At 42.6% G+C, this 72,089-nt stretch overlaps 6 protein-coding genes and 1 pseudogene across 6 annotated transcripts in view; 2 read left to right on the forward strand and 5 right to left on the reverse strand.

Annotated features, from left to right (window-relative positions):
• Window positions 1–5,188: 5,188 nt before the first annotated feature.
• Window positions 5,189–6,133, reverse strand: LOC115078685 (olfactory receptor 1009-like). Its single transcript, XM_029581655.1, has one exon. It carries the CDS (start codon window positions 6,131–6,133, stop codon window positions 5,189–5,191), a length of 945 nt encoding a protein of 314 aa, XP_029437515.1.
• An 11,108-nt stretch (window positions 6,134–17,241) lies between these two features.
• Window positions 17,242–18,176, forward strand: LOC115078435 (annotated as a pseudogene).
• Window positions 18,177–24,545: 6,369 nt separating this feature from the next.
• On the reverse strand, window positions 24,546–25,460 carry LOC115078436 (olfactory receptor 5V1-like). Its single transcript, XM_029581349.1, has one exon. It carries the CDS (start codon window positions 25,458–25,460, stop codon window positions 24,546–24,548), a length of 915 nt encoding a protein of 304 aa, XP_029437209.1.
• Window positions 25,461–41,600: 16,140 nt separating this feature from the next.
• LOC115078437 (olfactory receptor 226-like) lies at window positions 41,601–42,362 on the forward strand. The gene has a single exon (XM_029581350.1). The coding sequence runs from the start codon at window positions 41,601–41,603 to the stop codon at window positions 42,360–42,362; it is 762 nt and encodes a 253-aa protein (XP_029437210.1).
• A 5,388-nt stretch (window positions 42,363–47,750) lies between these two features.
• LOC115078871 (olfactory receptor 1019-like) lies at window positions 47,751–48,677 on the reverse strand. Its single transcript, XM_029581933.1, has one exon. It carries the CDS (start codon window positions 48,675–48,677, stop codon window positions 47,751–47,753), a length of 927 nt encoding a protein of 308 aa, XP_029437793.1.
• Window positions 48,678–55,828: 7,151 nt separating this feature from the next.
• LOC115078438 (olfactory receptor 5V1-like) lies at window positions 55,829–56,755 on the reverse strand. Its single transcript, XM_029581352.1, has one exon. It carries the CDS (start codon window positions 56,753–56,755, stop codon window positions 55,829–55,831), a length of 927 nt encoding a protein of 308 aa, XP_029437212.1.
• Window positions 56,756–66,238: 9,483 nt separating this feature from the next.
• Window positions 66,239–72,089, reverse strand: part of LOC115078439 (olfactory receptor 5V1-like) — a 7,800-nt gene continuing 1,949 nt past the window's right edge. Inside the window, exon 2 of the mRNA XM_029581353.1 lies at window positions 66,239–67,140. Within this exon, the coding sequence (XP_029437213.1) occupies window positions 66,239–67,140 (902 nt within the window). The remainder of the gene's footprint in view (window positions 67,141–72,089) is intronic.

A 72,089-nucleotide genomic window follows, 5' to 3' on the forward strand; every position in this document is an offset into this window, starting at 1 on the left:
ACAATAGCTATTTCTTCATCTCTGGCTGTCTTTGTATAACTGTCGTGTCCTGTTTTATATCTCCCTTATATGAACAGAACAGCCAGCACTGATGGCGCATCAGATAGGAAGGTAATTCAGGTTAATGCTAGTAATAAGAGGTGTACGAAGAGTGCTTACCTTCAGGGTAAGGATTGGTATTCTCCAGCTCTGATGTGGTAATCCTTCAGATCTAAGAAGTACTTATTGTCACTTCAGGATCCTCTGGGAAAGGATCCTTGAGATTGACATCAGCAAATCATAGCTTGCATGGAAAGATGTGAAGTAACTTTGTTTTAAGCATTGAACAGAACATGTGACACCATTTAATCAACAAGATTAATGAGTAAGGTAGCCACAGTGAGAAGCCAGACCACTAAAATGGGAAGAAAGAGTCTCTCATGAGCTGCAGCTCCTTCCCTTCTTCACGATGAAAAGATTGACCTGTCCCCTAAGTGTGCGCTACCCTACTGTGCCTCTGATCTTGTCGGGATAATCGTCGATGCCTTGAGTTTATGAAAGGTTTCATCCTGCTGGTTTCACTCTTTATATGTAAGACTGGTAAAGTTTTACAGATTCAGAAGGTTTGGTTGTTGTGGAGAGTCTTTTGGATGGGGGATGATCCCTGTTTGCTGAGGCTCTCACAGATCTTTGGCTGTGGATCTAAATTGTAGATAGATCTGGGCAGTGTGGCACGAGAGTTAATTGTAGCCCTGCTGCAATTGTGTAAAAAAAAAGAGCTTTCAGTTAAGTTAAGGATAGCAGGGAAGGCTATTGGTCACCCTTGCATTATTGGGGCACCTGTGTGAGAAGACAGTGAATCCCACCCTGAGCCCTCTGTTTTATATCTGGACTGAATGGGCTTGATTTTCAAAGCACTCTACATCCATGAAAATCCTGTTTTATATGTGCAAGTGGCAGTGTGGGAAAATCAGCCCAGAGGGTCATGCGTGTAACAGTACAAGTGAAACCAGATTTTCTGTGTTCTTTTACCCATGCCCCAAATAGGTGGGGAAAGGAATTAAACATACACATTCAGTTTCAAAAGTATAAATCTACCTGTCAAAAGTGATACCTGTTCCAAATAAGAGGTAACTTAGTCTGTGACATCTAAGCTGAACCCAGGGATCTGCAAAATGGACTCATGCTCCTAAGAGTCTGCTTTTCAAATGTTGGCAAAACTGAATTGGCTTACAGTGGGCTTTTCACTTTACTTGGTGCCTTTCCTAAAACTGACACATTTCATACAAGGTTGCTCTACTACATGACAATGCAATTAAAGTAAACTGATTCTAATGTTATCCCTATGAGTGAACAGCTCCTGATACCCACAATATTAAATACAATTATCACTTAGCTGTTTTGATTCCCTTTCATAATATTCTCTGTTTAAACAATTTCTCCTGATCTGAAGGACATTGTTCAAATGAAGATTATAAAAGGGAATCAAAAAAGCTAAGTGATAATTTCACTCAGAGAGGTTAGCAAGCTTATAAAAAGGCCCTCTACAGCAAACAAGAGTTGTTGACTGATGATGCTTTTAAGAAAGATGGACAGAGAGGGAGTGATGATAAAATGACTTGTACTTCATTGTTGTCCTATCAAATTTCAAAAAGAATTCAAAGAAATTGGTCATTATTATCTCTGTTACCTGTTTTTCAAAGTAAAGAACTTAGATTTGCATATTCAAGAGATAAGAACATGATATGAACTTGGGTGCCACAAATTCATAAAAGACAAATTTCAATTGATGGAGATAAACCAGCGAGTCATTCTAGTTGTGGACAATGTTCTGTTTGTAAGAATATGATTTCTGCCAATAAAAATTGTGATATTTCATTACATGCAAGAGCACTTTGTTTTATATTCAATTATTTGTCCATGCCCAAAGGTAAACCTGTTCTGAAATCTTCACTGATCAAGTTTCCCTCTGTCTCATCACACTCCACTATGCCTAGTCCTGATTGGAGCTACCAAAGTTAGCTTCAAATTCATATGCTTTGTCTCTGCTTCTTCCCATGACTCTCAATCTGTTTCTGAGATTAATTAATTTTTTTACGTATATATTTACACAAATTTATATTCTGCGCAATCCTAAAAATATAGTTCCTGGTGGATCACAAATCACTTCAAAGCATCTGATCCAATAAGACAAATGCAATATAATATCAGCCACATATCAAAGCACCAAAAAGAGAAACTAAATCATTTATAGTCCTTGTTAAAACAGAAAGCCTTGACCTTCTTTCTAAAACATTTTATGTCCCGTTCCACCCGTGAGCTCACCTGGGACTTTGTTGGTCCTATATAGATCTAACCCCAGTTTTGCGTGGCTTCTGTAAGCCACAGGGACCACAAACTAATTTGAAAGTTCTTGAGATTGGTGGATATCGTTCCTTAGGGCCTGAATCCTTTGTTGGGAGGGGAAGGTAATCTCCTTCTAGGCCTGGAGTGACAGGGGTGATACAAAACCCTTTTTACCCTGGGAAAGGTGTACTTTATTTGCTACTATGAGCCCTGGACGCTCAAAATCCAGGAGACCTGGATTTTGAGCGAAAACCAAACTTTAGTGAAGATGAATTAGACAAGTAAATGGCACAGTCCAAACAGTTCTTAGCACCAGAGGATTTTTTTTTACCTTTGCTGCTCACCTTCCTCTATCTGTGCATAGGTCTCTTACCTCCAGGGCAGGGGAAACATTCAGCCTACAGAGCATTGGACAAAATGAGGTTCCCTAGGGGACAAGGTGTCCTTGTCTAGGCATGAAAAATTCCTCCCCTGCTAGAAAAATGGGAACAGATTCTGTGCACAAAGTGTTCCAATTCCCTCACTAGATGCCTGGAAATGGGACTGTTGCCATAGGACAGAAGGCTGGAAACTACAGGCTGGTTAGCTCTGTGGTGGGAAATTGATGGAGATGCTGCTGAAGGAAAGGATGGTGACCTATCTATAGTCAGGAGGATTGCTGGACCCAAGGCAGCCTGGCGGGTCCGCTGTGTGACCTGTTTAATAGATCCCTAGAAACAGGAGTGGTGCCGAGTGATTGGAGAAGAGCGGTGGTGATCCCGCTTCACAAGAGTGGGAACAGAGAAGAGGCTGGTAACTACAGACCAGTCAGCCTCACCTCGGTGGTGGGAAAAGTAATGGAATCACTGTTGAAAGAAAGAATAGTGAACTATCTACAGTCATGAGAATTGCTGGACCAGAGGCAGCATGGATTCACCAGGGAAAGATCCTGTCAGACAAATCTGATTGACTTTTTTGACTGGGTAACTAAGGAATTGGATCAAGGAAGAGCGCTCAATGTCATCTACTTGGATTTCAGCAAGGCTTTTGATATGGTCCCGCACAGGAGACTGGTGAATAAAATAAGAAGCTTAGGAGTGAGTGCCGAGGTGGTGACCTGGATTGCAAACTGGTTGATGGACAGAAGGCAATGTGTGATGGTAAATGGAACTTATTCTGAAGAGAGAGTGGTGTTGAGTGGAGTGCCGCAGGGATCGGTGTTGGGACCGGTCCCGTTCAATATCTTTGTGAGCGACATTGCGGACGGGATAGAAGGCAAGGTTTGTCTGTTTGCGGATGACACTAAGATCTGCAACAGAGTGGACACGCCGGAAGGAGTGGAGAGAATGAGATGGGATTTAAGGAAGCTGGAAGAGTGGTCGAAGATATGGCAGCTGAGATTCAATGCGAAGAAGTGCAGAGTCATGCACATGGGGTGTGGAAATCCGAAAGAAGTGTATTTGATGGGGGAAGTAGGGCTGATATGTACGGAGCAGGAGAGAGACCTTGGGGTGATAGTCTCTAATGATCTGAAGTCGGCGAAACAATGTGACAAGGCTATAGCTAAAGCCAGAAGAATGCTGGGCTGCATAGAGAGAGGAATATCAAGTAAGAAAAGGGAAGTGAAAATCCCCTTTTACAGGTCCTTGGTGAGGCCTCACCTGGAGTACTGTGTTCAGTTCTGGAGACCGTATCTCCGAAGAGACAGAGACAAGATGGAGGTGGTCCAGAGAAGGGTGACCAAAAAGGTGGAGGGTCTTCATCAAATGACTTATGAGGAGAGACTGAAGAATCTAAATATGTACACCCTGGAGGAAAGGAGGAGCAGAGGTGATATGATACAGACTTTCAGATACTTGAAAGGTTTTAATGATCCAAAGACAACAACAAACCTTTTCCGTTGCAAAAAAATCAGCAGAACCAGGGGTCACGATTTAAAACTCCAGGGAGGAAGATTCAGAACCAAAGTCAGGAAGTATTTCTTCACGGAGAGGGTGGTGGATGCCTGGAATGCCCTTCTGGAGGAAGTGGTGAAGACCAAAACTGTGAAGGATTTCAAAGGAGTGTGGGATAAACACTGTGGATCCATAAAGTCTAGAGGATGTATATGAAGAGAAGAGGCAAGGGATGGCTTGCTTGCGGGAATGACGGCTATTACCTGGAGATTAATATCCTTATTCAATAAACATACACACAGTTAATGCGACTCCAATATTGCTCTATGCTTCAACGGCAAGAGGAAATGTGGAAAAAAGGATTTGCATCCACAAAAAAGCAGGGGAGTAGCTTGCTTGTTACGGCGGTTACTACCCCAAATCAAATAAACCTGATACTTCAATTTCAATGCACATCCAGCATAGCTCTCTCCTTCAACGGCAGGGAAAATGAAGAAAAGATGATTTATATTCAGCATCAACCAACAAGGAATGAATTACATAGTCTGGGTAAACAAATAAGCATGGGTGTAGCTGGCTTGTTTCGGTGGCTACTACCCCGAATCAATTAAGCCTGATACTTGACTTGGAATAAGTATCCAGCGCAGCTCACTGCTTCAGCAACAGAGGGAATTAAGTAAAGAGGATTTTTATTCAGACAACCAACAATGGCTGAATTGCACATGAAGGGTAAACAAATGGAAGTAGCTTGCTTATTATGGCAGTTACTACCCCAAACCAATTAGCTAGATACTTCACTTAGATGCAGTTCCAGCACTGCTGTCTGCATCGATGGTGGGGGTGGAAGGGAATTGGAACCAAAAAGTTACCAATAAGGGCCCTGAACTCAGTGGTCAGAGTAACAGATTATGAAAACAAATAAGTGTGAAGCTTGCTGGGCAGACTGGATGGGCCGTTTGGTCTTCTTCTGCCACCACTTCTATGTTTCTTTAAAAAAATAGAAACATGTATTTTCTCTTAAATACTTTTCTAAGTGTGGCTTTTACCTCTCTATTTTGCAAGCTGTAAATGAAAGGGTTAATCATGGGAATTAAAATATTATACAGCAGAGCAAAGAGCTTGTTTACATCCAGTGACTGCATGGACGTTGGTCTGATATACAAACATGACATCGTCCCATAGAAGAGAATAACGACCGTGAGGTGGGAGGAGCAGGTGGAGAAGGCTTTGCGTCTCCCCTCAGTGGATCGGATCCTCAGGATGGTGGAGATGATGTAGATATAAGATGTCAGAGTTAAGGTAAAGCAGGGCAGAACTACAATTACACCCAAAAGGTACGTCACAGTTTCAATGGTGGAGGTGCTGGTGCAGGAGAGCTTCAGCAGAGCTGAGAAATCACAGAAGAAATGGTTAATCTCATTGGATCCACAATAGGAAAAACATGACACAAGGACAGTGTGTGTCACTGGTTCCAGAAACCCAAAGATCCAGGTCCCTGCAGCCATCAGTGCACAGAGTCTCTGATTTATAATAACAGCATAGTGCAGGGGGTGACATACTGCGACGTAGCGGTCATAAGCCATGACTGAGATAATAACAAATTCTACACATGCAAAACACATGAAAAAGTACACCTGTATAAAACACCCAATTACAGAAATACGTTGTCCCTTCCTTAAGAAGATGTCCAGCAGTCTGGGGAGAGTGACAGAGGTGGAGGAGATATCGAGGAAGGACAAGTTACAGAGGAAAAAGTACATGGGGGTGTGCAGGTGAGGGTCCAGGCACGTCAGGGCTATAATAGTGAGGTTCCCCATCAGGATGATCAGGTAAATCAGTAAGAACAGAAGGAAAAGGGGGATTTGTAGCTCTGGATATTCAGGAAACCCCAGAATGATGAACTCTGTCACTGAGGTGAGATTTTCCTCTTCCATTGGATTCTAGGACAAAAAGGAAAGGGATGGTGAGAGAGAGATGATTAGAAATCCAGATCATTCTAGGCAGAGGAGGGGTGAAGATATGAGGTCTGAGACATAAGAACATAGGAATATAAGAACATGAAATATGCCACACTGGGGCAAACCAAGGGTCCATTAAGTCCAGTACCCTGTTTGCAATAGTGGACAAGCCAGGTCGCAAGTACCCAAACATTAAGCACTACTAATGCTGGAAACAGGCAGTGGCTTTCCCATATTGATTAAGGGCAGTTTATAGGCTGTTTATATCCAAATCTTTTTTAAAGGTAGCTACACCTACTGCCTTAACTACACCCTCTGACATTGTACTCCAGAGCTTAATTTTGAATTGATAGAAAAATAATTTTCTCCAAATTGTTTCTAAGAACATTATGGGAGATAAATTAAAAATAAACATTCTGCCCCTCCAATCTGTCCATCAACACCGCCTGCTCAGGTATACAGTCCCATCATCTCTCTCAGACATCCCTGGTCTTTATCCCATGATGTGCAGAATTCTCCACCTCCTCCACAGGAAGGCTCTGCCATGCATCTCCCACCCTCTCTGTAAAGAAATATTTCCTTGGCTCACTCCTGATTCTACCTCCTTTCATCTCTCCCATTACTGCTCCTTCTGCTGCCTTCTCACCATTGAAAGCAGCTCCCTCCTGTGCATGTATTCATTGTTCTTTCAAAACAGAAAAGCCTATGGGAACTGATGTGCACCGAGTGTCTTAAGGCTGAAGAAGACATCATATTTACTTCAGGAATCATGAGAAAGTGATTTATCTATTTGTCCATTTATGTATTTATTTATTTTAAAGCATTTCTATAATGCTTTATCCATGGATGTTCAATGCAGCTGACAGATACAACAATGTACATAATTCTATAAAATGATATATAATAGATAATAAGTAAAGGGAACATAAATAACTTACATAATAAAAAAACAGTGACCACAAACAAATTAGTGCTGGATATAGAATTTCAGAGAAATATTTTCTTTGCCCCTGGCACAATGAAGAAGCATGGAATAGAGAGCTTCTTTGTAGAACGTATTCGTGAGTGTAACAAGCTTGTTCTGTATAAACAAAGAAGAAAGGTGAGTGACTGTAAATGTGCTGTCCCCAACCAGTACCAAGCTGCTTATGTGTTGTTCCCGCTTTCCTCCCCTCTGTCTGCATGGCTGGTTTGATCGGAGGTGCAGGAGATGTTAATGTGGGTAAACTGGGTTCTGGGGGAGTTGGTAGATGATACAAAGACAGTAAAGCACCCAAAAAACAGGCAGTGCACATTTCACTTACACACCCACCAGTAATAACTATGATAACCATGTGTAGCACTCAATTTGTTCAGAGAAAAGTGACTGTGCATTACATTCCCTCTAAAGCAGGTTATCATTGACCTCTGAAGCTCCTGCACTCCAAAGATGAAATCCCACAGCCCTTACCTTCAGCATCTCTGGCAGATTGCACCGAGCTGATAATCCTCAGCTCTCAAGCTTTTTATCCTCACTGCAGGTCCCTTAGGGAAAGAATCCTTGTGAAATCACAGCATGCATGGCAGAGAGCCAAGAGAAATATCCTGTACCAATTGTTCACCTAACAGACCCTAATTATTAACAGTACATGGCAGATATCAAAACTAGAGAATCTGCAAAAGCAGAGCAAAACCTTTTGTGGAAAAGTGCCAGGGATATCTTTCTGATAGGTGGATGTACCCTTAGTTCTAGCCCGATTACTGGTTTTGCTTTGCCTGGTCAGTTTTTTACATTTCTACTGGATTGTTTACTTTGCAAGTAATGTCAGCTAATCTTTATATTTAATAGGTTTGGCTGGATGTGTGCTCTGTTTGTTGGCAGGGAGTGATTCGCTCGTGCACTCCTCGTCACTCACCACCTACCATGGTGTCTGTGTCACCAAAGAGTAAAGGAGACCAATGCAAACCCTTTCTTATTTATTTTTATTTATTTACAAAATCTTAATATTCCACACTCTTTCCAAAACAATTGTTCAAGACGGATTACATCAAAGTTAAAACAAATATAGTTTCAAATATTCTAAGCGTCAAACAAATCTCACAAATTGAAATCAAAACAAAACAAAATGAAAAGCATAAAAATGAACAATCTGTTGGCGAAGTGGACCCTGTGGCAGAGGGGGAGTTGCTGCAGGTCCCCACCATTGGCAGGTGGAGCTGGCTGAAGCAGAGGCCCAACTGGAGCTTCGCCAATACTGGCCCTATTTCCCCTTAGATTGAACCCTTGGGTTCCGGGACCAGCTGGTCTTAGGTGCAGGCCTCTATGAGGAGCTGTCATGGAAGTAGACTTGCAGGCCAGGTCAGAGAAGAAAGCCAGGTAGCTGTTGCTTTGGGTGGCAAGATCCAGGTAAATGATTGTGGCAGGCTGAGAGAAGAGATCCAGACAGAGGTTAGCGGCAAGAAACAAGATCCAGGTGAACTTTGGTGGCCCAACACAGAGGCATGATCCAGATGGAGGTCTGGGACAGGCAGAGATCCTCGGAGCCAGGTCCAGGCAATGGCCAGTAGGAGCCAGAGATGGTCAGAGTTGTGATCCAGACTGAGGTCAATGGCAGGCAGAAAACTCAGTGTTGAGGCCCAGGCTATGGTCAGTACTAGTCGGAGAGGCTCAGGGTATAAGTCCAGGCAGTGGTCAGTGGCAGGCAGAGATCAAGCAGTGTCAGTTCCAGAGCCAAGGTCAAAACAGATATCCAATGAAGAATTAAGGTTGAAATGTTACAAATAATTTTGGGGACATTGCATTAGTCAGAGAGGTGGGCAAGGACCTCATGGTAACAGGCACTAGAGGAAACAGAGTCTTCATTGCTAACTCAATGTGATGTAGAGAATTTCTAATAAAATATTCTAACAAGAACTGACACCAACTCTTGCACCGAACTGGAAGATTTGATCTATTTTTCTTTGGAGGTTATTACTGGTGTAGAGAAATCAGTAGAACTAGGGGTCATGAAATGAACCTCCAGGGAGGATGACTCTGAACCAACCTTAGGAAATATTTCTTCACGGAGAGGCTGGTGAATGCCTGGAATGCTCTTCAGGAGGAGGTGGTGAAGATAAAAACAATGAAGGAATTCAAAAGGGCATGAAATAAACATTGTGGATCCCTAAAGGCTAAAGCATAGAAATAAAGAAAAGCGTGCATGGGGGTAACTGGGGGTAACTTGCTGGTGTGACAGTTGTTACCCTTCACAAATAAGTCTTGATACTGTTAATGCAGCTCCATCACTGCTCTCTGCTTCAACAGCAGTGGTGACCCGAAGGTGGCCTGCCTCTTTAGAAGGGACGAACTGGATCTCCTCATTCGGGCAATACTCGGGGAATTAGGGATCCAGCTGCCTCAGGAAGAGTCCAGGCTACAGACCCAGTGGTGTTGGACCTGAGGGGTCCTCCTTCAGCTTTTCCCTTTCATTTTTCAGCGACAGATTTGCTCTTCAAGGAATAGGATACTCCAGACTTAGGCCTCAAGGTGGCTAAGGTGATGGACAAGCTCTATCCCCTGCCAGAGGAGGCCTTGGAGCTGCTAAGGGTCCCTAAGGTGGATGCGGCTGTGGCGGCTGTCATGAAGAAGACCACCATTCTGGTTACTGGGGGGGGACGACCCTTAAAGACTTGCAGGACAGTAAGCTGGAGATCCAGCTTAAGAAGATCTTCAAGGTCTCTGCACTAGGGATTCGTGCAGCTATCTGCGAGCAGGTCTTCATTGGGTGCAACAGCTACTAGCCAATGACTCGCTTTCCCAAGAGGAAGCGCGCCAGGTGGGACATTTGGAAGCGGTGATTGCTTACATTGCAGATGCCTTTTATGATTTGCTTTGCACATCGGCCAGATCCATGGTGTCAGCAGTTTCAGTGTGGTGCTTGTTGTGGCTCTGCCATTGGGCAGCGGATGTGTCCTCTAAATCGCGGCTGGGTTCATTGCCGTTTAAGGGCAAGCTGCTGTTTGGAAAAGAATTGGAGGATCTGATTGAGTCCCTAGGCAAGAACAAGGTGCATCGTTTGCCAGAGGTCAGGCCGAAGTCTTCCCATTCTCGATATAGGGGAGGTCGGAGGCCTCGGACTTCTCAGGAGTCAGTTTCTTCCTTTTGGCATAGCGCCAACAGACAGCAGATGTACTCTCAGTCCTTTCGCAGGCACTGTTTCGGTCGACCGGGTGCCGGTCAGAATGCGCAGGGTGGAAAACCCTCACAATGATGTGCGGCAGGTCCATTCCTCGGTGCCAGTGGTCAGAGGCAGGTTGTCTCGGTTTTACGAGGAGTGGACCAGAATCACATCGGATCAGTGGATCCTAGATGTGATAAGACATGATTACGCATTAGATTTTGTACGTCAGCCTCGCCAGTGCTTCCTAGTCTCACCCTGCGGTTTTGCATCCAAACGCCGGGCGGTAAGGGAGAATCTGAGATGTCTTATTGATCTTGGCGTGATTTTTCTGGTTCCCCCGGCCGAGCTTCCATTTACTTCATGGTACCAAAAAAAGAAGGAACCTTTTGACCCATTTTTGACCTAAAAAGGGTCAACAGATGTCTGCGAATACCTCATTTTTGTATGGAGACCCTGCAGTCCATGATTGCTTCGGTGTGACAGGGGGAATTTCTCACATCCCTGGACCTCACGGAAGCATATTTTCACATCGGGATCTGGACCGATCACCAGCGATTTCTAAGGTTCTCCGTGTTGGGTCAACATTACCAATTTCAGGCACTGCCATTCGGCCTTGCCACCGTGCCTTGGACTTTCACCAAGATTATGGTGGTGGTAGCAGCGCAGAGAAGGTTTTTTGGTGCACCCATACCTGGATGATAGGCTGATTCACGTGAAATCAGAGTTGCTCTGTCAGGAGGCAGTTCGCCGGATACTTCAATTGTTGCAAATTCTCGACTGGGTAGTCAATGCTTCCAAAAGCCGGCTAGTGCCTTCCCAGTCGCTGGAGTTTTTGGGAGCTTTATTCGACATTCGTCAGGGAACTGTGTCTCTCACAGTGGAATGCATGCACAAGTTACAAGGTCAGGTACGAGCCTTGTTATCCAAGCAAGTATCGATAGTCTGGGATTATCTTCAGGTGCTGGGGTCAATGACTTCGACATTGGAATTGGTTTCCTGGGCTTTCGCTCATATGCGGCCTTTACAGTCAGCGTTGCTTTCCCGATGGAATCTGGTGTCAGAACAATTCCATCTTCCTTTACCCCTGATGGATTCAGCTTGGACCAGCCTGGATTGGTGGTTGTGTCAGGGCAACTTACACCACGGAGTACCATTGGTAGTTCCGGCCTGGATGGTGGTCACTACGGATGCCAGCTTTTCCAGTTGGGGAGCGATTTGTCTGCGGAAGTTGGTGCAGGGCAATGGCCCCCACGGGAAGCTCGTTGGTCCATCAATTGTCTGGAGATCAGAATGGTTCAATTGGCACTGTAGGCATTTCTTCCACTTCTCTGGGGCAAGTCGGTCAGAGTTCTTTCAGACAATGTGACCATGGTGGCTTACATCAATCATCAGGGGGGAACCAAGAGTCAACCAGTGGCGTTGGAAGCTCGTCAGTTGATCGCATGGTCGGAAAAGAATTTGTGCAGCATAGCGGCCTCTCACATTGCCAGGGTAGAGAATGTTCATGTGGATTTCCTCAGTCACAATTGCCTAGACCCAGGAGAGTGGGAACTCGCGGACGCCGCATTTCAGTTCATTTGAGCCCAGTGGGGGACACCCGCTCTGGATCTAATGGCGATGTTCAAGAATTCCAAAGTTCCTCAGTTCTTCGCCCGATGCAGGGAAATGGGAGCGGAGGGCATGGACACTCTGGTGCTACCTTGGCCGACAGATGTTCTACTGTATGTGTTTCCTCCATGGCCCCTCATCAGCAGGGTCCTTCACTGCATAGAGTTGCATCCAACAGAGGTGGTGCTCATAGCTCCCGAATGGCCAAGATATCCCTGGTTTGTGGATCTGGTAAATCTGGCTGTAGAGGACCCCCTGTGGTTTCCGAATGTACAGGATCTACTGCATCAGGGGCCCGTTTGTTTCGACCAGGTCGAAAGCTTTTGTCTAGCGGCATGGCTTTTAGAGGCAGTGGCTAAAATCCAGAGGGTATTTGGATGCTGTGGTGACTACTCTCTTAAGGTCCCGCAAGGTTTCTACATCTTTATCTTATGTGCGGGTCTGGAAGGTTTTTGAGGCCTGATGCCTTGCTAGGGATGTTGTGCCCACTCGAGCAACTGTTCCGGATATTTTGCATTTTCTTCAGGATGGTTTGGCAAAGGGTCTGTCGTGTAGATCCTCTTGCGTACAAGTGGTGGTGCTAGGTTCTTTGCGTGGTCAAATCCACAGCGCGTCTTTGGTGTCTCACCCAGATGTTGCTCGTTTCCTTAAAGGGGCAAAACATTTATACCCGCCATTCTGTCAGATCTGTCCTTCGTGGAATCTGAATGTGGTTCTTAAGGCTTTGTGTGGGTCACCCTTTGAGCCTTTGTGCAGGGCCACCTTGAAGGATCTCACCCTGAAGGTAGTGTTTTTAGTGGCTATTGCATCAGCACAGCAGGTGTCAGAACTTCAAGCTCTGTCTTGTCGGGAGCCCTTTTTGCGGATCACGGAGTCTGGGGTGTCTCTACAAACAGTACCTTCATTTCTCCCTAAGGTTGTGTCTTCCTTCCATTTAAATCAGGCGGTGGAGCTTCCATCATTTTTGTATTTGGACAGCTCAGATCCTTTGTCTAAGGACTTGTGGAAATTAGATGTCCATAGGGTGTTGTTGCACTACCTGGAGGTTACCAACGGTTTCCGTGTATCAGATCACCTGTTCCTACTTTGGAGTGGACCTAGAAGAGGCAATGAGGCTTCAAAGACTATGATAGCTCGCTGGTTGAAGGAGACCATAAACTCTGTGTATCTATTACAAGGACGGTCCTTGCCGGTGGGTGTCCGGGCTCATTCTACATGGTCTCAGGCCGCATCCTGGGAGGAATACCAACAAATCTCTCCAGAGGAGATTTTCAGGGTGGCTACATGGACGTCCTTACATACTTTTGCCAGACATTATCATCTGGATGTTCGGGCTCCAGGGACTGGAGGATTTTGAGAAGGGGTGCTCAGAGCGGGCCTCTCTGGATCCCAACCCAATTAATGACAGCTCAGGTATTTCCCAGGAGTCTGACTGATCCGGGTACGTACAGTGAAATGAAAATTGGTTCTTACCTGATAATTTTCATTCCTGTATTACCACGGATCAGTCCAGAGTCCCACTCATCCCTGTTCTTCCAAGGAAAGGGAGAGTCCATACTGTTTGTTTTCTTTCATTCACAGATCAGTTGTGTATAATCCTGTTATCGGTAGCATGGGTACTGTACCCATTGGGGGTTTATTGAGCCGGTTCATGTTGTTAGGTTACTGTATATAGTTAATTTGGGTGTTTTGTAATCCATTCTGCTTTGACATTAGGTAGTACTGCAGACTATAGGTGGCACCAGCCTAGATAAGGTGGAGTTTTGTTTGTAAACTTCTGTCTCCATCTGCTAGAGGAGGGGCAAAACCCAGGAGTCTGGACTGATTCGGGTACGTACAGGGAAAAGAAAACTGGTTCTTACCCATGGGGTGAACGGTGATGACCCAAAGGGAAAAGGGGAATTGGATTCAGAGACAACCAATGAGAGCCCCGACTTCTATGATTTGGGGAACAAATAAACATGGGGGTAGCTTGCTGATGCGGCTTTTACCACCCTTAATCACTAAGCCTGATACTTTTGATGCAGCTCCAACATTGCTCTCTACTTTTAGGGCAAGGGTTAAGGAAAATTGGATTCCAACAGCTTCCGAGGGCCCTGATCTTTCTGGTCTGGGAAGCTGATAAGCACGGGGGTAACCTGCACAGGGCAGCAGATCTGCCAGATACTGGCATAAGCATAAGCTTCCCGGGCAGACCGATGGATCATTTGCTCCTTTTCTGCTGTCATCTCTATGTTTCTGTGCTGATTGTTTTAGGGGTTTGCTGTCCCTAAAATGTTTCTTTGCATAATTTAGACTCTCTGTTCCTGTAGAGTACAGGACATCACATGTTCAAACCAAACCCACTCAGTGGAGCTCACTTACACTTTCTTTGCTGTGCCCTCTGCACTGGTGCATTTTCTGCCTCAGGGCTCCTTTCCCAGAGGGATCTGCAGTGGGTATTAATACTTCTACCTGCTGAGGATCCCCTGATTAGAGCTGCTGCAGTCCATTGGTTGTCCTGAAGGTAAGGATGCAAGCAAACTTCTATAACTTTTGATAGCACAGTCATCATATATAAAGGGAACTGTCTCATCTAGAGCACTGTGGACAAACAAAGAATAATGCAAGACACAGGGGTTATACACAGAGAGTGGTAAAAAGGTGGCGGTAGCAGGTCCCCTCCCTAAAGAGCTTGCAGTGTCATGGACAACAGCAGTAAATGGGAGTCACATATGGAGGGGGATGCAGTTCTGAGGGCGGCAGTGTGTAATGGTTATTGAGACGAGGGAGCAGAGCTCAGTATCTGGTAAAGGACATCTGTGGAGAAGTCAGTAATAAAGAGGCAGGATTTGGATGTGAAGAGAAAGGAGCCTGGCTAGAGAGAGGTGATCCAGCGGCACAAGAGCAGAGAGGGAGATGGCAGAGAGGAAAGACTCAGGAATCAGAGGAGGCAGACGGGAATGAAGTCTGTGATGTGTGCAGGGCAGGGGGTGGGGAGTGGGGGAACAAGATAAACAGCAGTGAATAAGGGTGAGATTAGGGAGGGGCAGTGGAGCAGAAGGCTAAGAAGGACATTTGGGATGTTTGATTGTAACAGAAAAGAGGAACAGAGACTCTGAGCAGGAGCTCAGGCTGATCATGGTGGGGAGAGGGAGGATAAGGACAGCCTGGGGGAGGGACTGATGAGAGCAGGAATAAACTGATAGGGATGAGGATGAGGAGGCAGAAGTACAAGGACTGCTTTATGTGTGCTGGTAAAGCTCTATTGATAGCCGTAACGTCAGCATTTCCAATCCCAGTCTGCCCCAGCACTCTGAGTCCCAGCCTAGCCTGGAGGCTGCAGGCTGAAGGAATTCAATGAAAAGAATCCAGGGACGCATTTCTGGGCAGAGTTTGTATTGAAACATTTAGGTTGTTTTAGGATTTTTCTCATCTCGTACCTGGTAGTCTATAGCACACAGTACATAAACCACCTCAGTCAGCAATGTCCCCACAGACAACGCCCTTTCTACTGCTGCAATCTCTCATCTAAAAGCTGAAAAACTAAACTTCATGGAAGTGATCCCACCAAGCTCCATTTCCACCTTCCTTCCTTGCTCATCAGCCCCTCACTGCTTAAATTCTGGGTAACCGAATGAAGACCTTTGATGCTCCCCATTTTCTCCTTTGCCATACTGCAATGTCCATCGTGTTCCCCTAGGCTTTGTCCTCTACACTTTCAGCTGTATCTGCCCTTCACAGCATCTTGCAAAGAATGTACTAATTGGTTATCCAAATGTCCATCTTTTCAAGAGGTTTTAATTTGGTGAGCTGTTCTCATTATTCATATGCTTAACTAATTGAGAACATTTATTTATTTAGTTATTTAGTTGCACTTATTTGTATACTGCCCCTCCAGGCAAAGCAGATCAGGGTGGTTTACAATAAAACATCCATAATACATCAATAGGAAAATAAAGCATAAAAGCATACAACATGAGTACTCTAGGTGTAGTATCAAATGCTGTCCTGAAGAGCTAAGCCTTCATGGATTTTTGAACAGTTTAAGTCTTTCATTACTCTTAAAGGCTCAGCATGGAGTTCCATAATCTTGGGACAATGATGGGAAATGGCTCTGCCTCTTACTTCACCTCGATGGGTGCGATGAATGGAGGGGCCTTCGAGTAACCTTTTATCAGCAGATCTCAGGATTCTTGGGGCACCTTCATATGAAGCGATGCACCTGGCCAAACTCTACCTGGATGTATCAGTGTTTTGTGTATTAAAGTCAACATTTTGAATTGGACATGGTATTGGATAGGAAGCCAAGGTAGGGAAGAAAGAATGGGGGTAACATAGTCATATTTTCTTTTCCCAGTTAATACCCATGCAGCAGCGTTCTGTAACATCTGCAAAGGTCTTGGGCTACTCACTGGGAGTCCCAAGAAGAGGGAATTGCATTAGTCAATATTGGAGAATATCAATGTGTGTAGTACAGTTCTAAAATCATTCACGTTTAATAGAGGTTATAGGAGTTTGATTATCCAGAGCTTATTGTAGCCTGCTACAATGATGACTGATTGTATGTAAGGTTGCATGGACAGTTTGCTATCCAGGAGGACACCGAGATAGCAAGCAGAATAGTGATAGGAATATCATGAGAGCCTACTATGAAACAGAGCAGATGTTCTGAAGGGGTTTTCTGAGTGATGTAGACTATTTCTGTTCTGCCAATATTTAATGTAAGCTTATTGTGGAATAACCAGCACTTTACAATATTTAATTATGTTTCTAGAAATTTAAGGGTATGTGTAAGTGAATTTTCAATTGGGATAAAAAGTTGGACATTGTCCACATATATTCTGTGATTGATATTTAGGCCTGCTAGTAGATTGCAAAGTGGAATTAAATAAATATCAAACAGTGTTGTAGACAGGGCAGGTTCTTGAGAAACACCAGTTTTAATGGAGCCTCCAGTTTTAATGGAGCCTCAATCCAAATTGGATGTGATCTATTAATAAAAAATGAGTTTAACCAACTGAGTATGTGACCAGCAATGCCAATTTCTTGTGCTTTTTTTTTTTTGTAAGAATGGGTTGGTCTGTTGTACTGATGGCTGAAGAACTATCCAACCAACACCACAAAGAGATAACTATGTCCACTATCTAACCCATGCCAGAAAATATTGCATACAGATAAGTAAGGTCTCAGTGCTTCTGTGTTTTCTAAACCCAAATTGATCTGGGTACAGGAAATTCACCTATATATTATTCTGTAGGTGTCAGGGAGTAAAAGAACTTCATAGATTCACTCCTTTTGTGCTCAGAATGAACTGGAGTTCCAGTAATGACTCTTAATTCTCAATTCCAGAATCCCATGGAAGAGGAAAATCTCACCACAGTGACAGAATTCATCATTCTGGGCTTTCCTGAGTATCCAGACCTGCAAATTCCCCTTTTCCTTCTGTTCTTACTGATTTACCTGATCGTCCTGATGGGGAACCTCACTATTATAGCCCTGACGTGCCTGGACCCTCGCCTGCACACCCCCATGTACTTTTTCCTTTGTAACTTGTCCTTCCTCGATATCTCCTCCACCTCACTCACTCTCCCCAGACTGCTGGACATCTTCATAAGGAAGAAGCAACATATTTCTGCAGTTGGGTGTTTTACACAGATGTATCTATTCTGGCCCTGGCATCTGTAGAATTTTTCCTTCTTGCAGCCATGGCTTATGACCGCTATGTGGCGATCTGTCACCCCCTGCGCTATGCTGTTATTATAAATCAGAGACTCTGTGTACTAATGGCTGCAGGGACCTGGATCTTTGGGTTTCTAGATCCAGTGATACATACTGTCCTTATATCACATTTCTCTTATTGTAGATCAAATGAGATTAACCATTTCTTCTGTGATCCCTTAGCTATGCTGACACTGTCTTGCAGCAGGACACAAACTTTTGAAAGTATGAGCTATATTTTGGGTTCTTTTGTTCCATTTCCTTGTTTTATCACAACCCTGACATCTTATGTCTACATCATCTCCGCCATCTTAAGGATAAGCTCCACCGAGGGGAGACGCAAAGCCTTCTCCACCTGCTCCTCCCACCTCACGGTCGTTATTCTCTTCTATGGGACTCTGATCTGTTTGTATATGAGACCAAAATCCATGCAGTCACTGGATCAGAACAAGCTCTTTGCTCTGCTGTATAATGTTTTCATTCCCATGTTTAACCCCATGATTTACAGCCTGAAAAACAGAGAGGTGAAAGGAGCCCTAAGAAAGGTTTTTAATAGAAAACTGGATTGCTAAGGATCAAAGGAATATGTTCTGTGTTTATGAATGTAGAAAGTCTTGGATGGCAATGAGATAAAGTGGACCAGGTTTTAATTCATTGCCCAAGCATTAAATCTCTGTTTTATTAAGCCACATGGAAATGAGAATCTTCATCCACCAGTGAGCCACATCATATTCTTTATTTCAATGATATGGGGAAGCTGAGATTTTGAGATACTTTCCCGTCACCATGGATGCCACAGAGAGGTCAGTGGGTTCCATGGTGAAGGGAAAGTGACCATCAGGATTCCGTAGGATTCAAGCTTGTTCTAGTCTCCTTCAATGTCTTCATTAGTGAGGCTCATCGAATTTCCCATTACAAATTATGGTGTATAATTTATTCATTGAAACTTCAATTTGTGGCTTGGTCCTTTGGCTCAGTGGCATTCCTGTGCCATGTGGATATTTCCTAATTTGTTCTTCAAGTATGCTGTTCTGCTGCCTGGATGGGTTTCGGCTGGGGTTACTATTAGAGGCAGCATTTCCAGCTCCCTGGGGGAAGGAGTCAGGTCACTGTTTGCCACCTGGTGTTGGCTTCAAGGAAGTCCATGATTCAGGGTTCTGGATGGAGTGCTGCTGCATGGCTTCCAGGTCAAGCTGACACTGCAGTGACCAATCTAGCTATGTATGGGAATATAATATTGTTTATGTCTGCACTTGTAGCTTAGTTTATTTCAGTATTTTTTTACTGTTCCATCGACCTTCTATCCTGGTAAGATATTGTCTTTAGCATCTCTGTAACGTGTTCTCTCACCTAAGCAGTGCATGGAGAGTAGTAATAGACAAGCAGTCTCAGAGTCACTAATCGCCTGTTCATCTGCCTAGCATCTTACTTTGCATCAGGCGCTATGCTAATTTTTAGTCTTTCATTTTATGTGGTGATGCATTTAATTTTTGCATAGGTTTCAGCTTGTCCCCTGCCTCACATTTCTGTGAGGTTGGTGTGGCTGTGATCAATTAACAGAGTTAATGGATTGGACTGGACACCACTGGAGAGTATTTACCCAACTGTGTTTCATGTGCATCTACGAGGCAGACTTGCACCACCCGAGACTCAACATTTTTGCATAGGACTTGTCCTGGACATTGTGGGGTGAATTGTCAAAGACATTCATCTGGGTGGGAACAAATTTACTGTGATACTGATAACAGGGCTTAGCTTAAACTCACCCTCCTTTCTCTGCTTACAAACACACGCCGGCTTCCTCAGTGCTCTCACTTATAACTGGATTATATAGAAGAGTTGCTGGAGGTGGGTTTAGGTCAAGGGAGGAACACAGCACATGGAATTGGCATTTTCAAATGTTTGCATGCAATTTTGCACCACCTTCTCCTCTGCTGCCCCAACAGTGATAATTAAGCAGTCATTCTTAGCGATCATACTTTGCAACTGAAAATGGGGAAAGGGAAATGATAGCCATGCTTTCTTTCTTAAAATTGTTGCCAGCACCATGTTCCTGCATACATTTTAAAAGCAGGTGATTCAAAATCACCTCCCTAATTCCTCACATTCATCACTGGCTATGACTCTGCATCTGCAGTTGGAACTTCTCAACCTTTTTGCAATTACACTGATGCATACACTACACTATTGTTTGTTAAATATCTATCTCAAAATAAAGCAAGCACCAGGGAAACAGCCAGCCTGGTGTGGAAGTCAAGAGCTGCACTGTCCATCTACCAGAGGTCCAGTTCCTTAAAGTTTCTTGGATGGAAGCGACATGTCACAGTGGTGGAGCGCCAACTAGCTGTGTCATTCAGTGGGCTGCAGGAGTGCCAGCAGGAGGACGTTCACATCCCTCCTGCTAGTGGGGTCAACATATGGAGCAATTGTCTTAAGGGGGATTTTAACTACTGAGAGGAGTTTTGGGGGCAACATGGGAAAGGTCTGGGTTGGGCTGCCATGAGAGATTAAGTGACTTTTATTGAAGGGTTCTAACCTGCAAGTGAAGTTTGGGAAGGTTGAAATCCACCTGCCTAACTAGCTTTTCATGTTAGGTCACTTTATGTGGGATTTTGAGAGACAGATATTCAAAATCCATTTAGACGGCTAAATGAAAAATTATCCATCTAAACGGCTTAGCTATGATATTTGCTGACTTATCCAGCTAAATTCTAGCCAGATAAAGAGTTATCCCTACTACTGTTTTCATCCTATAGCCTCAATTCTTTGGTGTGAACATGCTAAATATTAGCGCATAGACAGTTAAATGGCTTTTAGCATTGAAGTACATGCAATAAGTTTTATTAACATGGAGCACAGGATCTATTATTGAACAGTATAGAAGTCTTCATATGCTGCAACATATTCTATATTTCTGTTTCTATCACACATGGAGTCCTTTGCTGGAATGTGTCGTCTGCTTAATTTCTCTAGTGTAATACCTTTGTGTATTGAATTAGCCTCATTATCTGTGCCAGGCTTTAAACAGAAGAAAGTCTGAATAATTCTTCTTAGATTTTATTGATAACAATAAAATTATTACTTTGTTGAATAATGCTATTTCTGTCTTCTCTGAATATTTATTTATTTATTTTTAATTTTTATATACCGATGTTCCTGTAAAGAATACATATCGCACCGGTTTACAAGGAACTGAACAGTCGCCTCCAGAGTGGAAATACATTAAAACAGTCGCCTCAAGGCAGAATACATTAACACAAGTATACAGGAAAACTATTAAAGAGAATAGAATAGTAACATAGTAATGGTGGCAGAAAAAGACCAAAATGGTCCATCCAGTTTGCCCAGCAAGCTTCCCAAGGTAGTAATTGCTGCTCCATGCAGGTTACCCCCATGTTTCTCTTAAGGGTAGTAACTGCCGCTCCGTGCAGGTTACCCCCATGTTTCTCTTAAGGGTAGTAACTGCCGCTCCGTGCAGGTTACCCCCATGTTTCTCTTAAGGGTAGTAACTGCCTCTCTGTGCAGGTTACCCCCATGTTTCTGTTAAGGGTAGTAACTGCCGCTCTGTGCAGGTTACCCCATGTTTCTGTTAAGGGTAGTAACTGCTACTCTGTGCAGGTTACCCCATGTTTCTCTTAACGGTAGTAACTGCTGCTCTGTGCAGGTTACCCCATGTTTCTGTTAAGGGTAGTAACTGCTGCTCCGTGCAGGTTACCCCCATGTTTCTCTTATAGGTAGTAACTGCTGCTCTGTGCAGGTTACCCCATGTTTCTCTTAAGGATAGTAACTGCTGCTCCATGCAGGTTACCCCCATGTTTCTGTTAAGGGTAGTAACTGCCACTCCGTGCAGATTACCCCATGTTTCTGTTAAGGGTAGTAACTGCTGCTCCGTGCAGGTTACCCCCATGTTTCTCTTAAAGGTAGTAACTGTTGCTCTGTGCAGGTTACCCCATGTTTCTCTTAAGGATAGTAACTGCTGCTCCATGCAGGTTACCCCCATGTTTCTGTTAAGGGTAGTAACTGCTGCTCCGTGCAGTTTACCCCCATGTTTCTGTTAAGGGTAGTAACTGCCGCTCCATGCAGGTTACCCCCATGTTTCTGTTAAGGGTAGTAACTGCCGCTCCGTGCAGGTTACCCCCATGTTTCTGTTACGGGTAGTAACTGCCGCTCCGTGCAGGTTACCCCCATGTTTCTGTTAAGGGTAGTAACTGCCGCTCCGAGCTGGTTTAGCTTTTTTATTTATTCCCATCCTCTAGCCTTTTAGGGATCCACAGTGTTTATCTCATGCCCCTTTGAAATCCTTCACAGTTTTAGTCTTCACCACTTCCTCCGGAAGGGCGTTCCAGGCATCCACCACCCTCTCCGTGAAGAAATATTTCCTGACATAGAAAGTGTAGATTATATATTTATTTAGATGAATGAATGAATGAATGAATAAATAAATAAATATATAGCCTTCCAATACAATGAGGTGATAAAGTAAGTACAACATATTTCTAAAAGGTCCTCCATCGGGATAAAAGTATTATTGAATATCTCCATATACTTACAAAAGCAATCATGTTTTCAGGTTTTTCCAGAACTTTAATAATTGGTATCTTTCTTGATATCTATTTGGATGTCAAGGTCTGGCCATTTGACCCCCGCAGAAGCAGCGCAGGGCCGCACAGAAGGACTGTAGGTGGTCTTCTGCCTATCCAGCCCCCTCCTTCAAAGGTTGAGCCCTTCTGAACAGCATCGCGGCTGCTGCTGGCACAGGCTGGGAGCTGGATACAGAGAGGGGGCTGGGGCTGGAACTGGTACAGACTGGGGGCTGGAGGCAAGGCTGGAACTAAGGGCAGAGACAAGGGCAAGGCCTGGGAGAGCATACAATGAACTACACTATTTACACTTTCGAACAATAGAAGGACTAGGGGGCACTCCATGAAGTTAGCAAGTAGCACATTTAAGACTAATCGGAGAAAATTCTTATTCACTCAACGCACAATAAAGCTCTGGAATTTGTTGCCAGAGGATGTGGTTACTGCAGTTAGTGTAGTTGGGTACAAAAAAGGTTTGGATAAGTTCTTGGAGGAGAAGTCCATTAATGGCTATTAATCAATTATACTTAGGGAATAGCCACTGCTATTAATTGCATCAGTAGCATGGGATCTTCTTAGTGTTTGGGTAATTGCCAGGTTCTTATGGCCTGGATTGGCCTCTGTTGAAAACAGGATACTGGGCTTGATGGACCCTTGGTCTGACCCAGTATGGCAAGTTCTTATGTTCTTAACAGAAAACAAGAAAGACTAAATAGGACTGGCTAGGCGAATCTAGATGATCTGAAGGCCACAAAGTAGGACAGGGAAACCCAAGAGTGCACTAAGCATGTAAGGTAGGTGAGAAAAGCCTGAGAATCTATCTGCCTGGAAGAACCATAGCAAGGCAGTAGGCCTTTAAGGCTGCATAATAAGGCCAGGAGTCCTGGAAGGGCCCAGAACATGGCAGGTAGACATAGAATGCCGCAAGGCAAGGCAAGAGGCAGGGGAGGCCACAAGGCAAGGCAGAATAGCAAGACAAGGATGGCCATATCAAGGAACCAGGGTGACTCGATGCAGAAGCACTGAGCGACTGGATATGATGGGTTAAGTAGGACAGGGCTGAGGCATCAGGTGATCAGTGAGGAGGTAACTTGCACAACAGGAAGTGGGGATCATTGGGGATCCCTGGTAAAGGGGAGGCTGCACAACAGGTGGAACCATAACATGGAAGGACCATTCCACATTGATGGAGCAAGGCGTTGAAGCTGCCTAATTGTACACCTTTGATAAAAGACATTATAATAAAGCAAGTTTTAATGAATGAACCAAAGACTCAAGATCTTTCTTGCCAAGTAAACAACGTAGTTGACGAAGAAATAGTACAAAGAAAAAAAATGTCCAAACTTCATTTGAGATTTCTTCATTCACAGGGATCAAGTTTAGTGTCAGGTTTTACAATAATCAAGTCTTTCAGATTAATCCACTAATATAGGACAATTCTGTAAGGGGTGAGTAGCCTTGCTGATCCACAAAGTTTCTGTGTTTGAAGGGTTAGGATTCAATCCATGTTCTTTTAAACCAGAGCCAGTTGCAGCTAGAGGTCAAGCCCCTCCTTCTGGTCATCCAATGAAAACCCAAAATAGGACTGGAGTGGCCTTGGTGATAAGAACCCAAAAGATCCATGATTTAAATAAGGGGAACTCCCTATTGGTGAGTGTCCCTCTGTCTTAAAAGGGTCTTGGTTATTTGCAGACAATGCCTGGTCTGTGAACAATCCCTCTACAGAATAATCTTCCAACCTCCCTCCCCAAATCCTCATGAAACTGCGAGGGACAGGAAGAAGCTCCTTTACTGCAGTCCTGCGTTCTATTCATAGATGAAGGTTGCCATAGTTGTAATGTTTTCACAGCATTACCTGTGATGAATATTGTCATCCTCTGACATTACATCTCAGACTCCAGGCTCTTCTGAACATCAGTAATAAAAAGGTGCCACGTACTAGAGCAGGGCTAGGCAACTCTGATCCTGGAGTGCCACAAACAGGTCGGGGTTTCAGGATACCCACAACTAATATGTATACAATGGCAGAAGAGCATGCAAATATACCTCATGCATATTCATTCTGGATATCCTGAAAACCAGTGCTCCAGAACTGGAGGTAGCTCTCCCTATCCTAGATGGTACAATGGGTTATTTAGATTCCTGTCAGCCCTTTCTCTTGGTATTTCACTTGTGCCCCCCTGGGCATCATAGACACAGGACTACAGAATATAATACATCAGGCAAAACACTAGTCTGCATTGAAATTATCCTTAAAATTGAGCAATATTTAATAAGCAGGGGCTGTATGGGAGCTGTGTCACTTTTTACCCATGCAGTCAAACACAGATAAATGTTCTGAAACATAGAAAAATGCATTTCCTATAAAAACAGTTTTCTTATGGAAACTTTAACCTCTTTATTTTTCAGGCTGTAAATAACAGGGTTGAACATGGGAATTAAAACACTATACAACAGAGAAAAGAGCTTGTTTAGATCCAGTGACTGCATGGACGTTGGTCTCATATACAAACACATTATGGTCCCATAGAAGAGAATAACGACCGTGAGGTGGGAGGAGCAGGTGGAGAAGGCTTTGCGTCTTCCCTCTGCGGATCGGATCCTCAGGATGGCAGAGATGATGTAGATGTAAGATATAAGAGTTGCAGTAAAGCAGGGCAGTCCTAGAAATACCCCTACAATGTATGTAATGTGATCAATGGTGGAGGTGCTAGTGCAGGAGAGTTTCAGCAGTGCTGAGATATCACAGAAGAAATGGTTAATCTCATTGGATCCACAAAAAGAGAAACGTGATACCAGGACAGTGTGTGTCACAGTTTCTAGAAACCCTGACATCCAGGCCCCGATGGCCATCAGCATGCAGATTCTCTGATTCATAATTACAGTGTAACGCAGGGGGTGACATATTGCCACATAGCGGTCATAAGCCATAACAGAAATTATAATAAATTCTACGCATGCAAAACCCAGAAAAAAATACATCTGTACAAGACACCCCTTTAGGGAAATATTTTGATTCTTTCTTAACAAGATATCCAACAGTTTTGGAAGAGTGACTGATGTGTAAGAAATATCAATGAAAGACAAGTTACAGAGGAAAAAGTACATGGGGGTGTGCAGGCGAGGGTCCAGGCACGTCAGGGCTATAATAGTGAGGTTCCCCATCAGGATGAGCAGGTAACTCAGTAAGAACAGAAGGAAAAGGGGGATTTGCAGCTTTGAAAACTGAGGGAACCCCAAAATCATGAATTCTGTCACTGTGGTGAGGTTTTCCATTTTCATTGGATTCTGGAAATAAAGGGAAGACATCATTAGAAATCCAGCTATTTCCATGCAGGGGGTGAAGCTCTGAAAACTGCTGCTCCCAGAGACGTTCACAGTATCTTTAGTATTTGCGAAGGAGGCATCAATGCATCAGACTTCAATGTAATAAGGTGTATTTTAGGAGTGTGCAGTTTTTTAAAAATCTGTACAGTAACATTTTTTAAACTCTCAGTGCAGTAAAGTAAAAGTGTGTTAATGCATAGGGAGTAGAAAAAAGCATGCTAACCACAAAATGCACTTAAACAAAGGCATAAAACATGTATAAATCATTTTTGTATACATAAGTCAGGCAAAAAGCATATTTTAATGCATAAAATATGATTTATGTGCACAACTAATATTTTCTATGCAAAAAAAAAAATCATGTGTATAAATCACATTTTATTTGAAGATTTGCATACGTAAACCACGATTTCTGCTCAGCACTGGGGATTCCTTCAGGTTCCCCTCCAGAACTCTGACCCTGCAGCAGGTCCTTAGGCACAATCTGCAGCTCCAGAAATCAGCTTCTTCTTTGTATGGCTGCACCTCAGCTCCTGCTCCTGCACATCTGGAGGGCATGCAGGCTCAGATCCACAATAACTCCTGGTGGGAGGGGAGGAGGACTTGTACCTTATCCTCTCCTGCTGCTGCTCGGACCTGTGAGTAAGAAGGGAGAGCGGTAAGGATGCAGCTGTCGGTGCTGTCCCGAACCTGAGACTAAAAGTCATTTGCAGGAAAGAAACAAGGGGAGAACTGATACAAAACATAACCGAGGCAGAGAGGGATAAAAACGGGCAATATGATGAGATGCAAGGAAAAGCAAAATACAGCAGAAAGGAGAAGTAAGAAGGAACAAGTGGTAGCCAAAAAGGAAAATAATCTAAAATGACAAGAAAGTGAGTCTGGTGCCGACCTGTCCTACCGCTCCCTGGCACAATTTTGGGTCCATGAGGAGGGGGTAGGAAGGGAAGCAGATGAATACCATTCAGCCTGGTGGAAGGAAGGGGAAGAAAGTCAGATCCAATGGTTCAGAAACAGATCGGGAGCCTGGAGCAGTGCCGATATGTTGTGTGCACCGAAAACAGAGTTGCACACGTAAAACATCTGTGATGCACTCACAACCTGATTTCCAAATTAAGAATTCACAGGTTTGGAAGTGTAAGCTGGGTTAGAGATTGAAATGAGCTAACGTTAGTCCACCTCTGACCAGGCATTAAATCTCCAGCATTAAGACATCAGACGTAAAACCTGTGCATCTCTCTGCAAGGGGGAATGGGGTAACAGCTATGCATTTCATTTGCATAGGATTTCCATGCCAGAGTGCTAAGCAATAGGCACATTTTCATGTGCAATTTTTGTGAAAAAAATCCTTGAAAAGACTAAGGAAAGAAAATATGTGTGCACAACCGCAGGACAAACTGTGCACAGCCCAGTAAACATTAGCACATCAGCCCCTACATTTGGATGATTGTGTGCACAACCGCAGGACAAACTGTGCACAGCCCAGTAAACATTAGCACATCAGCCCCTACATTTGGATGATTGTGTGCACAACCGCAGGGCAAACTGTGCACAGCCCAGTAAACATTAGCACATCAGCCCCTACATTTGGTTGATTGTGTGCACAACCGCAGGGCAAACTGTACAAAGCCCAGTAAACATTAGCACATCAGCCCCTACATTTGGATGATTGTGTGCACAATCGCAGGACAAACTGTACAAAGCCCAGTAAACATTAGCACATCAGCCCCTACATTTGGTTGATTGTGTGCACAACCGCAGGGCAAACTGTGCACAGCCCAGTAAACATTAACACATCAGCCCCTACATTTGGATGATTGTGTGCACAATCGCAGGACAAACTGTGCACAGCCCAGTAAACATTAACACATCAGCCCCTACATTTGGATGATTGTGTGCACAATCGCAGGACAAACTGTGCACAGCCCAGTAAACATTAGCACATCAGCCCCTACATTTGGATGATTGTGTGCACAATCGCAGGACAAACTGTACAAAGCCCAGTAAACATTAACACATCAGCCCCTACATTTGGGTGATTGTGAGTAGATGGATTACATTAGAAGCCCTCCCTCAATTACAGAAATTCAATAGAGGTCACTTCTTTCTTAAGGGTTTTGCCACAGTCTCTGAACAGTGACAGCCTTCAAGGTATCTGCATCTGACGAAGTGAACTCTGTCCTTGAAAGCTCCTGCCTCAATAAAGTGATTAGTATGTAAGGTGCCTCCTGCCTCCAGGTTGTACATTGTCAGGCCAGGTCCTTGTCTCTCCCTCTCTTAATCTGTCTCCACCTCCATATCCTGCCTTAAGCCCCACTTATCTCCCGAGAACCTTTCCCATGTTGACCCTTCTGCCTTCCAATATCACAGACAGCCCAGTGATCCTGCACTGCACTCCCCTTCCTATGTGATTCCCCTGTCAGGGCTGTCTCCCACCCTTGCACTGCACTCCCCTTCCTATGTAATTCCCCTGTCAGGGCTGTCTCCCACCCTTGCACCGCACTCCCCTTCCTATGTAATTCCCCTGTCAGGGCTGTCTCCCACCCTTGCACCGCACTCCCCTTCCTATGTAATTCCCCTGTCAGGGCTGTCTCCCACCCCTGCACTGCACTCCCCTTCCTATGTAATTCCCCTGTCAGGGCTGTCTCCCACCCCTGCACTACACTCCCCTTCCTATGTGATTCCCCTGTCAGGGCTGTCTCCCACCCCTGCACTGCACTCCCCTTCCTATGTGATTCCCCTGTCAGGGCTGTCTCCCACCCTTGCACCGCACTCCCCTTCCTATGTAATTCCCCTGTCAGGGCTGTCTCCCACCCCTGCACTGCAGTTCTCTTCCTATGTAATTCCCCTGTCAGTGCTGTCTCCCACCCCTGCACTGCACTCCCCTTCCTATGTGATTCCCCTGTCAGGGCTGTCTCCCACCCCTGCACTGCACTCCCCTTCCTATGTAATTCCCCTGTCAGGGCTGTCTCCCACCCCTGCACTGCACTCCCCTTCCTATGTAATTCCCCTGTCAGGGCTGTCTCCCACTCCTGCACTGCACTCCCCTTCCTATGTGATTCCCCTGTCAGGGCTGTCTCCCACCCCTGCACTGCACTCCCCTTCCTATGTGATTCCCCTGTCAGGGCTGTCTCCCACCCTTGCACCGCACTCCCCTTCCTATGTAATTCCCCTGTCAGGGCTGTCTCCCACCCCTGCACTGCAGTTCTCTTCCTATGTAATTCCCCTGTCAGTGCTGTCTCCCACCCCTGCACTGCACTCCCCTTCCTATGTGATTCCCCTGTCAGGGCTGTCTCCCACCCCTGCACTGCACTCCCCTTCCTATGTAATTCCCCTGTCAGGGCTGTCTCCCACCCCTGCACTGCACTCCCCTTCCTATGTGATTCCCCTGTCAGGGCTGTCTCCCACCCTTGCACCGCACTCCCCTTCCTATGTAATTCCCCTGTCAGGGCTGTCTCCCACCCCTGCACTGCACTCCCCTTCCTATGTAATTCCCCTGTCAGGGCTGTCTCCCACCCCTGCACTGCACTCCCCTTCCTATGTAATTCCCCTGTCAGGGCTGTCTCCCACCCCTGCACTGCACTCCCCTTCCTATGTGATTCCCCTGTCAGGGCTGTCTCCCACCCCTGCACTGCACTCCCCTTCCTATGTGATTCCCCTGTCAGGGCTGTCTCCCACCCCTGCACTGCACTCCCCTTCCTATGTGATCCCTGTCAGGGCTGTCTCCCACCCTGCACTGCACTCCCCTTCTATGTGATTCCACCTGTCAGGGATGTCTCCCCACCCCTTGCACCGCACTCCCCTTCCTATGTAATTCCCCTGTCAGGGCTGTCTCCCACCCCTGCACTGCCACTACCCTTCCTATGTAATTCCCCTGTCAAGGGCTGTCTCCCACCCTGCACTGCACTTCCCCTTTCCTATGTTAATTCCCCCTGTCAGGGCTGTCTCCCAACCCTGCACTGCACTCCCCTTCCTATGTAATTCCCCCTGTCAGGGCTGTCTCCCACCCCTGCACTGCACTCCCCTTCCTATGTAATTCCCCTGTCAGGGCTGTCTCCCACCCCTGCACTGCACTCCCCTTCCTATGTAATTCCCCCTGTCAGGGCTGTCTCCCACCCCTGCACTGCACTCCCCTTCCTATGTACTCCCCCCTGTCAGGGCTGTCTCCACCCATGCACTGCAGTTCTCTTCCTATGTAATTCCCCTGTCAGTGCTGTCTCCCACCCCTGCACTGCACTCCCCTTCCTATGTAATTCCCCTGTCAGGGCTGTCTCCCACCCCTGCACTGCACTCCCCTTCCTATGTGATTCCCCTGTCAGGGCTGTCTCCCACCCCTGCACTGCACTCCCCTTCCTATGTAATTCCCCTGTCAGGGCTGTCTCCCACCCCTGCACTGCACTCCCCTTCCTATGTGATTCCCCTGTCAGGGCTGTCTCCCACCCTTGCACTGCACTCCCCTTCCTATGTAATTCCCCTGTCAGGGCTGTCTCCCACCCCTGCACTGCACTCCCCTTCCTATGTAATTCCCCTGTCAGTGCTGTCTCCCACCCCTGCACTGCACTCCCCTTCCTATGTAATTCCCCTGTCAGGGCTGTCTCCCACCCCTGCACTGCACTCCCCTTCCTATGTGATTCCCCTGTCAGGGCTGTCTCCCATTTCACTATCAGCTCTTTGGGAGCAGGTCCAAACCTGCAGCCTTCATCTACACCTCCTTGGCTACGCTTTGAAGGACTTTTGTACCTGTGTTTTGTGTCCTTTCTATGTGCAGCTCTGATGCTTCTGACGGGGCTTCACGTGTCATGAAGGCACTGGGAATAGAGAATACAAAAATGATCCTCTCTGTAATAATCATGTTAAAGAAAAAAATGGAAAATACATTGTACTGCATTGAAAGTAACATTGTTACTTTCAATGTTCCTTGTAATAAGCCCAGGTCGGACCGCCCCAACCAGGGTAACTTATTGTTTATTGTAAACCGGATTGATTTGTATTGTATACAGGAATTCCGGTATATAAAAATTAAAAATAAATAAATAAATAAATGGGACTGATTGATTTTTCATAATTTCTAAACTGCCTGATTAGTGGATTCAAGGCAGTATACAGAATAAAACCATTCACAGTAATTAAAATCTGATTTATTAAAAGCATGAAAACAATACTAAAACAAACTAACCTGCTCTATATTCTCTTAATACAGATGATGACATATGACAGCACTGTGTTGTGATGCAATTAAGAATCTACTGGAAAGCCAGGTTAAACAGGTGTTTTTTAGTGGTTCCCTGAAACTCTTTGTGCAGGATCTGGTTCTGTAAGACTCAGGGAGAGTTGCAAAGGATGGAACCAGCAACAGAAAACGCCCACTCTCTGGGGACAGCTAAACGGGCTGGTTACAATGGAGGAACCATTTTATAAGGCACTGGTCCATAATTGTTGAGTGTTTTTGAGAAGTTTATGAATAATCAAGGCAATATTATATTGAACCTGCCAAGAAATTGACAGCCAATGTAAGGCATACAAAACTGGCATGATGTGCTGTCTTTTATTTAAAGCTGTTAAGATGCAGGCAGCAGAAGAGAGACGAATGCTACAATAAGAATAAAGAACTTCCAAGTTCTTTATTCCCTGTTGATTGTAACTTTGACTTATTCTTATCTATTGTTATCTATGGTTTTATTGAATTTGTTACTCCAGTTATTCCCTTGTTAAATGTAAACCGATCCGATATGGTTATTTACTATGAAGGTCGGTATAAAAAACTGTTAAATAAATAAATAAATAAATAAATAAATAAGGAAAACTGCTGAATATAAAACCTGAAGTATGCGTTTAACATTAGTTGTGACAAGTAAGGGACTGAAATGCCTGAGATGTTGGATTTGAAAAAGGCTGCTTCAGTTATTGCACTGACTGTGCATGCATGGAAAGAGCAGAGTCTCAGTCTAGGGTAACAGGGAAGTTCTGTGGTGAACAATTAATGTCAGTAAATGCAACATCCCAAACCAAGACCAAGCTAGATCTCAGCCCCTACTCTCCTCTTCTCCTGTGCATTATTGGCCTTCTCTTAAGTGGAAGAGATCTTAATGTAGTCATTGAATCCTGTGTAAATACAATAAATCAGGTTTTGGGAGAAAAAGCAAAGGCAAGAAAGCTTTTATTCAACTTCTCAGGAGCAAAGAATCAAAGCAAAAGGGACTACACAACATTGCACCTGCATTTCCAGTATAAAGATATCCACCCAACCAAAAAATGAACTTGGATAATACTGGATTCCTCATCAACCCCAGAAACTCCTCTACCCCAGAGCCCTTACCTCCAGGATCACTGCTGAAACAGGGACAGCACCGTCTCCCATCAGGTAATCCTCAGCTCTCAGACGTTTTTATACTCTCTGCAGGTCCCTGTGGGAAAGGATCCCTGAGGCTGAAAATATCAAATGAAAGCGTGCATGCAGAGAACCAAGTATCTCCGCTTTCCTTGCAGTATGGTTTAACCAACTGAACAATGCATGGATCCTAATTATTCACAACAAAGCATGTACATCAAAACATTAGAATCTATAAAAAAAATAGTAAATTTAAAACTGCCAGCAAGAGCGTGCAAAATGATAGAGATATTCTTTCTGATTGGTGGATTTCACTCTTAGTTCTTCCCCACTTACTGTATTTTCACCCCAAGCATATATTATTATTTTGATGGGGCAGAGTGGCCTAGGGATCAGTGAAGGCTCTGATGGAAGATTTTATAAGAAGAGTCTTAGCCTCAAATAATGAAGATTGCGGGAGATAATTCCTCAGATGCCACCATCACCATACACACTGCAGACAGTGTGAACAGATGGAGTAGGCCATCTAATTTAGTAAAGCTCCACCAAGCCAGATATCAAGGGGGAGATGGTGTACAGGAATGGGATTCAGGGCTCCGGCTGCTAAGCTCTGCTTTCCTTTCAATGCTTTGTTTGTTCAGAGAGATGCCCCCAACAATTTCCATTCCACTGCTTGTAAAAATGATATTGTTCTCATTTCAGACCTGAACATCTCTTACATCAAGTAATTTAAAAGTTTCATTTCATGTCTCTCCATCTTGCTTCTTTAAAACCAAATCATTCAATATTATAGACTTCAATGGTATCTCCCTCCTAACCACATCATTCCCCTCCATAGACTTCAATGGTATCTCCCTCCTAACCACATCATTCCCCTCCATAGACTTCAATGGTATCTCCCTCCTAACCACATCATTCCCCTCCATAGACTTCAATGGTATCACCCTCCTAACCACATCATTCTCCTCCATAGATTTCAATGGTATCTCCCTCCTAACCACATCATTCAACTCCTTAGACTTCAATAGCATCACTCTCCTAATCACATCGTTCAACTCCATAGGCTTCAATGGTATCTCCCTCCTAACTACATCATTTACCTCCAAAGACTTCAATGGTATTTTCCTCCTAACCACATCATTCCCCTCCATAGATTTCAATGGTATCTCCCTCCTAACTACATCATTTACCTCCAAAGACTTCAATGGTATTTTCCTCCTAACCACATCATTCCCCTCCATAGATTTCAATGGTATCTCCCTCCTAACCACATCATTCAACTCCTTAGACTTCAATAGCATCACTCTCCTAATCACATCATTCAACTCCATAGGCTTCAATGGTATCTCCCTCCTAACCACATCATTCCCCTCCATAGGCTTCAATGATATCACTTTCCTAACTTTCTCATTGATTCCATAGCCTTTCTGGTGCGTATATTACATCATGATTAAGAGGGGCAGCCGTAGTTGCTCAGCAGCAGTACATGTTCCAGAGATGGGTATCTTCAAAGTGGGGAAATTAATATTTTCTGGTAGTGAGGATAAGGAAAAAGCTAAGGTAACTCAGGAAGATTTAAACAATGAATGGAAAAAATATTAATTCTTCCAAATTACCTGATTCCACTGCTAATAAGTGGATTATGAAAAGGAAAATATAGATAATATGTAGGAGTCTATATGGGAAAGTCTGAAGTCCAAAAATTAAGATTTGAAAATGAGACTGTATCTCACTAAAAGAAGATATAGACATAACAATAATATAAATATAATAATAAAAAGAGATATTAATGATAATATAAAATAATAATATGAAGATACTGACATACTATAGACAGTCATAATAATTAAAAAATAAGAGGATTTACAGTTAGACAACTACCAACAAGGACTGAACTGCATAGTCTGGGTAAACAAATAAGAGTGGAAGTAGCTTGCTTGTTGCGGCGGTTACTACCCCTAACCAATTAAGCCTGATACATCACTTTGAATACATATACAGTGTAGCTCACTGCTTCAACAAAGGGGGATGAAGAAAATAGGATTTACATTCAGTCAACAACCAATAAGGACTAAATTCCACAGGCTGGGTAAACAAATAAGTGTGAGAGTAGCTTGCTTGTTGCGGTGGTTACTACCCCTAACCAATTAAGCCTGATACATCACTTTGAATACATATACAGCACAGCTCACTGATTCAATGGCAGGGGGATTAAGAAAAGATGATTTACATTCAGTCAACAACCAACAAGGACTAAATTCCACAGGCTGGGTAAACAAATAAACGTGGGAGTAGCTTGCTTATTGCGGCAGTTACTACCCCTAACCAATTAAGCTAGATATTTCACTTAGATGCAGCTCCAGCACTGCTCTCTACTTCAATGGAGGGGGTGGAAGGAAATTAGAACCAAAAAATTACCAATAAGTAGTCAGAGTAACAGATAAGAATGAGAAAAATAAGTGTGAAAGCTTGCTGGGCAGACTGGATGGGCCATTTGGTCTTCTTCTGCCGTCATTTCTATGTTTCTATTTTTCTATATATCAGAGACATAGTGAAAAAGGATAATGGGACATGGTGAGATCAGGTTACAAAATATACTGAAATGACAGAGCAGATGGAAGCAGTGGTAGCATGGCACTATATGTTAATGATTCCATAGAGTCATATAGGATTCCAGTTCTGCAGGATGCTAGCTGTGCTCTGGAATCTTTGTGGCTAGAAATCCCATGTGTGATGGGGAGGAATATTGGTAAAAGCCAGAAAGCTGCTCGGCTGCATAGGGAGAGGACTGGTCAGCAGAAAAAGGGAGGTGATATTACTCCTGTATAAGACCCTGGTGAGACCTCACTTTGAATACTGAGTACAATTCTGGAGACCCCACCTCCAAAAGAATATAGGCAGGATGAAGGTGGTTTAGAGGGTGTTTACTAAATGGTCTATGTATGGTCTTTATTCTAAAGCATATTGAGACAGACTTAAAGATCTAAACAAGTACACCTTAGGAGAAAAGCAAAATGATGGATACATTCAAACATCGAAAGGTTTCCATGCATAGTAGGTGAGCCTCTTTCAATAGAAAGGAGGCTCTAGAGTGAATGGTTATGAGATAAGGGTGAAAGGGGGCAGACTCAGGAGTAACCTTAGGAAATCTCTCTTTACAGAGAGGGAGGTGGATGCATGGAACGGCCCCCAGTGCAGGTGCTGGAGACAAGGACAGGATCTGAATTCAGGAAAGCATGGGAGAGAATGGTAGGGATCGTAGAGCTGAGGGGGGCAGATTAGATAGGTTGGATGGTCTTTTTCTGCCAGAATTTCTCTGTTATCTGGAAAAGCCTGGCCATGCCACAGACCAGACCTAAAGTTATCCAGGTACATGTGTCCGGACTCATTTAAATCTGCCCAGATCTATTCAAAACGGAGCCTGGTAATTTAAACTTCACAGCCGACAATCAGGACCCTCAGACACCCATCCCTTAAAGTACTTTAAAATATGTTTGGCCTAGAGCCCACCCTCCTCAAATTAAAAAAAAGATGCAGGCCGTAGCGGTCTGACACCCCCCGCACGTGAGATTGGGGTGAGATGGGTTGGCGCATTGTGCCTGCTGGCCTGTGAGATTTTTTTCTTTTTAAGTTACCTGCCTATACTCTGAATATACTGGGTAGGTTCAAAGTTATCCGGATAACTTTAGCCAAGTACTCAGTGGGAGACTTCTCGCACAGATTAGTCATTTAAATGTATCTGGGTAACTTAGCTGTCTGCTTGCTGGCTTACAGATCAGAGAGAGACCTCAATGTGTTCAACGTTGTCTCAGCATTACACGAGACGAAATTTGTCTTCCTCAGAAAATCCCTATCATTAATAATTACTTACTAGCACTTAGGGACCTTCACTTCCAGTTTTTATTTTATTTTTTTCCCTATAATCAGCAAAAAAATGTGAGAAAATCACTAGGAAAAAGATGCCTGAAAAGTAAGGTCCCTACGAATGGTGGATACAAGGTCATTTATTTATTTATTTGAAAGCTTTCTTATACCGGTATTCGTGGGTGCATCATATTGGCTCACAGATAACTTGAAACATTGTACAAGGAGTCATACGAGGGGGAGATCTGAATTCCTGCCAGCCTGTTTCCTGGCTCAGCCGCACGCACCCCTGGTCATCACAGCAATAAGACCGTGGAAAATGAGGCACCAGGCAGAGGCATGACTCCGAGTCCACCCTTGATAATCAGACATATTTAATAGTCAGGGGCTCTACTGGAGCTGTTCCAAGTTTATCCCTGTACCAGTTCACTGATACACAGAGAAATGTTCTTTTGATAAACAGGAAATTTTATCTTCTATGCAAAGGTTTCTTAGGGCTCCTTTTACCTCTCTGTTTCTTAGACTGTAAATGAGGGGATTAAACATGGGAATTAAAATCTTGTACAGGAGAGCAAAAACCTTGTTTTGATCCAGTGACTGCATGGACGCTGGTCTCACACACAAACGTGATCACAAGTCCTAGATGGTAGGGCCCTCCGCTGATGGAATGTGCATTTTATCTCAACAATTACTTTTAGCATCTCATTTCATACCATAGTCATGTTTCCCTTGCTGTAGAACATCTGTACAGATACTAAGCAGACATTTACCATCACTCTCTGGAGTTTGTTCTTTTCATTTTCTATTTTTCCTCAACTTGTTTCTAATTGTATCTACTATGCTTTTTCAATCTTATATACCTTGAATAAAATTTAGAGAGTCTTGAAAGCAGTCTCCACAGGGGCTGTACTTGCTAAATAATAAATCCAACTCAAATTCAAAGACTGGAGATGTAGTTGATCAAGTTGAGAATTATAGTCAATTACATTTAGAGAAGAATAATACATCTCAGGAGAGAAGAAATACCACAATATTTATTAATCTGATCTATGCAAGTCAGAAAAGGACTTGTAGATCCAGAGAGTAAAGTAAAGAATATACCACTGATCACATAAGTTAATGAGTCAGTTAAAGTAAATAAATAGGTAGAAAAGACCATAGAAATCTATTAAAGTAATGTCAAGGTTATAAAAGTGATACCATTGAATTCTATGGAGGTGAATGATGTGGTTAGGAGGGAGATACCATTGAAGTCTATGGAGGTGGATGATGTGGTTAGAAGGGTGATACCATTGAAGTCTATGGATGTGAATGTGGTTAGGAGGGTGATACCATTGAAGTCTATGGAGGGGAATGATGTGGTTAGCAGGGAGATACCACTGAAGTCTATGGAGGTGAATGATGTGGTTAGGACTAAGATACCACTGATGTCTATGGAGGTGAATGATGTGGTTAAGAGGGTGATACCACTGAAGTCTATGGAGGTGAATGATGTGGTTAGGACTAAGATACCACTGAAGTCTATGGAGGTGAATGCTGTGATTAGGAGAGTGATACCATTGAAGTCTATGGATGTGAATGTGGTTAGGAGGGTGATGCCATTGAAGTCTATGGAGGGGAATGATGTGGTTAGCAGGGAGATACCACTGAAGTCTATGGAGGTGAATGATGTGGTTAGGACTAAGATACCACTGAAGTCTATGGAGGTGAATGCTGTGATTAGGAGAGTGATACCATTGAAGTCTATGGAGGTGGATGATGTGGTTAGAAGGATGATACCATTGAAGTCTATGGATGTGAATGTGGTTAGGAGGGTGATACCATTGAAGTCTATGGAGGTGAATGATGTGGTTAGGACTAAGATACCACTGAAGTCTATGGAGGTGAATGCTGTGATTAGGAGAGTGATACCATTGAAGTCTATGGAGGTGGATGATGTGGTTAGAAGGATGATACCATTGAAGTCTATGGATGTGAATGTGGTTAGCAGGGAGATACCACTGAGGTCTATGGAGGTGAATGATGTGGTTAGGACTAAGATACCACTGATGTCTATGGAGGTGAATGATGTGGTTAAGAGAGTGATACCATTGAAGCCTATGGAGGTGAATGATGTGGCTAGGAGGATGATACCATTGATGTCTATTGAGGTGAATGATGTGGTTAGGAGGGAGATACCATTGAAGTCTATGGAGGTGAATACTGTGGTTAGGAGGATGATACCATTGAAGTCTAAGGAGGTGAATAATGTGATTAGGAGGGAGATACCATTGAGTTTTATGGAGGGGAATGATGTGATTAGGAGGGTGGTACCATTGAAGTCTATGGAGGTGAATGATGTGGTTAGGAGGGAGATATCATTGAAGTTTATGGAGGTAAAGATGTGGTTAGGAGGGTGATACCATTGAAATCTATGGAGGTGAATGATGTGGTTAGGAGAGAGATATCATTGAAGTCTATGGAGGGGAATGATGTGGTTATTAAGGTGATACCATTGAAGTCTATGGAGGTGAATGATGTGGTTAGGAGGGAGATATCATTGAAGTCTATGGAGGTGGATGATGTGGTTAGGAGGGAGATGCCATTGAAGTCTAATGAGGGGAATGATGTGGTTAGGAGGGAGATACCATTGAAGTCTATGGAGGTGAATGATGTGGTTAGGACTAAGATACCACTGATGTCTATGGAGGTGAATGATGTGGTTAAGAGGGTGATACCACTGAAGTCTATGGAGGTGAATGATGTGGTTAGGACTAAGATACCACTGAAGTCTATGGAGGTGAATGCTGTGATTAGGAGAGTGATACCATTGAAGTCTATGGAGGAGGATGATGTAGTTAGAAGGGTGATACCATTGAAGTCTATGGATGTGAATGTGGTTAGGAGGGTGATACCATTGAAGTCTATAGAGGGGAATGATGTGGTTAGCAGGGAGATACCATTGAAGTGTATGGAGGTGAATGATGTGGTTAGGAGGATGATACCATTGAAGTCTATGGAGGGGAATGATGTGGTTAGGAGGGAGATACCATTGAAGTCTATGGAGGTTGATGATGTGGTTAGGAGGGAGATACCATTGTAGTCTATGGAGGTGAATGATGTGGTTAGGAGAGTGATACCATTGAAGTCTATGGAGGAGAATGATGTGGTTAGGAGGGAGATACCATTGAAGTCTATGAAGGTGAGTGATGAGGTTAGGAGGGTGATACCATTGAAGTCTATGGAGGTGAATGACATGGTTAGGAGGGAGATACCATTGAAATCTATGAAGATGAGTGATGAGGTTAGGAAGGTGATACCATTGAAGTCTATGGAGGTGAATGATGTGGGTAGGAGGGAGATACCATTGATGTCTATGGAGGGGAATGATGTGGTTAGGAGGGAGATACCATTGAAGTTTATAGAAGGAAATGACAGATTTTAATGATGATATAATTGAATTATATGCAGCTAAATAATATATTAGGAGTGTCATCTCATTATGATAAAGAATGATAGTGATTTATGAAATAAAATAGCAGTGAGAGCTATAGGTATCCTCTCGGCAGCCCACCCAGCCCTTCAGTCTATAAATTACTGGTCCTCATTCGCATGCAGTTGCAGCAGTTCTTCCTTTAAATCAAATCTGGGCCGCTTCAGTCCTCGTGAGCTGAAAACCAGTGAGGTGTTCAGGATATCCCTAATCAATATTATGACATTTGCAAGCTCACGGCCTCAGTCATATGCAAATCAGTTTCATGCATATTCTTTTGGAATATCCTGAATATCTGACCAATTTCCAGTCCTTTAGGAGAGGAATTGTCTCCTTCTTCTTTAAAACATAACTTCTATTGCAGAACTAAAGCTTGAATTAGCTGGGGATATGGTATCTGGTAGAAAAGAGGGAGGGGATGACCGCATGACAATGGAAATCTGAGGAAACAGAGTCTTCATGATGGCCCATAATATGTTGGAAAGAGTTTTCTAATAACATATTCGATCATGAGCTGACACCAATCCCTGCACTGGAAATGTGATCGCTTTATATTATGAGGTACTCTATTCCTATTTCATTTAGAGGTTTGCTATCCTCTAAATTTTGCTGTGGATAATTTGGACTCTATTGTTGCAAACTACAGGACATCACATATTCAAACCAAACCCACTCAGGAGAGCTCACTTGCACTTTATTTGCTGTGTCCTCGGCACTGTGGCATTTTCAACCTCAGGGATCCGATCCCAGAGGGACCTGCATTGAGTATTAATATTTCTACGTGCCAAGGATCTCCAGATCAGAGTTGCTGCAGTCTATTCATTGCTTGAAGGTAAGGATGTGAGCAGACTTTTAGAATTTGTGTTAATAGTGTTAACATATTTGCAGGAAATACTGACATGTAGAGCATGCTTTGAAAAAGAAGGAATAATGCCAGATGCAAGGGTAACATAGAGACTGCACATATGGAGGGGAATGCAGGACTGAAGGGAGAGAAGAAAAAGCAAAGGATTTCTGAAGAGGTGGAGAGAAAAGTGCACTGTGAGGCGAGAAGGTCCGGAGGCCAGGAGCACGGAGGGGAGAAGGCCATAGAGAGAATGAATAGGAGTGATTCATGTGCTATGAGCAGGGCATGACAGTGACACAAAACAGGAGTGGATGAGGCCTGAGACTAAGGAGGGACAGTGGAAGACAAGGCCAAGAAGGATATTTGGGATGCACTGAGAGGAGAGGATAACCTTGCTGGTGGCTGAAAGGAATCAGTAAGTTTTTGCTTGGGACATTGTCTTTTTTAAAAGTACTGGGGCAAAGTTAACCATTTGGGAATATTATTTAGTGTGTTTGTGCTTTTAATAGTCAGTAGGTAGCGAATAAACAAGTTAGACTGTATTTTTAAATAGTCAGTCAGTAAGGCAGATAGAAAGCAGTAGTTAGTGTGTTTATTTTAAAAGTCTGTAAGGCAGCTAGTAAGCAGAACTGAGTGTTTGTATTTAAAAAAAAAAGTAGCCAGAAGCTAGAAATAAGCTAGGAGCAGTGTATAGCTCAGTAAAAAGGTTGAAAAGTTCCGTTCAGTTCCTCACCTTGGAAAGGGGTTGCGGTAGTGTGATTTGGTTTGATTAGGCACCAACATTTGTTAATCAGGAGAGCAGTGAGTCACTCTGGCTGACTAACTGAAGTTAGACTGTTTGTAGGATGTGGTGCTGCTCACAATGGAGGGAGATGACAAACATTGAAAATGCTCATCCTGCAACAGTTGTACTCCTCTGAACATTTCCATTGATGCATTTCTTTATAAATATCTCAGCATATGCAAATATTCTTGATGTCCAGCTATTGTTAAAAAAAAATGATTGGACATATGTACATTATATTTGCATGTCAACTTGGAGGAGTCGGGTATGTGAGTGTTGTGTGCTATGTATGTGCGATTTAAGTGTTATGTAATTTTTAATGGTAAATGTGTGTTGGCATGGTGTTTTAGTTTTCATATATTCTAATATTGTGTAGGGTTTATTTGAGTTTATGGATAAGTTAGATGGATGAAGACATGGGACATGCCTTACAAACTTTGTGGTAATTTATATTTTTCAACAACATAGTTAAAAATTTAAATAAAGGTTTTTGTGATACTTTTGGTTATTCTCTTTTTATGACTTCAGGGAGTAAAAGCCTTCATAGAGTCACCCCTTGCAGGCTCAGAATGTGCTGGATTTCCAGGAATGTCTTTTAATTCTCTGTCTGCCAGAAACTAATGGAAGAGGAAAATCTCACCACAGTGACAGAGTTCATCATTCTGGGGTTTCCTGAATTTCCAGAGCTGCAGATCCCCCTTTTCCTTCTGTTCTTACTGATTTACCTGATCATCCTGATGGGGAACCTCACTATTATAGTCCTGACGTGCCTGGACCCTCACCTGCACACCCCCATGTACTTTTTCCTCTGTAACTTGTCCTTCCTCGATATCTCCTCCACCTCAGTCACCCTCCCCAAACTGCTGGATATCCTTCTAAGGAACAGTAAGTGCATTTCAATAAACGAGTGCCTGTCACAGATGTATTTATTTATGGCCTTGGCTTCTGTAGAATTTTTCCTTCTTGCAGCCATGGCTTATGACCGCTATGTGGCGATCTGTCATCCCCTGCGCTATGCTGTTATTATAAATCAGAGGCTCTGTGTACTAATGGCCTCTGGCTCCTGGATCTTTGGGATTGTGGATCCAGTGACACACATTGTTCTTATATCACATTTCTCTTATTGTGGATTGAATGAGATTAACCATTTCTTCTGTGATCCATCAGCACTGCTAACATTGTCTTGCAGCAAAACACAGGCTGTTGAAGGTATGAGCTACATTGTGGGTGCATTTGTAGCAATTCCCTGCTTTATCACAACTCTGACATCTTACGTCTGCATCATCTCCACCATCCTGAGGATCCGTTCCACCGAGGGGAGACGCAAAGCCTTCTCCACCTGCTCCTCCCACCTCACGGTCGTTATTCTCTTCTATGGGACTCTGATCTGTTTGTATGTGAGACCAACATCCACGCAGTCATTGGAGCTAAATAAACCTTTTGCTCTGGTCTATAATGTCTTAATTCCCATGTTTAACCCCATCATTTACAGCCTGAAAAACAGAGAGGTGAAAGGAGCCCTGAGAAAAATTTTGAATTGGAAACTGGTTTTCTAAGGATTAGGTAAACATGTGCTGAGTTTATAAATATAGGCAGTCATGTTAGACAATGAGACATTACCCATGCATTAAATTCCCCTCTTATTAAGGCCATATGTAAATGAGAATCCTTATCAGCCAGTGAGCCACATCATATTGTATGTTTCTATCATAGGCAGAATTTGAGGCATAAAAATCTTGTAACTTACAGAAAGGTACTCAAAGAAGTCCATGCTGACCAGCCGGGTATCAGGTAGGATCCACATTCAATCCAGCTCTCTTCAAACTCTTTATATGTGAGGTTAGTTGAAATACACATGGAAAAGTCGGGTTGTAATTTATTCATTAAAACTTCAATTTCCAGGTTTGCCCACTGGCTGAGAGGCAGTTCTGGGCCTTGTGGATAATTCTCAGTTTGATTTCTATGTTGGCTCTGGCCTCCGATCGAGGACCGTCATTGCAATAACAAGACTAACTATGAATGTGATCTCACCTAAGCACTGTGTTGAGCGCAGTAGTAGACGAGCAGTCTGGTTACCCATCACCATACACTCAACAACAGATGCTGATTAGCAGTGAAAGAGCCAAGTCTGTAGACCAAACACTGCAGTGGAGGCTGGCTGGAGGGAGGGGGGTGGTACCCTTTGGGCTTGTTACGGAGTGTTGGGACTGGTCCCGCCTGTCTGAATTTGGCCTCTGTCAGAATCTCCCCCTTAGGATGTCATCAGTTGAGCTTGTCACTGGGTAAATAGAGGAGGACTAAATCCCAGTAATGCAATTTTGTGTGTTCAGTAATTGTGAACTGAAATGGTCACTGTTGGAAGCAGGATACTGAACTTGATGGACCTTGGTCTGACACAGTATGGCAAATCTTATGTTCTTATGCCTATGCACATCTCAGTGTTAAATCTGGCCCTGAATGTGTCATTTATTTAATTTCCACAGTATAATACACCTATCTATAAAATTAGCTTGAATATTATGCCATGTTTTAATCAGAAAAAAGTCTAGATAATTCTTATTACATATCATTGAAAACAATTACAAGCATAGAGAAGGGCGACCAAACTGATAAAGGGCATGGAATGGCTGCCCTATGAGGAAAGGCTAAAGAGGTTAGGGCTGTTCAGCTTAAGAACATAAGAAATTGCCATGTTGGGTCAGACCAAGGGTCCATCAAGCCCAGCATCCTGTTTCCAACAGAGGCCAAACCAGGCCACAAGAACCTGGCAAGTACCCAAAAATTAAGTCTATTCCATGTAACCATTGCTAATGGAAGTGGCTATTCTCTACGTGAACTTAATTAATAGCAGGTAATGGACTTCTCCTCCAAGAACTTATCCAAACCTTTTTTAAACACAGCTACACTAACTGCACTAACCACATCCTCTGGCAACAAATTCCAGAGTTTAATTGTGCATTGAGTGAAAAAGCATTTTCTACGATTAGTTTGAAGAGAAGAGACAGCTGAGGTGGGATATTATAGAGGTCTGCAAAGTCATGAAAGGACTAAAACAGGTGAATGTGAATTGGTTATTTATACTCTCAGATAATAGAAGGGCAAGGAAGCACTCAATGAATTTAGCAAGTAGCACATTTAAAACAAAGCAGAGAAAATCCAGAGGATGTGGTTAAGGCAGCTAGTGTAGCTGGGTTTAAAAAATGTTTGGATAAGTTCCTGGAGAAGTCCATAAACTGCTATTAATCAATAGGGTATAGCCACTGCTTGTTGCCGGCATTAGCAGCATGGGATCTATTTAATGTTTGGGTACTTGCCAGGTACTTGTGACTTGGATTGGCCACTGTTGGAGACAGGATACTGAGCATGATAGACACTTGGTCTGACCCAGCATGGCATACCATAAGTTCTTATGTTATGATCTTATGAAATTAAAGTTAATTTAATAATGCTAATTCTGCATACCCTGCTTAGAATAATAGATAATGCAGGTTATACATATTGTGTAAAAATAAATAAATAACCTTCCAATGTATTGAAGTGAAATGAACTTAGTGTCTCCTTCTTGACCTTGCAACTATAAGAATGTTATATTGCAGTGCTGTAGAGATGCAATATAGGTAGAGTCCTGAGGAACGTAATTGAAAGGGGTGTGGAATTCATCATATCCAGAGGTCATTCCTCTCTCTATCAGGGGAATACCTGCCTGTGGGTTACTGGCAATGGAACTTAAAAACACAGAATCTGCATAAATGGCACATAATCTCAGACTGTGTGACAATGAGTCACCCCGTGATTGTGCGGTAATGAGTTGATAAGAGAAATAGAACCAAAGAGCTAAGAGAAACAGATAAGTATGAGAAAAAAATTTGAAGCTTGCTGGGCAGACTGGATGGGCCGTTTGGTCTTCTTCTGCCGTCATTTCTATGTTTCTATGTTTCTATATGTTTCTTCCACTAGCATACGGTATAGTAAAGGAGAATTATTTATGTTGCAGAAGTGGACCCTTGGGCTGAGGTGGAGTTGGCATTCTCTTTGTAATAATCATGTTAAAGATAAAAATGGAAAATACATTATACTGCATGGGGCTGTCTGATTTATTTTTAATAATTTCTATACTGCCTGGTCAGTAGATTCAAGGCTCTTTACAGAATAAAACCATTCACAATAATCTGATTTATTAAAAGCATGAAAACAATACTAAAATAAACTAACCTGCTCTATATTCTCTTAATAACAGACAGCAACTTATGACGGCACTGCTGTGATGTAATTAAGTATCTACCCCTGCAGAGTGGTTTAAGGGTCAGTGAGGGCTTGATGGAAAAATCAGACTTTCATAAGAAGTGTCTTAGGGTCAAATAATGGAGAGTGCAGGAGATAATTCCTGAGATTCTTCCATCACTATGCCCACTGTAGAGATTGTGAGCAGATGGAGTAGTTATTTAATTTAATAAAGCTCCATATAGCCATATATAAAGTGGGAGAAGGTGTACAGGAATGGGATTCAGGGCTCCGGCTGCTAAGCTCTGCTTCCCTTGCAATGCTTTGTTTGTTCAGAGAGATACCTCCAACATTTTCCATTCCATTGCTCATAAAAATCTTGTTTTTTTCATTTCAGACCTGAACATCTCTTGCATCAAGAACTTTAAAAGGTAAATTTCATGTATCCCTGTCTTATATTTTTAATACTGTATCATTCAATTTTATAGATTTCAAAGGTGTCACTCTCATAATCCAGTCATTCACCTCCACAGACGTCATAGAATTGGTTACTGGATAAAGCAGAACATAAGTAACTTTTAAAGGAATTAATAACCATGCTAATCAACTTCATAGAGTTCAAAGGTATCTCCCTCCTAACCCCATCATTCACCCTCATAGACTTCAATGGTATCACCCTCCTAATCACATCATTCATCTCCATAGACTTCAATGGTATCACTCTCCTAACCACTTCATTCCCCTCCTTAGACTTCAATGGTATCACCCTCCTAACCAAATCATTCACCTCCATAGAGTTTAATGGTATCTCCCTCTTAACCCCATCATTCATCTTTCATCTCCATAGACTTTAATGGAATCTCCCTCCTAACTATATCATTCTCCTCCATAGACGTCAATGGAATCTCCCTCCTAACCCCATCATTCATCTTCATAGACATCAATGGTATCTCCCTCCTAACTACATCATTCTCCTCCATAGACTTCAATGGAATCTCTCTCCTAACTACAACATTCTCCTCTATAGACTTCAATGGAATCTCTCTCCTAACTACATCATTCTCCTCCATAGACTTCAATGGAATCTCCCTCCTAACTACATCATTCACCGCCATAGACTTCAATGGTATTTCCCTCCTAACTACATCATTCTCCTCCATAGACGTCAATGGAATCTCCCTCCTAACCCCATCATTCATCTCCATAGACATCAATGGTATCTCCCTCCTAACTACATCATTCTCCTCCATAGACTTCAATGGAATCTCCCTCCTAACTACATCATTCACCGCCATAGACTTCAATGGTATCACACTCCTAACCACATCATTCCCCTCCATAGAGTTTAATGGTATCTCCCTCTTAACCCCATCATTCATCTTTCATCTCCATAGACTTTAATGGAATCTTCCTCCTAACTATATCATTCCCCTCCATAGACTTCAATGGAATCTCCCTCCTAACCCCGTCATTCATCTCCATAGACTTCAATGGTATCTCCCTCCTAACCACATCATACATCTTCATAGACTTCAGTGGTATCTCCCTCCTAACCACATCATTCACCTCATAGACTTCAATGATATTTTATTTTATTTATTTATTTACTTCTTTTTACTATACCGATCTTCAAGACAAAGTCTTATCACACCAGTTTATATCAAACCAAACCTGGGAAAGTTACATATAACAAGGGAATAATCAATATAAAAACAAGATAGAATCAGGATAACCTAGTAAGGGTAACTTACAACTTAACTTAGAACTTGACTCAGAACTTAAAGAGGGACTGGGCTGCCTGAGGTAGAAGAGCAAGGAAAGGTTGGGAGGGAGCGTAAACAACTAATTGATGAAGGTGAAGGAGAGGTAGTGCTTAAGCGCAAAGGAGAAGAGGAGGTAGTGCTTAAGCGCAAAATGATTTATTAAGAGAGGGAGACGGGGGCTAGAGGGTGAGGTGAGGGAAAAAGGGGGGTGGGGGTTCAGGGAAAAGGGAGTGGGACAGGAATAATGGAAGAGATGTCTCCCTCCTAACCACATCATTCTCCTCCATAGACTTCAATTCTATCTCCCTCCTAACCACATCATTCACCTCCATAGACTTCAATGGTATCTCCCTCCTAACCACATCATTCTCCTCCATAGACTTCAATGGTATCTCCCTCCTAACCACATCATTCACCTCCATAGACTTTAATGGTATCTCCCTCCTAACCACATCATTCACATCCATAGACTTTAATGGTATCTCCCTCCTAACCATATCATCTCAGATTGCAGGCTCCTCTAAAAATCATTAATCAATAATTAAATACACAAGGTATTGATACAATCGGTTAAACAGATACTTGCCTGCACTTTCTTTGGTTAAACATATGTGCTCCCAGTCACTTATTTATTTATAGATTTTATTAGAAAGGATTTTTTACACGTTATCCAATGTTTGGAGTTAGGAACATCAAAAACATTCATAATCTAATAAATGTACAAAACCATAAATCATCAGTCATTAAGTATAAACATACATGACCTGCGTTATAATTAAAAAATGTGAAAAGAAACTCTGTCTTCATCATAGAAACAGCAGCACAGAAAATGAGGTACCAGGGAAAATGCTGCTCCAAATATTTCTTTACAAAAACAATATTGGATATGTAGTGGCTACTTTATTTTTTCCCCAATGTTAGTTACCAAAGGGTAAATGATGTTCTGTTAAATAGCAAGATTTATTTTCGATTGAAAACTTTTCTCAAAGCTGCTTTTACCTCTCTGTTTTTCAGGCTGTAAATCATGGGGTTAAACATGGGGATTAAAACATTGTACAGCACAGCAATGAGCTTGTTCTGATCCAGTGATTGCATGGACGTTGGTCTCATATACAAAGAGAGCATAGTCCCATAGAAGAGAATAACGACCGTGAGGTGGGAGGAGCAGGTGGAGAAGGCTTTGCGTCTCCCCTCTGTGGAACGGATCCTCAGGATGGTGGAGATGATGTAGACATAAGATGTCAGAGTTGCAGTAAAGCAGGGCAGTCCTAAAATCACACCCACAATATACGTTATACTATCAATGGTGGAGGTGCTGGTGCAGGAGAGTTTTAGCAGTGCTGAGAGGTCACAGAAGAAATGGTTAATCTCATTGGACCCACAATAAGAGAAATGAGAGAGAAGGACAGTGTGTATAACTGGGTCCAGAAAGCCAAGGATCCAGGATCCAATGGCCATCAGCACACAGAGTCTCTGATTCATAATCACACCATAGTGCAGGGGGTGACAGACTGCGACATAGCGGTCAAAAGCCATGACAGAAATAATAACAAATTCTACATATGAAAAACAGAGAAAAAAATACATCTGTGTAAGACATCCTTGTAGAGAAATTCTCTGACTCTTCCTTAAGAAGATGTCCAGCAGTCTGGGGAGAGTGACAGAGGTGTAAGAGATATCGAGGAAGGACAAGTTAGAGAGGAAAAAGTACATGGGGGTGTGCAGGCAAGGGTCCAGGCACCTCAGGGCTATAATAGTGAGGTTCCCCATCAGGATGATCAGGTAAATCAGTAAGAACAGAAGGAAAAGGGGAATTTGTAGATGTGGATATTCAGGAAACCCCAGAATGATGAATTCTGTCACTGTGGTGAGATTTTCCTCTTCCATTGAGTTCTGGGAGGAGAGGAAAGGGATGAGAGAAAGATATGATTAGAAATCCAGCTCTTTCCTTGCACAGGAGGGGTGAAGTTATGACGTCTGCTGCTACCTGAGGCATTCATTGTAACTTTAGTGTTTGGGTGGAAGACAGGAGTGAATCTGGCTTGGCCTTCCTCAGACTCCCCAAATATGGGTAATACTTGAGAACATGAATTATATGGCACTTTGGAAGAATTCCAACCTTGTGATTTTAGCCTCCTCCCCCTTTCCCCAAATATAGAAATTCAATTGAGGCCATTAGTTGCCCTGAATGTTTGCCACTGTCTATGAAATTTGACTCTTTGGATTCTGGGAACCTTGTGTAGCTCTCTACTCCTTATATGTTACCATAAGAACATAAGAACTTGCCATACTGGGTCAGACCAAGGGTCCATCAAGCCCAGCATCCTGTTTCCAGCAGTGGCCAATTCAAGCTACAGATACTTGGCAAGTGTCCAAACACCAAGAAGATCCCATGCTACTGATACAATTAATAGCAGTGTCTATTTTCTAAGTCAGCTTGATTAATTGCAAGTAATGGACTTCTCCATAATTTATCCAAACCCTTTTTAAACACAGTTACACTAACTGCACTAACCACATCCCCTGGCAACAAATTCCAGAGCTTTATTGTGCGTTGAGAGAAAAAGAATTTTCTCCGATTAGTCTTAAATGTGCTGCTTGTTAACGTCATGAAATGCCCCCTAGTCCTTCTATTATTCGAAAGTGTAAATAACCGAGTCACATCTACTCATTCAAGACCTCTCATGATCTTAAAGACCTCTGTCATATCCCCCCTCAGCCGTCTCTTCTCCAAGCTGAAAAGTCCTAACCTCTTCAGTCTTTCCTCATAGGGGACCTGTTCCATTCCCCTTATCATTTTGGTTGCCCTTCTCTGTACCTTCTCCATTGCAATTATATCTTTTTTGAGATGCGGTGACCAGAATTGTACACAGTATTCAAGGTGTACCATGGAGCGATACAGAGGCATTATGGCATTTTCCGTTCTATTAACCATTCCCTTCCTAATAATTCACAACATTCCATTTGCGTTTTGATCGCCACAGCACACTGAGCTGATGATTTCAATGTATTATCCAGTATGACATCTAGATCCTTTTCCTGGGTGGTAATTCCTAAGATAGAAGCTAACATTGTGTAACTATAGCATGGGTTATTTTTCCCTATATGCATCACCTTGCATCCATCCACATTAAATTTCACGATAGGTATAATGCAATCTCCTCCCATTTTCTTTGACAATTCCACTCTCCACTGCAATTCTTTATATTTTAGTTCTCATCGATACCCATGTCCCCAGTTACCTCCTGCTTGCAGCATAGATGTCTCATCAATTCACCACCTCTTCATCCTAAGTGCAATCCTTCCTTTTTGCTTTATCCCTTTCTGCTCTTCAATTTGGGTCTCCTCTGTGTCTCTCTCTCCATTTTGATAAATCTAAATTGTCCACGTTGTCCCTTGAGCTCTCTGTTTCACAACTGCATACTCTGTATCAGCGCTCTACTCCGCTGCCCATATTCAATTTCTACTGCAGGTGTCTTCCATTTCACTGTAAGCTCTTTGGGAGAAGATCCGAGACTCCAGCCTTCATCCGCGCATCTCTGGCTAACGTTTAAATGACCTTTGTGCCCCGTGCTACATGACCTTTCTTTGTGCAGCCTTGATGACACTTCAGATACGGTGCAGCTGCTAGGAATAGACCTTGTCTATAATAATCATGGTAAGGATAAAACTGAAGATACCTTACGCCAAGACCAAGCTGCAGCACTGGATTTGTCAATAGGCACCCAATGTGTTTGTGCCTAGGGTGGCAAACATTTTAGGGCGGCAGGCTGGCTAAGATTTGTTGCCTTGCAGCTCTGCTGAAACTCATTCAGCAGAGAACAGACCTCCGCTTATCTGTAACAGATCCTTTCAGGAGATGGGGGAGTGAAACACAAAAAGTGCCTAGAAGCAGCAAAATCCTAAACCGTACCTGCCCTCTGGCTTTGAGTGCCAGCCTCCCCTTCTCCTGTCTTATCTTAGGTGGAGGAGTCTTTATGGTCATTAAATCCTATGTGGATATCATAAATCAGGTACAGGGAGCAGGAAAGACAGCAAAGCTCTTATTCAGTTTATCAGGAATTTTATTCTCTCTGAAAACGATCTTACTATTGACCTGCAAAGGCTCCTGTGCTAGTAATAAACAGCATTCCTACAGCCCTTACCTTCAGGATACGTGAGGGAGCAGGGACAGCACCATCTCTGATGAGATAATCCGCAGGTCTCAGAAGTATTTATTATCCTCTCCGCAGGTCCCTTTGGGAAAGGATCCCTGAGGTTGAACGTGCGGAAACAAAGCCTGCATGGCAGAGAATCAAGTGAGCTCTGCTTTGGCTGCAGTGAGCTATACCAACTGATCAATGACTGGGTCTTATTATTCACAGCAAAAGGTACACACCACTGCTTCATGCAAGTGAGAAAGAGAGATGAAAATGCCATGGATCATTAGTTCTAGCCCACATACTATACTGTAGAGAACATGAGCAGATGGAGTTCCCCATCTTATTCTGTAACGCTAGTCCTCAGTATAGGCAGCTCCTCCCTAGAAGAGTCTGTTATAAAGGAGGAGATCTGTAGCGCAATGAGCAGATGGAGTTCCCCATCTTATTCTGTAACGCTAGTCCTCAGTATAGGCAGCTCCTCCCTAGAAGAGTCTGTTATAAAGGAGGAGATCTGTAGCGCAATGAGCAGATGGAGTTCCCCATCTTATTCTGTAACGCTAGTCCTCAGTATAGGCAACTCCTCCCTAGAAGAGTCTGTTATAAAGGAGGAGATCTGTAGAGCAATGAGCAGATGGAGTTCCCCATCTTATTCTGTAACGCTAGTCCTCAGTATAGGCAACTCCTCCCTAGAAGAGTCTGTTATAAAGGAGGAGATCTGTAGCGCAATCATTAGATGGAGTTCCTCATCTTATTCTGTAACGCTAGTCCTCAGTATAGGCAGCTCCTCCCTAGAAGAGTCTGTTATAGAGGTGGAGATCTGTAGCGCAATCAGCAGATGGAGTTCCTCATCTTATTCTGTAACGCTAGTCCTCAGTATAGGCAGCTCCTCCCTAGAAGAGTCTGTTATAGAGGTGGAGATCTGTAGCGCAATGAGCAGATGGAGTTCCTCATCTTATTCTGTAACGCTAGTCCTCAGTATAGGCAGATCCTCCCTAGAAGAGTCTGTTATAAAGGTGCAGATCTGTAGCGCAATCAGCAGATGGAGTTCCTCATCTTATTCAGTAACTCTAGTCCTCAGTATAGGCAGCTCCTCCCTAGAAGAGTCTGTTATAGAGGTGCAGATCTGTAGCGCAATCAGCAGATGGAGTTCCTCATCTTATTCTGTAACGCTAGTCCTCAGTATAGGCAGCTCCTCCCAGAAGAGTCTGTTATAGAGGTGGAGATCTGTAGCGCAATGAGACTCAGGTCTCTGCTTCCTGTGCCTCCAACACTTCCCATTCCACTATTCAGTAAAAATCTTTTTTTTTCTCATTTCGGACCTGAACATCTCTTCCATCCATTACTTTAACATTTTAAAGTGATCCTCAATGTGATACAAGAGGTTAATCAGATTCCTGCCAGCACTTTCTTTGCTAAAACACATATGCACCCAGTTACTTATTTATATTGTTTAAAATATTTTACTCACTGTATCCCACATTCAGAGCAGGGAACATAAAAAAAACATGCATAACCCCAAAAAAATCCCCATACAAAACCTTACATCAGACATTAAATTTAAAAAAAAAAATCTACATGATCATTAACAAAGTAAAAAAGAAACTCTGCCATTATCATATAAACAGGAAGGCAGAGCACGAGGAACCACATCAATTATTTTCTTTAGAAATGAGCTATGTTTGATACGCAGGGGTTGCACTGGAGCTCTTTATATTTTTCCTTATATCAGTTATCAAACAGAGAAAATTGTTTTCTAATAAATAGCAAAAATTATTTCCTATGAAAGCTTTCCATAGGGCAGCTTTAACATCTCTGTTTCTTAGGCTATAAAATCATGAGAGGTCTAAAACGGGTAGATGTGAATCGGTTATTTACTCTTTCGGATAATAGAAGGACTAGGGGACACTCCATGAAGTTAGCATGGGGCACATTTAAAACTAATCAGAGAAAGTTCTTTTTTACTCAACGCACAATTAAACTCTGGAATTTGTTACCAGAGGATGTGGTTAGTGCAGTTAGTATAGCTGTGTTTAAAAAAGGATTGGATAAGTTCTTGGAGAAGTCCATTACCTGCTATTAAGTTCACTTAGAGAATAGCCACTGCCATTAGCAATGGATACATGGAATAGACTTAGTTTTTGGGTACTTGCCAGGTTCTTATGGCCTGGATTGGCCACTGTTGGAAACAGGATGCTGGGCTTGATGGACCCTTGGTCTGACCTAGTATGGCATTTTCTTATGTTCTTATTCTTCTTATGTTGCCTTTTTCTTAAGAAGATGTCCAGCAGTCTGGGGAGAGTGACAGAGGTGTAAGAGATATTGAGGAAGGACAAGTTACAGAGGGAAAAGTACATGGAGGTGTGCAGGCGAGGGTCCAGGCACGTCAGGGCTATAATAGTGAGGTTCCCCATCAGGATGATCAGGTAAATCAGTAAGAACAGAAGGAAAAGGGGGATTTGTAACTCTGGGAATTCAGGAAACCCCAGAATGATGAACTCTGTCACTGTGGTGAGATTTTCCTCTTCCATTGGGTTCTGGGAGGAAAGGAAAGGGGTCGAGACAAAAAGATGATTAGAAATCCAGCTCATTCCATGAAGAGGAGGGATGAAGTTATGATGTTCACTGCCTCCATCCCCCTGACACATTTACATTGACTTTAGCATCTGGAAAGGGAATCACAGCAGTGAATCTAGTTCAGCCCTCTTCAGACTCCCGATGTTTGTGTAATGTTTGAGTAGATGGATCACATGGAGCTTGGGAATGATATTACAGCCCATATTCACTATTCAAATTCAGTAGATCAATGGATAGGCCCAGTGCTACCTGGTATGCAAACCATGCAATTGGACAAGGCGGCACCCCCAGGAGGGCGGTGGAAGGGGACCACTAAAGGGATGTGATGTACAAAATATTGAAATAATTATTTGGGATTTGTCAGTCCTCTGCTTTCATTTGGAAGAAAGATACAATTTGGGGAACCTTGAGCCTGCTGTGTTGACTGGATGTTTCCAACCAGGAAGCTGAACTGGGATGTCCCCTCCAGCAGGCCCCTAAAAAATGTGTTTCCATACTGTGAAAAGAACCCTTGTGCCTATCTCAGGTCCCTGCTATCTAGCATACTACACAAAAGACACCTACCCGTTTGTGTTAAGCCATGTCAAACTGCCTGAATCCAGGCACATAGGACCCCAAGTTTACCATTCCTGCAGTGTCAGGAAGTAGATCCTGTCAGGTAGTAAGATAATTTATTCATTTTACTTGATAGCAGTGGGATGAATACCCAGTATTACTATTATGTACTGAATTTCACAGTCTGCTGGCATAGAAAGAGAATCCAGGAAAATTCAATCCCACAGTCTAAACATTTGGAAGGCAATGTGGATTACAGATCAAAGTGCATCTGATGTATGTAGGACAGTAAGATTACATTTGTCCTTTAGTTTCTTAACATCATAGCAACAAAGAAAAAATGCAAAATAAAAAGCACAAAATATGAAATGAGCTGAGAGAGAGCGCGGGAGCAAGAGACTCTTTATAAGGTCCTCCTAGTAGTTGACTATTTATATCACTATAGGAGGGTCAGCTAATAGCCCCAGGGTGAGCTGTTGGTGGTGGTTTAGGGTTTAGGGGCCAGTTTTACATGCAGAGTGAGACATACATGCAGAGAGTTTCCCTCCCTATGAAAGCTGGTCATTGTTGTTTGCAGATAGCCATGGGACTATGAAAAATCCATGCACATAGTAACTTCAAACCTTCCCTTTCTCCCCTGATCACGTTGAAAGTCAATGAGGCAGATTGGGCTCATTAGTCATGGCCATACATTCTGATCACAAAATAAAATGCAATGTTTTAAATATAGTTCTCAAGCCACAGTAGCTGGTTATTGGTAACCCCCAGGGCAGGAGCAGCCTGGACCCACAAAAAGGACTGGCAGGATCAGGATGAGTCTGGTCAGGTATGGAATCTTCACCTGTACTGGCCAACTCTCCCCAGGTTGGGTGCTGGTGGCCAGCAGGACTTAACAGTTGGTGAACAGAAACAGGACAGGGGCACCCACAAAAGCAAAGCAAGGCTACAAATAAAACAGACAAGAACAGAAAGGTGCCCACAGAGAATCACAAGACAAGGGAGTGCCCCAACAGAGCAGGACAGATGAAACACTACAACAAAATAAGGACAGGCAATCAGAAAGCCACTATACTGGGGCCAGTACAAGTAACAAAACAAACAAGACTAAATCTAAAACAGGAGAAAACAAACAGATGAGCCTAAAACACAAACAGAGACTAGAAAAGTCACTAAACTGGGGTCTAAGCAGGATACACAACAAGGCAGAAAACAAGACCAGGGTGACCATAACAAGGAGAAGAGGGACTCCAAGCTGAGACAGGGTGCTGAGAGCAAGGCAGGCTTAAATGGCTGTGGCAGTGCTGATTCATGTTGCAAACATGGCCTCCAGTGTCCTCCAAACCAGCAGCAGGACCATAGTTCACTGAGGGCTCCTGCTGGTGGGAGGGCAGCACTGCAGCTCATTCTCTTAGAAAAGTTGGGTAATGAACATTGTCATCCTCAAACATTTCATCTGAGACACTTTGCACATCTCAAACTCACAAATGTATTTATTTATACGTTATATTCTGTGATTTCATTTATTCAACATGGATCACACTACCTAAATAATAATACATTATTTATGGGGCATACTAGGTTATCCAAATAGGGCATTCAGAGTCCTTTCTCTTTTGGTAATTCAAATGTGCCCCTGTCACCATAAAAAAAAGGAACATAGAATATGAGGCACCTGATAAAGAACTATCATGCATGGAGTCTGTGCTTAATAATATGATATGTCAGTCACCAAACATTGAAAAATCATCATCTGATAAACTGGAATATTTATTTTCTATTAAAAACTTTTCTGAAGGCAGCTTTTACTTCTCTGTTTTTCAGACTGTAAATGAAAGGGTTAATCATGGGAATTAAAACATTATACAGCAGAGCAAAGATCTTGTTCAGATCCAGTGACTGCATGGACACTGGTCTCATATACAAACACATTATGGTCCCATAGAAGAGAATAACGACCGTGAGGTGGGAGGAGCAGGTGGAGAAGGCTTTGCGTCTCCCCTCGGTGGATCGGATCCTCAGGATGGTGGAGATGATGTAGACGTAAGATGTCAGGGTTGTGATAAAGCAGGGAAGAGCTACAAATGCACCCAAAATGAGTGTTACACTTTCACTGGTGGAGGTGCTGGTGCAGGAGAGTTTAAGCAGTGCCGAGAGGTCACAGAAGAAATGATTAATCTCATTGGATCCACAGTAAGAGAAATGAGAAAGAAGTACAGTGTTTATCGTTGTGTCAAGAAAGCCCAAGATCCAGGTCCCTGTGGCCATTAACACACAAAGCCTCTGATTCATAATCACAGCGTAACGCAGGGGGTGACAGACTGCCACATAGCGGTCATAAGCCATGACTGAGATAATAACAAATTCTATAGATGCAAAACATAGAAAAAAATACATCTGTGTAATACAGCATTTTAGAGAAATAAGCCGCCCTTTCCTTAAGAGGATGTCCAGGAGTTTGGGGAGAGTGACTGAGGTGGAGGAGATATCGAGGAAGGACAAGTTACAGAGGAAAAAGTACATGGGGGTGTGCAGGTGAGGGTCCAGGCACGTCAGGGCTATAATAGTGAGGTTCCCCATCAGGATGATCAGGTAAATCAGTAAGAACAGAAGGAAAAGGGGGATTTGCAGGTCTGTAAATTCAGGAAAGCCCAGAATGATGAACTCTGTCACATTGGAAATATTTCTGTTCTCCATTGGATTCTGGGAGGAGAGGAAAGGGAGAGACAGAGATACAGTATTTAGAAATCCAGCTCATTCCATGCAGAGGCAGGGTAAAGATACAAAGTCTGCTGCCCTTGACAAATTCTCATTGACCTTGGTATTTGGGTAAAAGGCATCAGTGAATCCGGTCCCACCTTCCTCAGGCTCTGCACATTTGGGTAAGGATTACAAAGAGGCTTGGAAACAGCTCCCACCTGATGACATGAGCTCTCCTCACCTATGTGCCATATGGTCAGAGTGTCTCTTTAGTTTCACAGATCCTCAATGTTGGTCTGTACTCTTGATGTAGACACACTTTCGGGTTTATGCAATCTCTTTACACGCTCTGTGAGAATGTCTCCCCCCCCCCCTTCATACACACACACACACACACACACACACACACACTCACACATAATGAGTTGCACAGAAGTGCAAGCATGTGCACGCATTTATATGCTGAGTTACTCACACACACACACACACACACACTCACACACACACACACACATACACACAGACACACACACACTCCCCACTGCTCTTCCTTACCTTTCAGCAGTTATCTGTTCATAATTCCTCAGCTTCTCCTGCATAGACATTATTACTACTTCTGTCTACTCTTTCTGACTCCTAGGCACATTCTTTGCAATGGATCTTATCTCTTTACGCACCTCCAAATCCTGCCACCGATTCCACTGCTCTCGTGAGATCCTTCTGCTCTTTGTTATCACAGACTGCCCACCTCAGGACTGAGCTCTCACCTCGATGTCACCCCTCTGTCACTGGGGTCCTCTTTTGGGGTAGATCCTGGCGTAGAGCTGCCATTAGTACCTTCCTGGCTAAGCCCTGTTTTATGTGTTCTTTCTGTGTGCAGGTCTGTTGCTTCACTTATTATAAAAACACTAGGAATACATTAAAAACATTTGTGAGCAAGGTGGAAGGGATGAAAAGAAGTGGGCTGAAGGAGCGGGTGCCAGACAGGAATGACTCTCATTTCTCAGAGGGCAGGCTATGAGTTGAGCAGACTCATTAGAATGCCATGGAGAATATTTTTGATTCCTGGATGCAATCTATCTTTTGGGTTGGGCTCTATATTATATCTTTACCTGGGCAGGGAAGAGTCAGGGTCAGTGATGGAATTGATGTACCCGCAGTGTCATGGTAAGAGTGGACATGCATTTAATTCAGAAAGCGTGAGACAAGAATTTAACACAGACCTTCCCCACCACTTCCAGAGTAAAAAGCAAGGTGCAGGGATCCTGTTTTCAAAATATGTTAGCTTTGTCTGACATAAAGAGTTTAGATATAAAAATGGTACATTTAAGCCTAATCCCTTCTGGCATTGCAGATGTGGAGCAGTAAATGACAGTAAATGTTTACTTCCAGATCAAGACAATTCTGCCTTTGTGTCCCAGCTCTCCTCTTGCCCGTCTGTATGGCTGATTCACTCTTAGGTGCAGGAGACTTTAAAGTAATCACTGATAAATCAGGTTCTGGAGAGATGGCAGAAGACACAACGGCGGGAAGACCAGTATTCAGTCTATATCTTTATCTATATCTTTCCAATCCCAGGCATTTGAACCTATAAGGAGAGCCGTGCACCCACATTCCCCTCTCACCTGCAGTACATAAAAACATCCAATCACATGAAAAGCACCAGTAATAATTACGATAAGCTTGCAAGGCACTCACTCAGTCTGTTCAGAAGATACTTGAGTTCTGTTCTTTCAACTACCATCCATTATCTTCTCTGTAAAGCTTGCCACCATAGAGCCCCTATATCCCTTCTATTCTAGAGCTGAAAGTGCTAGCAATAAACAGCCCTTACCCTCAGTATGAGTGATGAGACGGCAGCAGCTGTGATCTGCTGCTCCTCAGCTCTCAGAAGTATTCATACCCCCTGCAGCTCCCTTTGGGACAAGATCCCAGAGGCTGAAAATGTGAAGCCAGCGTGCACATCAGGGCATCAGGTGAGCTTTGCTTTAGGTGCCATATGCTGTACCACTTAAATATTGTCTACATACTCTGGGGTGCGCTTTCTCTCTCTGGGGGATGATGAAATTCAGGGTCATCCCTAAACATTCCTCTTGCATTGCAGGCACTGACTTATAGCAAGGGGAAGGCAGTAGCCCAAATGGGCCAGAGGCTGGAGGAAGCAGCTTGGCTGTGTGTGTCAGAGAAGGGATGAGGAAGGAGAGGGGGTGATTGCTGGTGAGATGGTAGGAGAGAGGGAGTGAGTGCTGGAATCAGCTTGGGGAGGAGAAGGGGTAGAGAAGTCTGCTAAGGGGAGGGATGCTTAGTGTGTATGTGTTCATATAGGTGAGGGGGGGAGGGATACACAGAGAGAGGTTAAGGGGTGAGATGAAAGGGAGGGGATAAGGAACAGGGAATGGAATAAGGGGGAAAGCAAGCTGGTGAGGATTGATAGAATTCCCATTACCAATTTGACTGCAGTGTTGTAAGGGGTTAAACCAGCTATGATAAATTGTTTTTCTCCAGCATCTTTCCTAGTGGAAATACTAGGATTTTATTTTATTTTTTTCCAGTTTGGGGGTTTTTCAAATAAAGCTGGCACAAACATTTTGATAAATCAAGCCCATTGATGTCTTGTTTCTCAGTACTGATTGTTAGAGTCCAATACAAGCTACAGTGAGCAGATTCAGCAGTGTGAAGTGACTGATGCATATTTATTCCCTTTGCACTTTACTTTCAGTATGAAATGCTTGAGAAAAGGTTTTCCTTCTCTTGGTGCTATTTCTTTTAATGGTAATTCTAAATGTGTGTTGGCGTCCCTACACTGGCTCCCAATACAGCACGGATAAAATATAATCCATAAATTAAGTGCTAGCACCTGTACCCGTTCTGCGCCCGGGCGGCGAGCCTTTTTATTGGCACATCTGTTCTTGTATGGAAGCGTTAGCTGAAAAGGAAAAACAAAATTGTTTTCAGCCAGGGCAAGGGTCGTGGAGGCAGATTTGCTAAAGCCAGGGCTGGCAAAGTTTATTTACCAAGGGGGAAAGCCGACAGTCACTCAGCAGTGCATGGTTCGGAGAAATGTATCCTTGAAGGATACTAATGAAACAGGAGAGTTAGGGCATCCCAACAGAGAGGTTCCAATAAAAGCAAACATAGTTCATGTGCCTATATGTAAAAAATCACCAAAGCTAATGATTTCTGAATTATCCCAAACAACTGAAAAGCAGGTTGTTAAAACAAACAAAAAACACACTTTGAAATGTCTGTATGCCAATGCCAGAAGTCTAAGTAGTAAGATGGGAGAGATAGAGTGTATAGCAGCAAATGATGAGATTGACATAATTGGCATCACAGAGACCTGGTGAAGGAGGATAACCAATGGGGCAGTGCTATATCAGGGTACAAATTATATTGCAATGATAGGGAGGAACAACTTGGTGGGGATGTGGCACTTTATGTCCAGGAGGGTATAGAGTCCAACAGCATAAAGATCATACAAGAGAGTAAATGCTCAGTAGAATCTATATGGATAGAAATCCTATGTGTGTTGGGTAAGAGTATAGTGATAGGAGTATACTACCATCCACCTGGACAAAATGGTCAGACAGATGATGAAATGCTAAGAGAAATCAGGGAAGCAAATCAATTTGGCAGTGCAGTAATAGTGGGAGATTTCAATTACCCCAATATTGACTGGGTATATGTAACATCAGAACTTGCTAGAGACATAAAGTTCCTGGATGTAATAAATGACTGCTTCATGGAGCAATTGATTCAGGAACCAAATAGAGGGAGCTATTTTAGATTTAATTCTTAGTGGAACGCAGGATTTGGTGAGAGAAGTAACGGTGGAGGGGCCATTTCGCAACAGTGATCATAACATGATCAAATTTAAACTAATAACTGGAAGGGGACAATAAGTAAAATCTGCAGCTCTAACACTAAACTTTCAAAAGGGAAACTTTGATAAAATGAGGAAAATAGTTAGAAAAAAACTGAAAGGTGCAGCTGCAAAGGTTAAAAGTGTTCAACAGGCATGGAATTGTTCAAAAATACAATCCTAGAGGCACAGTCCATATGTATTCTACACATTAAGAAAGGTGGAAGGAAGGCAAAAAGATTACCGTCATGGTTAAAAGGTGAGGTGAAGGAGGCTATATTAGCCAAAAAAAATCCTTCAAAAATTGGAAGAAGGATCCATCAGAAGAAAATAGGATAAAACATAAGCATTGCCAAGTTAAGTCTAAAACATTGATAAGACAGGCGAAGAGAGAATTTGAAATGAAGTTGGCTGTAGAGGCAAAAACTCATAAAATTGTTTTTTAAATATATCCGAAGCAAGAAACCTGTGAGGGAGTCGGTTGGACTATTAGATGACCGAGGGGTTAAAGGGGCTCTTAGGGAAGATAAGGCCATTGCAGAAAGACTAAATGAATTCTTTGCTTCCGAGTTTACTAATGAGGATGTTGGGGAGATACCAGTTCCTGAGATGGTTTTCAGGGGTGATGACTCAGACGAACTGAACGAAATCACTGTGAACCTGGAAGATGTAGTAGGCCAGATTGACAAACTAAAGAGTGGCAAATCACCTGGACTGGATGGGATGCATCCTAGGGTACTGAAGGAACTCAAAAATGAAATTTCTGATCTATTAGTTAAAATTTGTAACCTATCATTAAAATCATCCATTCTACCTGAAGACTGGTGGCCAATGTAACCCCAATATTTAAAAAAGGCACCAGGGGCGATCCGGGTAACTATAGACCAGTGAGCCTGACTTCAGTGCTGGGAAAAATAGTGGAAACTATTCTCAAGATCAAAATCAGTGGAAGGGAGTGGGCAGTGGAGTGCCTCAGGGATCTGTATTGGGACCCTTACTTTTCAATATATTTATAAATGATCTGGAAAGAAATACAATGAGTGAGGTAATCAAATTTGCAGATAATACAAAATTGTTCTGAGTAGTTAAATCACAAGTGGATTGTGATAAATTGCAGGAAGACCTTGTGAGACTGGAAAATTGGGCATCCAAATGGCAGATGAAATTTAATGTGGATAAGCGCAAGGTGATGCATATAGGGAAAAATAACCCATGCTATAGTTACACAATGTTAGGTTCCATATTAGGTGCTACCACCCAAGAAAGAGATCTAGGCATCATAGTAGATAACACATTGAAATCGTCAGTTCAGTGTGCTGCGGCAGTCAAAAAAGCAAACAGAATATAAGGAATTATTAGAAAGGGAAAGGTGAATAAATTGGAAAATGTCATAATGCCTCTGTATTGCTCAATGGTGAGATTGCACCTTGAATACTGTGTACAATTTTGGTTGCCGCATCTCAAAAAAGATATAGTTGTGATGGAGAAGGTACAGAGAAGGGCTACCAAAATGATAAGGGGAATGGAACAGCTCCCTATGAGGAAAGACTAAAGAGGTTAGGACTTTTCAGCTTGGAGAAGAGATGGCTGGGATATGACAGAGGTGTTTAAAATCATGAGAGGTCTAGAATGGGTAAATGTGAATCGGTTATTTACTCTTTCAGATAATAGAAAGACTAGTGGACACTCCATGAAGTTATCAAATAGAACATTTAAAACTAATTGGAGAAAGTTCTTTTTCACTCAACGCACAATTAAACTCTGGAATTTGTTGCCAGGGGATGTGGTTAGTGCAGTTAGTGTAGCTGGGTTTAAAAAAGGATTGGATAAGTTCTTGGAGAAGAAGTCCATTACCTGCTATTAATGAAGTTGACTTAGAAAATAGATACTGCTATTATCAGAAACTATAACATGGAATAGACTTAGTTTTTGGGAACTTGCCAGGTACTTGTAGCTTGGATTGGCCATTGTTGGAGACAAGATGCTGGGCTTGATGGACCCTTGGTGTGACCCAGTATGACATGTTCTTATTTTAAACGATTTCTTTGCTTCTATGTTTACTGAAGAGGATGTTGGGAGATACCCATTCTGGAGACATTTTTAAAGGGTGATGATTCAGATGAACTGAACCATACCACAGTGAACCTGGAAGATGTGGTAGGCCAGTTTGACAAACTGACGAGTAGTAAATTTTGCCTCTACAGCCAACTTCTTTTCAAATTTTCTCTTAGTCTGTCTTATCACTGTCTTACATTTCACTCCAATGCTTATGCTTTATCCTATTTTCTTCTGATGGATCCTTCTTCCAATTTTTGAATGAAGATTTTTTGACTAAAATATCCTTTTTCACCTCACTTTTTAGCCATGTTGGCAATTGTTTGACCTTCCTTCCACCTTTTTTAATGTGTGGAATACATATGGACTGTTCTTCTAGGATGGTATTCTTCTAACAATGACCACGCCTCTTGCACACTTTTTACCTTTGTAGCTGCACCTTTGAATTTTTTAAAACTATTTTTCTCATTTTATCAAAGTTTGCCTTTTGAAAGTTTAGTGCTAGAGCTGTGTATATATTTACTGTCCCCCTTCCTGTGATTAATTCAAATTTGATCATATTATGATCACTATTGCCAAGCGGCCCCCACCACCTTTACCTCTCTCAAGAAATCATGCGCTGCACTGAGAATTAGATCTAAAATTGTTCTCTCTCTCATAGCTTCCTGAACCAATTGCTCCATAAAGCTGTCATTTATTCCATCCAGGAACTTTATCTCTCTAGCATGTCCTGATGTTTCACTTACCAAGTTAATTTTGGGGTAGTTGAAATCTCCCATTATTACTGCACTTCCAATTTGGTTAGCTTCCCTAATTTCTCTTAGCATTTCACTGTCCATCTCACCATCTTGACCAGGTGGACGGTAGTATACCCCTATCACTATAGTCTTCCCTGACACACAAGGGATTTCTACCCATAAAGATTCAATTTTGTATTTAGTCTCATGCAGGATGTTTATCCTGTTGGACTCTATGCCATCCTGGACATAAAGTGCCACACCTCCTCCCGAGTGCTCCTCTCTGTCATTGCGATATAATTTGTACCCCGGTATAGCACTGTCCCATTGGTTATCCTCTTTCCACCATGTCTGTGAGATGCCAATTAAGTCTATGTCATCATTCACTGCTATACATTCTAATTCTCCCATCTTACTTCTTAGACTTCTGGCATTAGCATACAAACATTTCAGATTGCGTTCTTTGTTTAAATTAACATTCTGCTTTTCAGTTGACAGGGATAAACTGGAATCTTTTAGCTCAGGTAATTTTTTAATTATAGTCACTTGGACGGCATTTCTTATTGTCAGAACCTCTCTGTTGGGAGGCCCTAAAGCATCTTTAGTATCTTTCAAAGATACCTCCCTCCGAACCATGCACAGTTGAGTGACTGTTGGCTTTCCATTTTGATTTAGTTTAAAAGCTGCTCTATCTCCTTTTTAAATATCCAAGAATTGTTCAGATTTTAGTGGCACAGATGTCCTTGCTGTCAGAGCTTTTGTACCAGTAGACTATGCATTTTATTTTACCAATGTGCCAAAGCAGGAGCCTGTGTGGTAAGCCCACAGGTTAATATTGACTTCGAAGCCATTGTTAGGTTTATTTGATTACACTGCTGTTGATGCTTTGATGGCTTTAGCCCTGATAAGCACTTTGGGGCAGATTTTAAAAGCCCTACACACGCCGGGCCTAAAGCCCTGGGATGCATGTAAGTCCCGGGGCTTTTCTGAATGGGCGGGCAGGGGACAGAGGCGGGACGGAGGTGGGGCGGATGGTCCGGGGGGGTTGTGCCAGGGGATCATGCGCCAGCAGTTGGAAATCGTAGCGGCCTCGGAGGGAATGGGGTAGGCCAGCTCATCTCCCCGAGGGCTCGGCGCACGCAAGGTTGCGCGCGCATGTTATAAAATCGGGCGAACATTTGTGCACGCCTACCTTTTAAAATCTGCCCCTTTATATGGAACAGACAATTAATAGCCAAAATGTATAATGTCGTGAAGGAACCACCTCAACCATTGGATTTGATGTTCTGGAGGATCATAGTCCATTGGATGATGATGATTATGTGGTTGGATAGACAAAGAAGTGGGTTTGAAGAAGATCCAAACTTTTTAGAGTATCTGGAATATGATTTTTGTCTGTCAAGGCCAGATTTTAGAAAGATAATTACTAAAATCAGTGGAAGTTGAAAGAGCAAAGTGTAAAGCTAGTTTGGAGATAAAGAGCTATGTGTGCTTTTACTTTAAGTGTGGTTTAATGTTGAATGTAGCAGATGCGGCTGTACAGGGAAAGGGGATTGGGTGGAGACAAGGGATTATAGGTGAGAGGGAATTGAGGAAATCGGTTATGGTGAATGTTTGATGAGCTTACATCCTTCATAGAAATATATTTAAGATTTTCATGATTTAATCTTTCATTTAAAAATACAAATATGCATTACAACGGTGAGAGGTGGTAGATTTGTAGTTTAGTTTAAAAACTTTAATAAAATATAATTAAGTAGAAAACATTTCATAGTAAGAATATTTCTCTTTCCCATAAAAATCTCTCTCTTAATAACTAGTCAAATTGTACTTTGTTTTGTTAAACATGTGATTATCTTATTCCATAACTGTTTGATTTCTGGAAAGGACAAAATCTGTGTAGACATGTGCCTCACTCTGTATTGCATTTAATACAAATATCAGATTATAAAATTTGGGCATTAAAAGCCCAAATATCAATCTTTTTGTCAAACAATATGGTATCTTTGTGAGATATTTCTTGTAGATAATGAGATTCATATATTCAATGGTATTTATCCAAATAACATAAGTTGTCTGGGTAAATACGGACTTCTGATATTAGAGCCATTTATCTAGCTAGATTTCCCTGGATAACTCAGGGTCATTTCAGGAGTTTTCCCAAGTGGAGTTATCTGGTTATTTCTGATATTCAGAGCTAGCTGGGAACATATCTGGTTAATTCTGGTCATGCCATAGGGGAAATCTTAAAATAAGCTGGATAACTCATTATGAAACTCAGTGATGTAGAATAAGTTAATTTGTCGTGGTCATACTTTCTATTCACAGATGAGAATTGCAATGATTTTTATATTGTCAGAGCCTTACATGTAATGAATTATGTCCTACGCAAACCATGCTCTTCTGAAAATCGTTACTTAACAATGTCATACACAAAGTCCTACAAGATGTCAGATTCCTGCCCATTCTTTCTTTGGTAAAACACATATGCAAGCAGACGGTCATTGATGTATTTGTTATTGTATTTTAAATGTTTTACCCACTGTATACAATGTTCAGAGTGGGGAACATCTACAAAACAAATAAAAGAAAAAAATCAGACATTAAATAACATAAAATACATGGCCTGCATGCTCATTAACAAATTGAAAAAGAAACTCCACCATCATCACAGAAAAAGGAATGGAGAACATGAGGAACCAGGTAAAATGCTGCTTCATATCAATTATACCCTTAAAAATGAGCTCTGTTTGATATTCAGGAGCTGCACTGCAACTGATTATGCCAATCACCAAACAGAAATGTTCTTCTAATAAATAGCAAAATCTATTTTCTATAAAACACTTTCCTTAGGGCAGCTTTTACCTCTCTGTTTTTCAGGCTGTAAATGATGGGATTAAACAAAGGAAGTAAAACATTGTACAGCAAAGCAATGAGCTTGTTCTGATCCAGTGACTGCATGGATGTTGGTCTCATATACAAACAGATCAGAGTCCCATAAAAGAGAATAACGACCGTGAGGTGGGAGGAGCAGGTGGAGAAGGCTTTGCGTCTCCCCTCTGTGGAACGGATCCTCAGGATGGTGGAGATGATGTAGACATAAGAAGTAAGAGTTGCAGTAAAGCAGGGCAGAGCTACAAACACACCCATGATGTATGTTATACTATCAATGGTGGAGGTGCTGGTGCAGGAGAGTTTTAGCAGTGCTGAGAGGTCACAGAAGAAATGGTTAATCTCATTGGACCCACAATAAGAGAAATGAGATACAAGATAAGTGTGTGTTGCTGGTTCCAGAAAGCCAAGGATCCATGACACAGCGGCCATCAGAATGCAGAGTTTCTGATTCATAATCACACCATAGCGCAGGGGATGACAAATTGCGATGTAGCGGTCAAAAGCCATAACAGAAATAATAACAAATTCCACATATGCAAAGCACAGAAAAAAATACATCTGTGTAAGACATCCTTGTACAGAAATACTCTTACCCTTCCTTAAGATGATGTCTAGTAGTTTGGGAAGAGTGACTGAGGTGGAGGAGATATCGAGGAAGGACAAGTTACAGAGGAAAAAGTACATGGGGGTGTGCAGGTGAGGGTCCAGGCACGTCAGGGCTATAATAGTGAGGTTCCCCATCAGGATGATCAGGTAAATCAGTAAGAACAGAAGGAAAAGGGGAATTTGTAGGTTTGGGAATTCAGGAAATCCCAGAATGATGAATTCTGTCACTGTGGAGATATTTTTCTTTTCCATAGGAGTCTGGGAGAAATGGGAAGGGATGGAGAGAAAGAGATGATTAGAAATCCAGCTCATTCCAGGCAGTGAAAGGGTGCGGCTGTGAAGTTTGCTGCCCTCTGAGACATTCACTGTAACTTGGGTTATTAAATAGATGACAGCAGTGAATGTGATTCAGCCTTCCTGAAACTCCTCACAGTTGGGTAATTGTTGAGTAGATGACGTGTACAGGAGTTGGGAAGAGATCTCATCCAGTCTACCAGAGTTAAAAAAAAAGTTAAAAACCTGGCTCTTCAGGCAAGCGTTCCAATCTCCAGAATGTAACTAAGCGTCTTATCCTGATTGAACTTGGGAATACTCTGTATTACAGTTAATAATATGCAATTCTATGCAAAATTAAATTTCAATTTAATCTTATGTTTAATTTAAGTTCAACACGCTAATTGGCCTAATTTTAAGTTAATTTATGAAAATATTTAAGGATTTATTGTTATTGTTCAATGTTCTTTGTAAAAAAAAAAACCCGGTCTGACCTCCCTGACCAGGGCAATCTTTTCATTCCATGTAAACCGGACTGATTTGTATTGTATACAGGAATTCCGGTATATAAAAATTAAAAATAAATAAATAAATAAATAAATCTTGTGACATTAGCTCGATCCCACCCCACAATACAAAGGCTATAGTGTTCATGGATTGCACAGTAGGTTTGGCAGTGACCATACACAAGGTTTAATGCACTCTCCTCATGCTTTATTTGAAAGTCCCGAACTCCACTGCCCTTTCTTTCATTTTAACCCTCATTTACTCCTAGGTCCCTGGATGCCCCTGCATATAACATGGAAATCGAGCACCTCTGCTCTCTCTGCTTCCTTAGTGCTTTCCTTTCTTTACTCCAGAGCTTGGACCCCTCTCTATCATTCTCTCCACCTTCCAATTCTGCCTTCAATCTGACTTGTCTCCTATGAACCCTTCCCATGTTGACTCATCTGCTCTCTGTTACAACAGACTGCCTATACCTGTGCTCTCCTCTCCTCTCTTCCCTGTACCTTCTCTGTCACTGTAAGTTCTTTGGGGGCAGGTCCGAACCTGCCTCTTTGGTTAAGCTTAATAAACCTTGTGCCCCTTATCCTTTCTTTGTGCAGCCCGGATGCTTCTGCTGTCACCTCCCCTATTTTCTGGATAAATTATTTCCCAGTGAATTGCTGCCTGGATGAAATGTACTCACATAAGAAGAGGCAGGGTTGGAAGTACTCTGGGAGGAGGGAAAGATTTAACTGGACAGCTCTGATCTTCAGCTAAAGGTATCTGGGCAGGTGGTCAAGATGAAGGTCAATCCTAGAAATCACTAGATAACTCTGTTCAGATATATTCAGTTGCTCTTTCCACAATGTTAGTGTCACTGAACATCCAGGGAAAGTCAACCAAATAATGCCAGCTGGTTAATTTTGCTGTGCCATTGAATATGATCTCATAGTAACTGTAAAACAGTGAATCCAGACGTCTGCACATTTCATTCACAGCCCTACAATAGAAAAATGCAGCCAACCAGACAAAAACCACCAGTGATACTTATGACAAATGTAACAGGCACTCAGTCTGCTCAGAAGATTCTTGGGTTCTGCTCTTGCTGCCCATAAAGCCCCTCCAGTCCCAAGATGAAAGTGATAATGATATGCAGCATCCCTACAGCTCTTACCTTCAGGATCACTGACGGGCAGACCCTGGTTCTGCAGTTAGTCCTGTGCAGTTACTCACTTTTATCTTCACTGGCGATCCCTTTGGGGAAGGATCCCTGAGGATGAACTTGTCAAGTCACAGAGAAGGAAGGGAGCTCTGCTTTGGGGGAGACTGCAGTACGTACTGATTGAAGAAAGGGTCTTAACTATCCACAGCCAATGAAAATCATCAAAATGTCAATATATGGACATACGTAAGAAAGAGAGACAGAATGCAAAATCCTTGGGAAAAGATGCCATGGATAATATGTTTCATTGTTGATAAAGTCTTTGCAGGTAATTTTGTAGCATCATGATGTGAGCTATCAGACACAGAATAATTTTTAAAGTGTGTCCTTGGCATTCATGGCTATGAGGCCTCATGTTTTTTAATTTAGCTTTTATTTTTGGAGATATTGACGAGCACAGTTTATTTTGAATTTAAGTAAGCAGTCTTGTGCATATGAGTTCCCTTTGAAAACTATGCAAGCAAAAATGCAGCCACTTTCACCTGCTATTTGGTGCACTTTATTTTGCCGAGAGAATTTACATGCATACTCGTTTTAGATGCGAATTCTATAACAGCGAGCTGAGGCTTTCTGTGCAGCAGTCAGCTTAGAAAATGTAGGGGATTTCGTGCACATTCAGGCACCATCGGCAGGCCCATTTCAGCATTGCTAGGGAGCAGACAATTATGTGCAAGCTCCTGAAAATAGAAAGAGATGCACAAAAATTATTTTCCTGTCCCAGAGAATGCTTCTTTCCTTTTACCATAAAAGTAAGCAAGAAATCTCTGCCACATGCACTTTTACACGCACAGACCCTGGCCCCAACTTTCAAAAGAACTTTTAGGAGTCTTAAATTCAGTTTTATGTGCATAAATGCATTTGAAAATTCAGCCTTAAAATAAAAAGATATGCGCATGAGTCTCGATCTCACCCAGTCTTCACCTCCGGAACACCTCTTCTATATGCACATAAAAATATGCCTTCACAGTCTGTATGCACATTAAGTCCCAACCTCATCCAGATGCAATCCCAGAACACCTCTCCCCAATAAGAAGATAAAAACATAAGATACTGGGTCAGACCAGGGGTCCATCAAGCCCAGCATTTATTTATTTATTTATTTATTTATTTTTAATTTTTATATACCGAAGTTCTAGTAGAGACTACAAATCACTCCGGTTTACATAAAACGAAGAACTGCTCAACAGATAGCGGAGCTTTACATGGAACCGTATAACATATGGAACAGTATAACTGGTTGAGAATTTAACATAGTGCTAAATAAAGTGATAATATTTTAACTGGTAATAAATAAAGAAATATAATATTTTATATAAGAAGTATAACTATTTAACGTAGCAATAAATATAAATATAAGCAATGCCTAATATATAAATGAAATAAAGTGAATTTTTGAGCTCAAAGATAATTGTCCAGTTGCAGATTCTTAAAAGTAGTACTTTATACAGTGTCCATAGTTAAGGGATGGAAGTCTGTCAGTCATAGTAAGATTAAGCGTCTGGGAAAGCTTGTTGGAAGAGAAAAGTTTTCAGTCTTTTTTTGAATTCTTGATAACTGGGTTCTAGTCTAAGATCTGGGGGAAGCGTGTTCCACTGGTGTGGGCCTGCTGAAGATAGCGCACGTTTGCTCAATGATGATTTAATTTGCGGAGCATGCAGTGTTCCTCTGTATGCGCTTCTGATTGGTCTGGAGGAAGTGTGCGGTTGGAGTTGAGAGCTTAATGTGATGGGGGCTAGATTGTTTGTCGCTTTGTGGATGATAGTGAATACCTTATAGAGTATCCTTTGTTTAATGGGGAGCCAATGTAAGCTCCGAAGGATTGGGGTGATATGGTCTTTTTTGTTAGTGCTAGTTAGAATTCTAGCTGCTGAATTCTGAACCATCTGTAATGGCTTGATAGTGTTGGCGGGAATACCTAGTAGCAGGGAGTTGCAGTAGTCGAGCTTGGAAAGAATGATGGATTGCAGTACTAGCCTGAAGTCGGAGAAGTGAAGGAGAAGAAGTGAAGGAAGTGAAGTGAAGTGAAGTGAAGTGAAGTGAAGGAAGTGAAGTGAGAAGAAGTGAGAAGTGAAGTCGGAGAAGTGAAGGAGGGGTTTAAGTTTTTTAAGGACTTGCATCCTGTTTCCAACAGTGGCCGATCCAAGTCACAAGTACCTGGCAAGTACCCAAACGTTAAATAAGCCTCAAACTACTATTGCTTATTAATTACTAGCAGGATATGAATTTTTCCTCTAGGAACTTATCCAAACCTTTCTCAAAGCCAGTTACACTAACTGCTGTAACCACATCCTCTGGCAATGAATTCCAGCACTTACGTATGCACTGACTAAAAAAGAATTTTCTTTGATTTGTTTTAAACGAGCTACTTGCTACCTTCATCGAGTACCCCTGGTCCTTCTATTATCTGAGACAGTAAATAACTGATTTACATTAACCTGTTCAAGTCCTTTCATGAATTTGGAGCCCTCTATCATATCCCCCGTCAGCCGTCTCTTCTCCAAGCTGAAAAGTCCTAACCTCTTTAGTCTTTCCTCATAGGGGAGCTGTTCCATTTCCCTTATCATTTTGGTTGCCCTTTCCATCGCAATTATATCTTTTTTGAGATGTGGCGACCAGAATTGTACACAGTATTCAAGGTGCAGTCTCACCATGGAGCGATACAGAAGCATTATGACATTTTCTGTTTTATTCACCATTCCCTTTCTAATAATTCCTAACATTCTGTTTGCTTTTTTGACTGCCGCAGCACACTGAACTGACAATTTCAATGTGTTATTTACTATGATGCCTAGATCTCTTTCTTGGGTGGTAGCTCCTAATATGGAATCCAACATTGTGTAACTACAGCAAGGGTTATTTTTCCCTATATGCATCACCTTGCACTTATCCACATTAAATTTCATCTGCCATTTGGACGCCCAATCTCCCGGTCTCACAATGTCCTCTTGCAATTTATCACAATCCACTTGAGATTTAACTACTTTGCATAATTTTATGTCATTGGCAAATGTTATCACATATGCACATAATAATATGCCCTCACAGTCTGTATGCAAGTTTTATTTGCACAATTTTCTAATGAGCCATTTCTGCGATTGAAGAGCTACTTTACTCCAGAACTCCCTCTTAAAAGTACTATCTAAGGTTTAGCCCCACCCTCACTGCTCTCTGTCCCTGTGTCTATATTTTCACTGT

Source organism: Rhinatrema bivittatum, chromosome 16, assembly GCF_901001135.1.
Source record: "Rhinatrema bivittatum chromosome 16, aRhiBiv1.1, whole genome shotgun sequence".
Lineage (NCBI taxonomy): Eukaryota > Metazoa > Chordata > Amphibia > Gymnophiona > Rhinatrematidae > Rhinatrema > Rhinatrema bivittatum.

Excerpts from the sequence above, each read along its gene's own strand:
- LOC115078685 (XM_029581655.1), bottom strand. The coding sequence starts at position 6,133 with ATGGAAGAGGAAAATCTCACCTCAGTGACAGAGTTCATCATTCTGGGG.
- LOC115078436 (XM_029581349.1), bottom strand. The coding sequence starts at position 25,460 with ATGGAAAACCTCACCACAGTGACAGAATTCATGATTTTGGGGTTCCCT.
- LOC115078437 (XM_029581350.1), top strand. The coding sequence starts at position 41,601 with ATGTACTTTTTCCTCTGTAACTTGTCCTTCCTCGATATCTCCTCCACC.
- LOC115078871 (XM_029581933.1), bottom strand. The coding sequence starts at position 48,677 with ATGGAAGAGGAAAATCTCACCACAGTGACAGAATTCATCATTCTGGGG.
- LOC115078438 (XM_029581352.1), bottom strand. The coding sequence starts at position 56,755 with ATGGAGAACAGAAATATTTCCAATGTGACAGAGTTCATCATTCTGGGC.